The sequence below is a fragment of the Protomyctophum bolini genome, assembly GCF_963924005.1.
Source record: "Protomyctophum bolini genome assembly, chromosome: 16".
NCBI classification, from domain to species: domain Eukaryota; kingdom Metazoa; phylum Chordata; class Actinopteri; order Myctophiformes; family Myctophidae; genus Protomyctophum; species Protomyctophum bolini.
The window spans coordinates 17,322,360-17,394,448 of record NC_137877.1 but is presented as its reverse complement, the minus strand read 5'-3'; the positions used below and the strand labels follow the sequence as shown (position 1 = coordinate 17,394,448).

The window sequence follows — 72,089 nt, the reverse complement described above, 5'->3', positions numbered from 1 at the left end:
TATGATAGGGTGCTGAAAGAGGAACTGTGGTATTGTATGAGGATGGAAGTCTGGAGTGACAGAAGTACATGTTAGAGTGGTGCAGGACATGTATGGAAGTTGTAAGACAGTGGTGAGGTGTGCTATGGGTGTGACAGAGGAGTTCAAGGTGGAAGTGGGTTTGCATCAACGATCAGCACTGATCCCCTTCAGATGACAGGTGACAGATGAAGTTAGACAGGAATCCCAATGGACCATGATGTTTGCAGATTACATTGTGATCTGTAGTGAGATATGTGAGCAGGTAGAGGAAAATCTAGAGAGGTGGAGATATGCCTTGGAAAGGAGAGGAATGAAGGTTAGCGTGTGTGAATGAGAGGAACCCAAGTGGAACAGTGAGGTTACAGGGAGTAGATAGTGTCAGGTGTGATGTGTGAAAGGAAAGTATGAGCAAGAATGAAAGGGAAGGTGTACAAGACAGTGGTGAGACCAGCCATGTTGTATGGTTTAGACTAGAGACAGTCGCACTGATGACAAGACAGGATGCAAAGCTGGAGGTAGCTCTGGTCCATAGCCTTCTACTGCTTCGATTCTGCCCTGCAGTAAGGCTACGCGACAATCAGTTTTAAATCTCAAATCGAAATCAGTGTGCGTCCACTAAGTGCGTCCACTAAGGAAAGTAGTCTTTCTATTGACACAACACGTCTTTGTATTGGTGAGTAGGTTAAACATTCGTGAGATTTCCACAAAAGAGGAGAGGCTGGTCTGATTTCGATTTGAGATTTAAAACTGATAGTCGCATAGCCTTACTGCAGGGCAGAATCGAAGCAGTAGAAGGCTATGGACCAGAGCTAAGCTGGAGGTAGCAGAGACTACAATGTTGAGGTTCTCTCTGGGAGTAACCAGGATGGATAGGATCAGGAACGAGTACATCAGAGGGACAGCGCATGTCAGATGTTTTGGAGATAAAGCCAGAGAGGCCAGACTGACATGGTTTGGACACGTACAGAGGAGGGATAGTGAGTATATCGGTAGAAGGATGTTGAGGTTGGAACTGCCAGGCAGGAGGCCTAGAGAGAAGAATTATGCAATTAGGCAAAGAGAAGAATTATCGATGTAGTGAAAGAGGACATTTAGTTGGTGAGAGAGAAGAGGAGGCAGAGGACAGGGTGACTGAGATGGAGGCAGATGATTCGCTGTGGCGCGACCCCTGAAGGGAAAAGCCAAAAGGAAAAGAAGAATGTATTGATATAAAAAAGGAAAACGTACTATGTAATTTGTAATTTGTAGACCTACTTTGTTTTTGTAATAGCAACTACTCCAGTACAAATACAAATTTGTACAAATTTGACCATGACTAATATTCTAAGAAGAGTACCTATATTTTGTCTCAAGTACTGTGGAACTGGTATTCATCCTGTTGAAAAAAAATATATATATATCTGTAATAACTATTGTCAAGTGGTCTAAATTGCAATAATTGCGGTTGATTATTGGCAGACTCCTCTTCAAGCTGAATGACAGAGGTGCTGGCCGGTATGATTCACACTGGGAATCGTTCTAAAAATGCATAATACATAACACACAATGTTCAGGAGACAAAACGGAAGACTGGATTGTCTTTTAGTACAACCATGGATCCTTTCGAGTAGACCCTTTAGTCACAAAAGAAGAAAACCCCTAAAAGTTAAGCAGCTGTTGTCTCTATTTTGCATGATTTGTCCTACATCTGTTGGTGTGTGTGAGTGTCAAGAAACACCTAGACCAGAATGATAGTTCATTGCTATCATAGAGTGTTTAGTTTGTTCAGTGAACAGGAGGGCCTCCATATTCTGTTAGTAACTAATCATTGCTATCATAGAGTTTAGTTTGTTCAGTAGCAGTGGTCACCATCTCTCTCCACAAAGATCATAAATCAGATTGTGTACCGGTTAAATTCAATTCATTACAAAGTTGTCCACTTTACATGCAGAGCAGAGACCCAACAGAGATCCGAAACCGAGCAAGCAATTTTGCAATCACTATTAGAATATAGAGCTATAAGAAGAGTTATGAATAGATATTTAAAGACTTGTAAGGTCATGCAACTTTCAATACTTGTCGCGTTTACAACCAGCATACAAATATGCTTATCAAGGCCAGTGACAATGAACGATTGCACCTCTAAATCGTCAATGTCAACACATTCATTGTCTCATGTCTGAATATGATAAGGACCTGTGAATGGTTGTAATTCTGGATTTTGACAGTCCTCTGCAGCTTAAATGAGATTTTCCAGCAGTATAGATTTCTCACTCACCATCAAAAAAGGCCATTAACTCGAACTATTAAACACAATCAATACATCTGCTACCATATATTCACTGAAGGATGCATCAGAGGGAGGATCGTGGAATCAATATCGTAATCAATATCTCTGGTGTTCATCCTGCCTGTTAGATTATAGACATTGGGTGCAAAGTTGACATTTTGGCCTGAGGGTGGCGCTAGACGCAAGGCCATGGGGTCACTCAATTGGTTATAGGTTCATCATCCAGGGATGAGGAAGAGCAATATAGCCAGTAGTTTTAGAGTTGCATTATTTAGAAACAAACAGTGGTGTAAGGTTACTAAGTATATTTACTCTAAGCACTGTACTTAAATAAAATGTACTTAAGTTTTATTTTTTGTTTTTATCAGCATTTCCAATTTTCAATACTTCTACTTCATTACATCTCAGAGGCAACTATTGTATGTTTTACTCCACTACAATTTTTGACAACTTTAGTTACTAGTAATTAATTTGTAGACTTAAATTATTATCACAAAACATACATTACCAACTTCAGCATTTCAGCCATTTGAAAACATCTACAAGGTAAAATGTTGTTGAAATGTGACACATTGAGCTTGTAGATCTGCTATTTCCAAATTATTTGCATGCACTTTGAACTTGTGAAATGGGACATTCTGCACAATGATGTACATTTTCCATGAGTAAACAGAGTCCTCGACTAAATCTAAAGACATTCTTATTTAACCAGCCATTTCAGGTTGGTGAAGTTGATATTGTAAATGTAATGTTGGATTTTATAATGCATTGATATCTGTGACGTCATGTGGCATTCAGAATAATGGCAAAATAAACCTGTGGTGTGTGTATGTCTGGAATCCAAACTGCACACTTTCTATTCCCGAATAGTTGCAAAGCGATAACACATAAAATAAATAAATCTGCTTAAGGATGATGTCACTGGAAGACGGATTTCTGAACTGCACAGCCCTCCTATGAGTAATGAGACACAGATCGAGTAGAATTATTTTGTGCTATTTTATCATGAACATTGTAAGGACCAATTATATGATAATAAGTTGAAAAGTGGTCCATCAAGGGACGAGACCACATAGTTTTGGACAGACAGCACATCTGTACGAACCAATACATCCTCAGAGCCAATTAAAGAAATGCACTTATGTTCATTAAGTAATTACTTGTAAATGATGTACTCCTCGGCTCTGCCCTTCCAGTGTGTAGTGAGTGTATGATGTGAGCGTTAAGACAAAGCAGACAGGAATGAGAACCAGATGGTCTGGTCTGGCCGCTTGAAACATTAATGTCTAAGTTGATAACAAATTACTCCACTTATTCTCTGTGAATAATTGACAAGCAGACTAGCAGAGCGTGCTGCAGTGTGTTTGTTGCTCACAAGTTGACCTTAAATATGAAGTTTCTTATTTGTTTATTATTATTATTATTATTATTATTATTTTTGATCCTCAGGATCAAAAACCACATTGAGACTGAAGTCTCTTTTACAAGTGTGAACTGGCCAAGACAAGAGGCAAAATAAGTGACACAGCTCTGCCAGTAACAAAAAATACAAAAAAAACAGGACAGACATACAATGCTCATAAATACAGTACCCACTACCGAAGAAGCTCAAAGTGAGAACAGGAGCGCGACCAATAAGGACTAATAAATAAAAACTAAGAAACGGAAATTGCTAGTAGACTAAAAAGCAAGCAGATATTTGCTATACGTCAAAGCAGGAGCAATGTATGGGAAGTGTCCCCATTATAAATAAATCTAATTGGACCGATACGGGTCCATTTGGTTTTATTTTACGCTCTCAAGAGTTACATTATTGTTAAACATCTGCACTACTTCATGAATTCTATACACAGAGAATGTAAATCATTCTTATTTTGATCGTTTGCCAAAAGCATGGAATTGTAGACAAAATCTTATCCAACGAAAACAGAACATACTTTAGTTTTGGGTGTGAAAGAGGCTAAATGTCATCAGATGGTGGTCCGTGGCTCAAATGCCGACTATATAACGGGTTGAAAACCACTGGTGTAGACTAATTTAATACGCTAATTCATACTAATGCTGAGATACTGTATATTTCTCCATGTACACAGCATGCATGCATCCCCATGGGCTACGCGGGGTGCATTTCCGCTTGGACTTGCCGTGCCCTTTGCGTGAACTCACTGTTAGCTCTCATAAATAAAGAAATAACCATGGGTATTCCCTGCACTGAACAAAGGATTTTCTCACCCGTAGCATAATCCCACGAGTGAGACCCATTGGACACGGGCGGTATTGTTTGTACTTTTCGGCAGAGTGCAGCGGATGCTGGCAAGGGTTCGAAGGCACTCCACATTTCTGCCTCTCTCAAGCCCATAAGACACTGCAAGAGTCTGCATGTTGGCACGGCCGGCTAGCTTTGATGTGCCTGTGGGCTTATGTAAACCCGGCACTTTGGCCATGAACGCGGGGTAAACAGCCTTATCACCTTCCCCACTGGCAGGTTTGCAGCTAGGTGCACCGGTCTCTTTTCCACCCTCGCTCTCCAATCCCCACGAGTGCCACGAGAGCGATCACGCTAGCCTTTCAACCCCCCCCCCCCACCCCACCGCGGCTTAGAGCGAAAAATTATGCAATTGTGGCGCATGTTTTATTTATCAGCACACAGACTGCTTGTGACGGGAGAGGTAAAGCGAGAAGAAGCTGCTGAAGTAGGGGAATTCAGATGTACCGACTGTAGCGCCGTTTGTCACATGTGATTAAGTGTGATACGTTTGACTTGTAGTATGACACAATTATCGCACACACACGCGCGCACGCACACACACACATGCGCAGTTGCGCACACCCACACACACACAGACAGACTATGACATATTAGGAGAGTGTGTGGGTCTGCTCACGGGGTCCCAACGGGCCTGCATGAAATGCTGATAAAGTGCATTTAGAATTATCATTTGGGGGGGGGGGGGGGGGGGGGTGTCTGTGTGCAACTGTATTTTAAATCTGAGGGTTTTAAATCTAAATGTGTGCTTGCAAAGCTATTAGTAAAATGCAAAAAATAAAAATCTTAGTATTAGTATACAGTATTAGAAATGTATTGGTAATGTAATGTTGTTAGTATACTGTATATTGATGCATTGTTCCTGTTTTATCACATAAAGTTATGTGATGAGAAGAAGAAGAAGAAGAAGAAGAGAGATAGTGGAAGAAAGAGCATCAGCGTATGTACAACCAACGTACATGTAAACTTGGTATAATATTATATTCACCAAGAGCATTTTGAAAAAAGGTAATCGACCAACATTTGTCGTCATAGTATTAGTCGGCAAAATCAACACTGTTTCTCAAACATGTTTGGCTCAGGTCACCCCTGTACATAATGTTTTCATGCACCTGAATTACATTGATACTTTATATATCACCTTACATCTATGTCATATTGACATATGTATTATTATGTAAATCTTTCCTCCCAAGAGGAAAAGGAAAACTTGAGAGAATAATATGGGACAGATTGAAAATAACTACTTGAACGCCTGCATCCCTATTTTGCGGGGAACATTCAGCAACGATAGGCGATCTGTAGATCAGTGCAACTCAGGTTAATTTGACTGTAGTTGTAGCTGTAGTGATCTGATCCTAAACCACTACCAGCCTAAAACACAGCACAAGTTAAACAGCACTTCATTGCGTTTCAATTTCACCAGTGCAGCGCGTCGCGGTTGCTCCACACCAGAGCCATAGAGTAAGACAGAGTTACGCAAACTCTGTTCACTTCATGGGGCCAGTCCAGTGGCGGCTCTAGACATTAGACTAGAGCCGCCTACATAGACTTACAGAATGTACTGGAGTCTATGGGCTTGCGCGAGTACATGAACCACGTGACTGGGCTGTTTTCTGTCCCCTCAATATCGTAACTCTTCTATTAGATGGCTCTGCTCCACAGTCCACACACACTGTCACACTCACACAGAAGTGCGGGTCTTCGCGGATCCACTTAGGTCTTACACATAATGATAGACAGACAGCCCAGAGTTTGGCGGGGTATATGGCCGATTCCGAACCGGTCCCGAGTGATTCTGATGAAACACAGATCCGACCCGTGCAGGAATGGGGGGGGGGTCTAGACTGCAGCGTGACAGTGGAGCTAGCGCCAACTGCAAGCCTCAAGACCATCATAATAGACAGGAAAGGAGGAGGGCAGTTGGTGTTGGTTAGTCTGCACTTGTGCATCTCTTGTGAATATATGTCATACGTTTTGCTTTTGCTTTTTTTTCTACCAAACTCCAGCCAGCCTGAATGACTTTTTCCGAAGCTAATTAAAACCTTGTGTCATTTTCTTTCGCATCGATTTCAACCTCTTCCTTTAAAAAGAAAAAGAAAAAAAAGGAAGTCTATGAGTTGACAAATGACCCTTGTTATCCATCAGAGAACTTGCTTGGTTTAATCGAGCTGCTGCCCGATGAATTAGAACATTGTCAGCATTAGCTATGGCAGCGATTCATTGCATTGTACAGTGGAATGGCGTTACAAAGAACCAGACACGTGTGACTAACGAGAAAATTAGCAAACTTGAAGACTAAACATATGCCTCTCTGAACTGACATTTGGCCAATTAATAACCGTCTCTGTCATGCCCATTAGGATGTCAGCGGTACACATGAATAACATAAATAAATCCACATCTCTCTGGGGTCTGTCTGATGCTTACTCACAGAGGTGGAAAGGACATACATTTAGTCAAATACTGTACTTCACTGGTTTCTCAAACGTTATATGTCAAGGATCCCCAATTGAAAAGATATGCCAGGGCAGGGACCCCCATCAGAGAAGATTCTCAAACATCATTCTCAAAACTTACATTTTGAGGCCATGGATTTAGTTCATGCACCATCATTTATCTTTATCTCTGGAACCTCCCAATCTATACATGCAGTGTTAATTTAACTCTGAGAGGGTACAAATGGAACCAAATGGACCCTTATCTGGGGTCTCATTACCCACTTTGAGAACCACTGTACTCTACTGTAAGTAGTAGTACATTTTAGGTGCTTTTACTTTGCTTGGGTAAGTCCATTTCTCAATGTATGCAAATACTCTCAGAGGCAAATATACTTTCACTATAGGCTACTACAATTATTTGACAGCTTTATAGTTACTATAGTTGCTTTGACAATTTTGATTACAAAACATACATTTAACGTACAATCAAGCCCTATTTACTTTGCTATTTGAAATCTACAAGCTCACAACACGTCACAATGCAAAGATCTGCTATTGAGCTGAGCTTGTAGATATGCTGTCTTCGAAAAATGTTGACAGACTTTGAAATGGAACATTCTGCATAATTAGTACATGCTAAACCCCTTATCTCTAAACTACTTTGCCTTTTTTACTAGTTAAAATAGCCAATCTACAAACTCACAACGTGTCGATGTAGTCGGCTAAACATGTTTTTCAAAATAGTAAAAAAGGCAAAGAAGTTTAGGGATAAGGGGTTTAGCATGGACGAAGGTACTAAGTACGAGGCACTTATAGTACTGTATGAAACACCATTTCCTTTCTACTTTTTTGCAACACCAATGCGCCTTTGTACTTTTTAGTCAACTGAAGTTACATTTTGAATACTAGTATAGAATATTTCTACAATGTACGATTAGTTATTTATTTACTTCTTTCAGCCCTGTTTACTCTCTGTGTAATTAATGGGAATCGGGATGGACTATTTTCCATCAGACACGTCACCCGTGTTGTTTGACAGAGACACGCTGTGTCCCAATGAGAATAGATGATCACGGCTCGCCTTGAAACATACTTCCAGATCATTGATCCAAGCCTGGCGTGCACCCCAAAGGGGGAGAAATCTTTATGTTTTCAAAGCTGTCAGACTGCATTGAAATTTATTGCAGACAGGCACCATGTGCGATATTGAAATGTCGAATGGACAGACAGACCCTGGGAATGAATGTGCCATTGTCCCTCGTGTCCGTCGTTGGAAATCAATCAAGACGGATCATTAATGTAGCGCTGCATGGGCCAGCGGAAATGTGTGAGCCCTTGGAATTCCTTGGCCTCAATGCACTGAAAAATAAATAAATAAAGTAAAATAAAAATCACCTGATTATGATCAGTGGAGAAAGTATTCTACCCCAGTACTTGAGTCAAAGAAAATCCCTACGATTTGTTTCAATCAATAAAATGTAATTTTGTATATTAACAATACCAAAAAAAATACAAGATACCGTGGTTGTATTTGGTCTCTCATTGAGACATTCAGATAGAGTCAAAGGTCATGTCTCACCTACCTAGACAACAGGATCTGACACTAACTTGACCTGATGGTCAAGATTCAATTCATCCCCCGAGCAAGCAAGCAGACCTTACGTATTCAAAAGTACTTTACTCAGGTATAAATGCACTTTGTTGCTGTTTCCCACTAGATAGACCAGTGGTTGTGGACCACCAGCGGTCCTTGAGGGGATTCCAGGTGGTTCCCACTAAACGATGGAGAGTTGGTAACCAAATGGACTCTTATAAGAGTGTAAAATGAAACCAAATCATTTGGTTTAATTTTACACTCTCAGGAGTTAAATAATATTGTTAAACATTTGCAACATTTGCAAGAAGTTTACACAATTAGACAATGTAGAATAATTGTTATTTTGATCAACGTTTGCCTGCTATCTCTCCTAATGGTAATTGTGGACCAAATCTTAGCCACCAAAAATATTCTTTAGTTGAGAGAGGCTAAATCTTTAAATAAATACTTTCTGAAAAGTCTATGAGGAAAATGAATGGGGATTTCTTTCCTGGTCTCTCGAGGGGGCGGGACTGCGACGCTCTATAGTGGCTATATATCTTTATACCTAAATAAATAAAAACTTATCCCTAAACTTTTTTTTACTATTTTGAAAAAAAATATTTCAAATAGCCAATCTACAAACTCACAACGTGTCGAGGCAGATTCATTGGCTAGTTGAACTAATTTAAAAGGTTTTTCAAAATAGTTATAAAATGTCAAATACGTTTACGGAGAAGGGGTGGCACAAGTTGGGCCCGAGATGTACAGGCGAAGATGTACAGCGGTCCCTTGAATCCACTGATTATGAAGCTTTGTCTTTGTCACAGTGAGTTATGCCAGACAGTTCCATTGAGATTGCACTGAACATACTTAAATAACATATAATAAATAAATAGCATTCTCCTGCAGTGAGAAACCGGCGTGTGAGGTCACAATAGGTGTATGTACACATTCAGGAACAGTAGGAACAGGTATGTCAGAGATTACTTAAAGGGATATTTCACCTATAACATAAAATTCAACTGTTTTTTTTTTAATGTGTTTTTGGGCTCCCCTATGTATTTTCTATCCCCACAAATCTGGGTTTATCTAGCATCAGTATTATAATGACTCAAAGATTAAATAAGTCGCGTATCAGCGCCCCCACCACCTCAGGACATTGTGGTACTGCAGCTAAAACTGCTTCAGAACCAAAAAAGAAAGGCCTTGGACTGGTTATATCAGAGTGGTAATTGAGGCTCAAACCATTAGAAATACGTTTGAGGGACAGTCACATAGATAGACATTATGTCTACTTTTGGTCATGTTATAGTCTACTCAGGCTTTTGTGTACACCCTAGACAGTTTTTAAGTTGCTCATCGATTCAGTATTTATGTTTGATATTCATTTTAGCTGCCCCGCCACCTTCCTAAACAAACTCATTGTAACTTCAAACTCCATTTTATACTCCATGATAGATTAATTGAAAACACCCATAGCCTACTTGGTTCTGGTGACTGATATTGGCCCAAAGGAAATATGCATAGTGAGTGGGCGTGTGGTTCTTCTCAACACCCCCTTTCACTGTGAACATAGATATTCCGTGTAGAGATGTGCCACGCAATGGTAGGCCTGAGGACTGGCCTGGCCTGATCGGACAATAAAATAATGCTGAATTAACTATAGCTTGGTAACTTTGACTGCACAATAGCCTCTCATTTAACCTCCTTGTATAGGCCTATATTTATTAAACCACAATCAAATATTATTCCATTTAATTCACTTGCATCACTTCGCTTCTGAAATGTAATTGAATAATATTTGGACTGCTGGACAGCTGACAGTAGGCTCTCTTCTCTCTTGAAAAAAATTACATTATATATATATATATACCGGTATATATATATATATATATATATATATATATATATATATATTATGGCAATTTAATTTTGATGCTGAAGTAGGCCTAAACATTTCAAACAATTTAAATGAGATGAAGAAAGTCACCACTCACATCACACATTTCTCCGAGAATGGTTTTTACTACTGCCACATGTTTGCTTCTAAATGTATTCATTCAGGAGAGGAGGCCTTACGTGCGCAATGAGGACAGGTATGGCTGTGCTCTAGTCTAGGTTGTCTATTTCTATGTTGTTGTGTATGATAGTGTTTCCCAGTGCGGCCTAGAGGGGTGTGGCTCAGTGTGGGCTGTATTTTGCGTGTCTTAAGTACCAGGTCTTATTCCCTAACTTGAGTAAACTAAAGACCTGGAGGCGTGGTCAATGCCATTTGGCTATTCTGAATGGCCAAAGAGCATTGACCACGCCTCCAGGTCTTTAGTTTACTCAAGTTAGGGAATAAGACCTGGTACTTAAGACACGCAAAATACAGCCCTCTGAGCCTCCTAACTGCTCCCGATTTTGTGTGTGTGTGGAGAAAGTGAAATGTGGATAATTTATCTCTCTAATGAAAACAGGATGTGTATCTAGGAGGGATACTTAAAGTGAAGAGGAACGGGCACATCCAGATTAATTTGTGCAACCTGGCTGTGTAATTTTCTTTCCGCGTATCCCCTCTGTTCTGTGGGAGTAAACAAGACATTCAGTAGCTAATTAATATCAAAGAATGAGTTTGTTATCATGGGTGAAAACTGAAAAAGACTGCTAATGCAGTGCTAATGCACAACAGAAACCTCTCATTGCTCCAAATGTTTACAAGTAGTGGGTTTTCGGCTGGCCCAGCCTGTGTGATTCTATTGGTTCACCATTCTGAGCGCCCGCCCAGCCCCCCTCCTCCTCCTCTCTTCTCCCCGGTAGAAAAAGGCAGGGAACGCTGATGTCACCATATTTGGAGATTTGTTATTGGCTAGCGAAATACAAGTTGGCTCCCACTTCCTATATGCCAGATCTTCCATTGGGTTTCCCCAGGCTATTCTTTTTTTAACCGAATGCGAATGAAAATAAAAGCCTGGGCTAAGCGGAGGCTAAAGTGGGTTAGACTTGCAGTATGCACATACTGCCAGTAGAACGTTGACTTCTACTTTCAGGTTTGTATGTAGAAATATGTGAGTGATATTAAATGCTACGTACTGTAGGCCCATATGATGTAGAACTCTTCACGGGCCACCCGATTTTGAAAATACCCGACAGGACCCGAGACCCGTACAGGTTGCATCTGTGTAATCATCTATTTACATTCATCATAATCACTCTGGGCCGGGTCGGAATCGTCTGTATTGTTGTGGGACTCGGGTCTGTCTATTCTGATAGACTCTTGTCTATTATGTGTAATACGCGAGTGGATCCCAGAAGACCTGTAATACTGTGACGCGCTGCACTGGTGAAAGACAAACGCAATGAAGTGCTGTTTAACTTGCATAGAGTACCTGCATGCCAGGCTGATTTGAATTGAAAACACAGGCGTACATATTGGATTACTCATCGGGTCTTTAATATCTTGGAAATAATCGGATGGCTTTTGTAAAGTGTGAGATCTACATTTATTCAACACTCCTAATTCCCATAATACTGTATGCAGTAGAGCACAGTAACACAGTACTAACTTTACTTATGCTGCAACATGGAATCAGGCAACATGGAATCGCACGTTTGACTTCACTACATTTCTAGCAAGGGAAAAGGTACATTATGTTGTGCCCTTGAAAAATCTAATGGGATGCTATTGCAAATGCTCACTCTACCAACCACGCAGGAGAGAACATGAATAGAAGCAGCCTGTCAAACCTGTCAACATTCAAGTTTCAGTTGTCTGGTTTCAGCAGGGGAAGAGAATAATCATAATTCATAATTGCATATCTAATATAAGGCCGTGTGAGACGCGTTCATGCTGTGAACTGCTGGAGGCATCGTTGTCACCATTTTCAAGGTCAACAAGTATAGCGACACTAGCTGCTGTATGACTGGCATCATTACAGACAAAAACCTGGGTGTTAATTTAATGCAACAAGACCTGGAACGCATCTCGGTCACCTTAGCTTTTAACCACTTTAACGATTATTGTATACTTTAGCTGTTGAAAAGTAGCAGATCTACAAGCTCATATAGTGGTGCGGATTGCCGCGCTATGATCTTGTAGATCTGCTATTTATTTTATTGTGACAATATGTGCAAATCTTTGAATAAATGTATATTCTTTCACAGCGAACGTTTTTAACACAAATATTTGCTTCTAGGGGGTCCCTGGAACTAAATATTTTCAGATTGACCCATTTGTGGTCTGTAACTCTGAGAGAGTATACGTTCAATCTCAGAGGTGAATTAGCACACAGGATTGTGTCTGCAGCGGTTTTGCTATAAAGCCAACACGGGAGTCTTCAAATTGTATTCAACGAGGACATGGTATTTCAGACAGACAACCCTGTGCAACCTTTCACACTGCCACTTGCTGTGAGTAAATGAGTTTGTTAATATTTCATTAACAAATCCCTCCCTGCCTCAGTGTGTGTGTGTGTGTGTGTGTGTGTGTGTGTGTGTGTGTGTGTGTGTGTGCGCGCGCGCGCGTGTGCTTGTACGTGCGTGTGCGTGCATGCGCACACATGCATGCGTATGTGTGCATGCGTGTGTGCGGTGTAGAGTGTGAGCTCTTGTGTATAATAGAAGAGGGTATTTGGGTCCATTTGTCTACTTGTCCAAAAGTGATGATGGAATTTTAAAACAGTTGCCCCCTCTGCCAGCGAGTTTGAGAGCCATGTCAGTCAATAGGCAATATCTTCTCCTGACATGTGAAATGTAGGAAGGTCACACGGGCTGTTGATGGAAATCAATTCTCATTCCTGAAGTCTGGGAGCGCACAGAACTATATCTAGACAGGGGGACACAACGTTTAGCGTAAAGAGATTGAGCGAGGCGAGGGTTAAGACACAACTCAACGTTGTGGAGGAGGATGATTGCGGTGTATCGACGCAAAAGGCACGAGCTTCAGCGGCAAATAAGCCTTGGCTACTGACAGCCTTGTAAAGGGCACGGCAATTGGCTTCATGTTGAAAGGCCCTGCCATTTTAAGCTTTACCTTATCAATACAGTAATCCATTGTTAATTGGCAGCTTTGACCGATTTGGTGCGCAGAGAGATGTGGCCTTAGATTCTCAGAATGCCTACAGTAGATGTTCTCATTACGTTATACATTGCTATTAGGATGCTTTATTATCATCATTATCATCATCAATGTCTTTGCATACGTTGGGAATTTAAAACAATCACACTCGTGCGAAGTGAGGGCACCTTGTACTGTGTGTTAAAGTGCTCTAAACAAACATTAAATGTCCATAGACTGCCCCACTAGGAGTGCTGCGGGTAAACCCTCAAAATGCATAGAAACCTATGCTATCATCATATCAGTTTATCTATCCCTGTATCTTCTCCTTCTTTGACTAACAGTAACCCAGTTTCCATCAGCACCCTGTCGGTTAACAGATGGCAAACAGTGTTCACGTGGGTCTAAATGTCTCTAAAGAATGCGGCCTATGCACCAATATAAATTGGTACAGATATTTTTTGGTATTTTTTATATTGGCTAAAAACCACTACTTGAACCACGGCTTCAAGTAGCCAGAGAGCACTGTGTATTTCATATGGAGTACAATATCTTTCTCTCTCTCTCTCTCTCTCTCTCTCTCTTTCTTTCTTTCTCTCATTTCGCACCCGTTCGAGCGTGTTCAATATAGCTCTCAGCAGCGTTCATCTAATAACGTGGCGGCTTCGATTCTAATTATCTACCTGCATGAGGTTATTAGAGGAGGCCTGCGTGATTGACTGGATTCCTTCCAGGTCTGACCTGGCGCGTGTAGATTCCATATCTGCAAACATGTTGAATTAAAGGATCATATTGGATTGGGGATTTCACAGAGCGCTGCCCCTGTAATCAGAGAACAGATTGAAGATTTCCTATCAATCTCAGATGTTGAATTAATGTATGTAGAGACAGAGAGACGAGGGCAGTAATGACTTTTTCTTCCTGGGCAACGTGGGAGATTGCCTTTTCTTGGGGTCGCAAGATCCGACTGCTGGACATTTTTTCTTCCTCCCTCTCTTTTCATTATTATCCCCCCGCTTATTTAGAGGTGAATATCGGTTCGGAAACATGGAAATGCATTAACCCAGTGACCTTCCGTGGTGGAAAAGAAGAATTGTCTAATGGCCGACAGTGGCACTGATGAAAAAGCTGCCCACGGAAACCTTTTTTTGTCAAGGTCAAAGTGTATTCCCGAGGATTCCAATAAAAGTGGTTCAGAGGTAAATGAACAATGGAATCTACGGTTCAAGAGTTATAGGCCAAAACACAAAGCAGCCCAGACGGTACTGCATAGTAGATTCCAAAGAAAATACAAACAGGGTCGAGGTTCTGCCTCGTGGCGACCATTTTCGGTCACACACACACACACACACACACACACAATCCAGTCAGGAGACAGATTAATCAAGTGGAATTGTACTTGATTAATCCACACACACACACACACACACACACACACACACACACACACACACACACACACACACACACACACACGGACGTGTACAGAAAAGTGGAAACTGACAGTTAATCATATCATTGGGTCTTAACTTGGATGAACATTTACTTTATGAATATGATACATCGTAGGCTATTGGCAGGATCTGCAGGTAGGGCTCTAGGTGGTATAATAGCCTAAACTAAACAGCTGCCTACTCCAAACTGCCCTGTCATGGACTATATGGCAGGAATATGGGGCTCAAACATAAATATTAAAGGACAAATGGTGTTTGTGTGCCATTATCCAAAAGACAAAGATCTTTATGTGCCAACTTCGTTCTGGGATCTTGCTCTTGCACCTTGAGACTGGTAGCAGTGGTAGGTATAGAGGAGTTACAGAAGAAGAACGTATTTGCACCTATTGTGATATAAACGATATTGAGAATGAGTTCCATTTTATTTTCTAGCATCCGCTACGTCAAAAGTTATTTAACAGTTAACAGTTTATTTATGTTTTTGTTGGTGTCTTATAATCACACATCAGACAGAGAAAGGAACTTGATGAACTTCAAAGAAAGGCAGAGAGAGAGAGCGAGAGAAAGGTGGTTACATGTGTGGATAAATCTCTTTTGGTTAAGACCGATAAGCCCCCCATCTTTGAGCAGTTGAGGTTGCGTCAGGTCTGTAACTTAAGAGATACTAGACAGTGGATCCTGAGTTATTGATTACTGGGAGACGGGGTAAGGGACTAGATAAGGCTGCATGGAGGGTAATCCATGAAATGGTTCAAGTGTAGGTTTTTCTTCCCTTCTTATTGGAATGCCATTCATGGAGGTTTAAACTCTGGCAAAATAAAATAAATATATATATATATATACACATATATATGGACTACCTTAAGAAGAAAAAAATCACCGCAACTTTGCAAAACGCTCCATTCTACGCGTTAAAGATTAACACACTTTGTCTTTGCCCCTCACCCAGTAAAAAGTCTATCTGCGCACTCTCAGACTCAGAGTTACTTTCCTGGTAAATAAATGGTAAATGGTGCATTTATATAGCGCCTTTATCCAAGGTGCTTTACACAGATTGTGCATTACATTCACCCATTCACACACACATTCATACACCGATTGTGGCGGAAGCCATGCAAGGTACCAACCAGCACATCGGGAGCAATTTGGGGTTCAGTGTCTTGCCCAAGGACGACCTGCTCTACCTCTTGAGCCACAGTCGCCTGCAAACACACTTTCAACACTTTCCTCACACTAAAAATGGTGCGAAGAGGCACTGAAAGTGGTTCTTCGGAACAACCTCCTTTGGTGCGATAGAGCACCAAACTTAACCTCAATAATTAAAGAGATTTGGTGTAGAGTTACTAGTGGACCTATTACAGAGCCCCGGGGCATGCCGGACAACTAAGTGCATGGGGTGTATGGTGCCATGTAGCACTAATAGCACCATTTAAATGTACCGCAGTATGTGACACATTGTGAGCTTGTAGATATGCTATTTTCAATAATATTGCTATATTTTCCGATGGCCAAATACATACATAATGTAGGGGTCCTTGAGTGAACACACTCAACATGTCAGTAAGCTCAGGCTGTTATGCAAGCACAACAGCCTTTTTTCCCCTCTCTCTTCACACATTTCATCTGAAGCAGAGTCTCATACATAATCATGGCTTATCTGGAGACGAAGAGAGAGCCAGCAAACTAGCGTGTGAGCAAATAAATAAATACATAAATAAAACTGAGAGAAAGAAAAATTGGATTCGTTCAGTGCAATCTCGACGGGAAGCAATGCTGGATTGAAAGGAAATGGTGCGATAATAGCATGTGCTCAAGTACTACACATTTTTATTATCCAGTTTTCAATACTTTTACTTCTGCTTCACTCCTCTTCCCAAATCATGCTGATTGAGTTATTAAGTTCTCTGTAGGCAAACAGAGCCAGATTGGAGACTGCAGCAGATCCAATCAAGTAGGCAAGTGCGCCTCAAATCCCCCCCATCAAGAGGAGTAAATATTAAGCTACCGTCCTAAAGGAGAGTGGGCATTGTTTGTTTGTTCATTTGAGCACTATATTTCCCCATCATCGCCACAGCAGTGTGTGTTTTAGCAGAGAGGGAGCCAGGGAGGCTAAACAAGATGTGAAAATAATCCTCCAACTTAATCTCCATATTGTGGGGACTGATACCAAACCAACGACACAGCATATTGTGGGGACTGATACCAAACCAACGACACAGCATATTGTGGGGACTGATACCAAACCAACGACACAGCATATTGTGGGGACTGATACCAAACCAACGACACAGGAGTCAGACTTCAACTTTGTTGCCAAACCATTGAAATGTATTACCAGAAGTTGTCATACAGTTTTTCAGCAGTCTGAAAGGGGGCAGCCTTGTCTCGACAGGTAAGTGGTCGATTCTCATCCTAGGACCAACAAGGTACATTTTTCATCTTACTTATTACTCTGCTTTTTCACTGGTTTTCTTTGGGTGAGAGCTCCAATTTATAAGGCCCACATGAACCTCACACAAGCCATAGAGCCCAGCGTTCCATTCCCATGCCTTTAGCCATATAGAGCCTATAGGAATGAGACAACACACAATTACTATGGCGTCAATATAACCGAAATATTTGAGGGAGGATGTTAAGCTTCTCTTACCCGGAGCCACACACCGAACCTACCTATTTCAAATTGTCCATAATGTCATGGATACTGTGCTCACTTCCTTCCTGGACTACAATAATGCTTTGGTGCACTGCTCCTCCTTGTGGGTAGGGTGAGGGCTGTCTTACTGAGACATGTAGTCCAGGAAGTAAGTGAGCCCATTATTCATGACATCATGGACACTGAAATATCTAAAAACACATATTTATTGTCTCCCAAACATAATAAAATAAGATCTGGTTGCAAAAGGGGTGAAGTGTCCCTTTAAGTGGTCAGATAGGTGGGTTGCATGCCTTTTCAGAGCACATTCATTTTAAGGATCAATTAGTCGATCGTGTTCCAGCTTGGAGCCTTTGAACTGAACATGTGCAAGGACATGCAACTTTTGAATAAGCATTTCCACCTCCGAGTTGTGCCTTTGAGTCCACTTGCCCGCGACTCCACCAACCACTGAGACACGATTACCTTCCGGTAGACATTCATCAGCTTGGTAGGTCAAGCCGTGTTTTATATGAAGGGGCGATACCAATCACGAAACAAGACTCATCAGCTCATCGCAGAAGCACAGACATCGGGAAGCCCATAGCGGCTAATGCAGAGGAGACCCAAGGAGGAAATATAGGTCGGCATTAGAGGGCTTCATCTGAAGATGGTACTCCACCCGCTTGTCTCTTGTTGTGGGCTTATGGGCTTCCATTCCATTGGGAAGTGTGCATGTTCCTCTTTGAAGCCACCGGCGGCGTCACCTTCAAAGTGGGGCGTCTTCTTTGAAGATTCCCCTGCCGTCTCTCCCTCACAGGCGACACTGCCTTATTCAGATGAGGATAATAATTATGCTAATGCACATACATCGCACAGCATTACGATGGCTCGGCTTGACATTCCCCTTCTTCTCAGCCACAGAACGTCTAAAGACTTGACTTGTCTTTCTCAGCGTTTTCGTCGGATCCGTGAATCCTGATGGAGTAATCCCCCCTAAAGACATGTCGGCCGTTTAATGACACAAGCGGCATGTCTCTTCGCAAATTGATCACTGAACCTATCCAATATAATGGACCAAATGCCAAATGTCATTTCATTGGTCACAATTGCAATTACATGTAGGCATTAAACAGGACTCACGCCGTGCAAGGACGGAGGAAGTGCCATGAACACTTTGTCAAAGAAAATACGGGGTTAAGCTATGCTAAAGCTATAAATTGAGTGTTGCTGCGTTCTTGCTGCTTGCTGCGTATCCATGGTTAACAACACTATCTAACTATTTTACCATGTGATGTAGCCTACTTGCTTTTACTGTAAATCACTCTGGATTAAGTTGCATCTGCAGCATTTCACATTATGGTCAGCCACTAGCTAGGTTTTGACCAATAAATGTACTGAGTTTTCTTTTTTAAGGTTTATTCTTTTGACAGAAATGTATAGAAATACTTATGTTCATATTGTTTTGTCAATACAAACTTTAATCAATCAAGCTGGTAAAGTTGGGCTACCTTCAACAGCCAATATAATAGATTATATATATTATGGCAAAATGTTCTAAATTTCATTATGCTTTAAATAGCATGTGACGTGTCAAACTAGGGGGTTTTCATCATTCTGAATCCATGCTACTTGAAGCATAATGAAATTTAGAACATTTTGCCTTATAATGGTTATATGGTACCCAAACTTTCAGCAGCGGGTGGTTGAATATAAACCAATGTTGGATATGTTAGTAGACACGTTTACAAACACATTGCTGAAGAAAATTCTTGGTAAGAAATGTATTCCCAGATTTTATTAATATCCCCTGACCATGAGGACTTTTCCATTCACTATACTGTAGTAGATATAGTGTTGATAGTAAAACACACCTGAATGTATTTCGTCAGTGGTGGAAAAGGTAGTACTTAACAGTTCAAAAGTACTCATTATGCACGTTTTCAAATATATAAAAATATTTAAAAAAATGCGGAACTACAAGCTCACAGTGCGTCACATTTTGAGCTTGTAGATCGGCTATTTTCAAATGGCCGAAATGTACAGTATAGGGCTGAAGTGGTTACTGTATGTTTTGTCATAAAATCTAAATCTAGAAAGTGCAACTAAAGTTTGCCAATAAATGTAGTGGAGTAGTACAATATTTTCCACCTCGATGTAGTGGAGTATAGAAGTAAAAGTACTGGAAATGAGAAAGAATCAAGTCAATTAGTGTAAGGATCAACACAAGGATCAAGTGTCTAGAGTATCGAAGTATAATATCCCTGTCTTTTGCAGTTGTTTTTTTTGTTTTCCCACTGGAACCCCAGGTTTGCCAAAAGCAACTTTTCTGCTATTTATGGCTAAGCAATTGGTGAAAAACGAATGTACGAAATACAGTGGTGTAAAGTACTGTAACCAAGTACATTTACTTAAGTAAAAAATATGTTATTTCTGCTCTACTTTGAAGAGTGAATGAATGAGCATCAGCCAACAATGCAAAATGTAAATGTCTTGAAATGTCTGAAATATTATTTGATACGCTGTGCCGCTAGAACTGGAACTGGAATGATATAATTGACAGTAGTCTAGACAGTGCGCTGACCCTTTTATTAATCTACAATTGCATTTAAGAGTGACTCACTGTCTGAACACCTTGGAAAACAGTCTGAGATGTAAATGCATTTCAGAAACGCTTTTGATAACTCATAACTTTTAGTTCCAGTTCTGCTAGCAGCAGGTAAAATGTGATTTTGGGGAAAGGATGTGGCCTAGCCATAGAACCCTGGGTGAAGAATCAGGTCAAATATATAGGGTGTATGTGGTTAACTGTGTTTTGATATCGCAAATGCACTTTGAGACTTAAAAAAGTGTGTATTTTATAATCTCTGGAACCCCTTGAAAACGAGAGGATTCATCTCAAGGGTTGTTCCCAATAAATAATTTAAATCATTGAGTTTTCACCGTTGACTGTATAGACTATTAGACCAATAAAGGTATACTGTAGCCATATATTCCAATTATAGTCACGGCCACAGGAAACACCAAACACAAATGTGAACGGTCAGTTAATTAACATAGACAAATACTGCATCTTTGTTTCATTCAGGTTTAACCCATTGATAGCCTGGGGTCAACCTATGCTTTCTATGGGCAGCTCCCGGCAGGATCCGCTGGGAGAATCTAGACATTACATATTCACAATTATTATTTTTCTGCAGATCTACAAGTCTGTAGCATGGCACTCGGTGCCGTGCTATGAGCTTGTAGATTTATAGTAGGATGGGTTAACAGAGATACACATACTACTATATCTTTGTTTCATTCAGTTTTCGAGGCAAATGAGGGCACAGCAGGACATAGGGTTCAACAGGCAATTAAACTAATAACGATAAACAAGTGATGGAAAACAAGCTTCTCGATTATTGGAACAATCAAAGAAGTAATCAATACAAAAATCGTTAGGAAAATAAACAATAGCCGCAGCCTGACTTTGCACAAGGCGGTATATTGACTTCCCAGTCAAATTGTTTTGTGCCAGAAACCTCTTATTATATTCATGAATGAACGCCCTATACAGTACTTGATCATACTGCAGCATAACGCTGCTCACGCACAAGATTCAAAAGTGGCAGATCCACAAGATCGATTTGCTACTTTTGTTGTTTTTGAATTTGACATACATTTCCACCCGACAGAGACAATTTGCTGTGCCTCATAATTAATTCCAAAATAACTCCTTCCTGATGTCTGTCTTTGCGATAAAATAGGGTGGGAAGAAAATATAGGAACACAAATGACAAAGGAATGAGTTTTCAGTGTGTTCAAAGTGACTTAAAAATGTAACAGCAAAGAAACCTCTTATCTCCATATTTTACCATAAATTAGCGCCCTACTTAATCATACTACCGGGTCATGCAAAAGCATCAAAAGTAGCAGATCCACAAGCTTGAGCTCGTCGATCTGCTGCTTTTTCCGGTTTTTTTATCTGAATCCTGAAAAGTAACAGTTTTGGACATATGAGGTTTCCACCCGACACGGACAGTAAGAGGCAGCATGGCGCTATACTGTACAGTAACGTCTTAACTGTATCGCTCCATAGTACAATACCCTTCACCTCGCCGACCCGCGCAGACAATGGAAGTACATTCAATAAGACTGTAATTACATGGATTGACAAATAGCCGCTTGTCCCCGAAATCTAGTCACCCGGTCGTGGCTCCATTATCCCAGGAGTGGTGGAGGCTTAATTGTTATTACGGCGGCGTTTTTGCATTCCCCCAATTATGTCACGGAGGTTTTCTTCAACCAACCGCTTATCTCTTAATTGTGCTTTTGATGTTAATCAGATTGGAGATTTTCATTCACCGCGTGGCACTGCCGAGGATGGGACCCGCCATTGATTGGTATGCTGTCATTTGTTTCCTCCTCCCCCCCCCCTCCCCCCTCCCCCAATCCCTCTCAGCTCCCCGCCAGGAAGACTTCAAAATGGCATCTTTAATGCGATCTCGCTTCCGAGTGGTACAGTATGGTTATGCATGTAAATGTGTCACAGTCACGTGTCTGCTGAAAATGAATGTGTCAGTGTGTGTAGACAGACAGACAGACAGACAGACAGACACTCCCGTCCTTCCTCTTTGATGTCTCCCTTTTGACTGATACCTGCCCATTCAAACTCTAAACTCTAAAGTTATTAGCGCAGCCGGCGAGAACTAGAGTTTGCAACAGGCCCGAAAATGAAGGCCCGACCCTAACTGGGCTGGCCCGAGGCCCCGCCCAGCACACATTTTACGCCCTACCCGGCCCGAATGTTCATATATGGGCATTCCCAGACATGTTGTTTCTTCTCCCCCTCAGGGCGTCTTACTGGTGTTAAAGCCTGGTTACCTCTGCTATGTTCGCTCGCGCCACGCCACTGGCCAGTGGTGGAAAGTTACTAAGTACATTTACTTAAAGGTGATATAGACAAGTTTCCTGTGTTAAAACGTGTCTATATCACCTTTAAGTGCATTTTTTTAATATTTGTACTTTACTTGAGTATATCCAATTTCCAATAGTTTTAATTCCACTCCACATGACCCTGCAGATCATGTCTGTCTGTCTGTCTGTCTGTCTGTGTGTCTGTCCCGCTGTTACTGTATATGTGGACCTGGCCCCTTTTGTGCCCATATATGGAGCTGAGTGATTGCTGATGCAACACACTCCATATTTGGATAGCGGGACAGACACACGGACACACGGACAGACAGACATGATCTGCTAGGTATCATAGTAAGTGCTCAGTGCATTCGCAATAATTTGCGAACGCAGCGAGCACTTACTATGAGACCTAGCAGATCATGTCTGTCTGTGTGTCTGTCTGTCTTGTACTTTTACTCAAGTGCTTTTTGAATTGCGGACTGTTACTTGCAGTGTTGATACTTTTACTAAGTAGAAAATGTGAGTACTTTCCCCACCACTGCATAACTCTACGGTGTATGCAACTGTGGGTTTATTCTGTGGCAGGCTGAACACAGCGGTGCTGGGTAATCTAAAGAACCTGTTCTCACAGGAAATCACAGCCCGATATGATGGTATTACATCTTGCTTTAAAATAACATGACTATGGCTTTTGATCTGATTACTTTCTTAATGGCATATACTCCCCCCTTTTTCAGTCATGCACCAGTCCCTTTCCCCTGCTCAGGACTATTATGAGTTATTGTCAACGGGCATGCCAGGAGAGGGTGGGAGGAAGAAGTACATACTTACTGTACTTAAATGTGGTTACTTACTGAATTATGTAAAAAAGTTGTAATACCACAATGTAGAAATTATGTCAAAGAGAAAGTCTTAAAAAAATGTATTTTGCTGTAGTGGTTTCACGCCAGCTGTCGGCACAAGCACCACCATATTGCACCTTGCGGTCCATGACGTCACTTGTTTACAAACTGACAAATAACCGAAAGTATATAACTAAAAAAAAACCAACAAAAACTATTAGCATTTTTTAAAACTATCAAATCCGCTCTTGACATTAATTAAAAACAACTGAGCTAAACTAAAACTATTATGAATTATAATCAGGGTTGTCCTGATCCAATTACGGCTAATGTGTTAATAGTACTATTCCACACATCTGGAACAAACTCACAGAAATCTACAGGTGTGACTGGCTGCCACCACTCGTATTTCCTTTAAAACACAAATAAAGACCTTTCTGTTTGCCACTGCCATTGATTCAAATCAAATCAAATCAAACTTTATTTGTATAGCGCATTTACATCGACCAAGGTCGAACCAAAGCGCTTCACATTTGCAAAGCAAATGACAAAAAAATGACAAACACAAGCAAACAGAAAAAGGGGATAAAATAAAGCAATAATTTCAAAGAGAGCAAAATGTAAAATGCAATTGGCAGTCCATGGGAACATAGCACGTGGGCAGACTTAAATTAAATTGAATTAAAAGCGATAGAGTAAAAAATTGTCTTTAATAAGGATTTAAAAACCGTCAACGACCATTTTAAAATAGTTCAAATAGCCGATCTACGAGCTCACAACGTGTCGATGTAGATTGGCTAGTCGACCTATTTTTTTATTTTTTCAAGATCGTAAAATATGACAAATACTTTTAGGGACAAAGATACTCTGCACTGTTTATATTTCTGCCTAATAATATTATTCAATCAATCAATCATCAGGCTACTGTCAGACTTGTCTACATGAGATGTATTCAGTGGTCATTAACTTGACGGCATATATAATAAGGTACTATAGGCTTATTGTAGTTTTGGGATATCGTCGGACTCTGCACTTTAGGCAATGATCCTGGTTTGCCTATGCTAAAATGCTCCACTGGGCTTTTATTTTTAATTATGCATCACCCAGAGCTAATATGTAACATTTTAATAAGGACTTTTTAGTTATGTATCACCCAAACCTAATATGATGCAACATTTTAATTTTAAGGACATTAATAACTTAATTCATAAATTCGTAAAAAATGTACTTTTCCCACCACTGTCTAACTCGGATGCCCATCAGGGGCGAAGATCTGAAAGTCAATGAATACAAAAATAAAAAATTAAAGAAATGTGCACGGCATCTTCACTTGCTCAATAAAGGAGAAAAAAAAACTTTTAATCAGATGCAACCTTTTCGGTCAAGGACCTTCAGGCATCTCTTGAAACATTGCACCCGATTAATTCTTTCAGTGGTGGAAGGAAGAAGTACTCACTCAATGCAATGAGTGTGCTCTCGCTGGAGCTCTCATTCAATGTCATTTCATTAACATCTCAATGTCACTCAAATCAAAACGGCAGACGCAGACCTCTCAGAATAAACTAATACAACTAGAAGAAAAAGAAAGGGGGCAACATGGGCAAATGGCGGTGTTACTGATAATACAAATTTAGGCTCTTTTCAATTTAGTGTACAGTGGTCCTCAAACTTTTCATTTGGAACCCGCTCAAGGACACTTTGAGACCCACTGGTGTAGCAGAGTAGTGAGTGTTTTCATGTGAGTGATAACAAACTATCCTTACACCTGGGAAAAACTGAATCCATTCTCTTCAGATCAAATAGTAATCTCAGCAAGGCAGATGGTTTCTTGGTTAGAGTGGGTGACAACATTATCACACGAAAAGATGAAATTACCTACCTAGGTTCCATCCTGGAGGCCAATCTTTCCGGTGATAAAATGGCCACCAACGACGTAATCAAAAAAGTCAATCAAAGAACAAGATTCCTTTACAGGATCTCCTCACTGGTCAACAAAAACACATTGAAGATCTTAACAGGAGCCCTCGTACAAGGTTTCTTTGACTATGCATCCACCTCTTGGTACCACAGCACCTCAAAGGCCCTTAAAACAAGGCTCCAGACCTCCCAAAACAAACTGGTCAGGCTCCTACTTGGCCTCACCCCCCGAACCCACCTCACCCCTGCCCACTTTGACAGGCTGGGATGGCTTAGGGTCGATGACAGAGTACAGCATCTTGCAATGGGTCTGGTCCACAAGATTCGATACACCACCAAGATACCCATGTACCTGTCTAAATACTTCCTTAATGTAAACGAAGTCCACACCCACAACACCAGAGGTAGTGCAACAAACCATGTACAACCCAGATTCGGCACAAACAAGGGACTAAATTCTTTTCGCTCCTATGCCACCAAAATGTGGAACGCCCTACCAACAGTCATTAAGACATGTGAATCCCTTGACTCCTTCAAAACCGCTCTCAAAGGGCACCTACGGATGGCTGCAATTCGAAACTGGCCTCTGTAAAATCTGAATCCTCCCCCACCCCACCCCCCCCCCCTTTTCCCCTCACTGTATATGTATCTTTTCCCTTTTTGCTTATATATGATGAATTCCTGTTCTGTTCTTTAACTACGTAGTAGTGTCTATTTGTATGTCTCTAAATGTTTTGATGAATTGAACAATGTGGACCCTGTTGTAAACAAGTGTAATGCTTAATTGGGTCGTCCACTCACAGTTAACAGTCTCTGTATTGAGTTTGTGCTTGAAATGTACTGTAATTCTACAAACTGTTAATACATATTTCAATCAATCAATCAAAGCCAACACTCACAATAGCAGCACCCTGACCAGAATGGAACAGTTTCTAATGTCAATGCTCTGTCACCAAAATGTGGAATGCCCTGACACATCCATTAAAGCAGTGGTTCTCAACCTGTGGGTCACAACATGTTACTATAAACACTGGTCAAACATTGGCCAAATAATAGAGAAGATGGCAAACATTTTTGAAAATAGCCAATCTTGTGAACCATTATTCAATTCAAGCTCACACACCTTGTGTTGTAGATCGGCTAATTTCATAATATGTATCTGTGTAACTGAGTCAAACTAAAAATGTCATGACTCTCAACTCCTACAATTTCAATTGTTTATCAGGGGGGCGGGGGGGGGGGGGGGGGTCACAGCCTGAAAAGGTTTCTTTGAAAATTGGCCTGAAAAAAACAGCTATCATGAGACCACAAGGGGAGGTGCAAATTTCCATTGAAAGGAGGCGTCATTCACTAACACCACTTTTTGTATTTTCTCCATTGTACATAGTGTCTGTATTTGTTGATGTATTTTGTGTTAATGTTTTATGTTACTGTATATTGATGGAATTAATAAATAGGGACAACATGTAAAAAAGTCCCCAGGACATATTTTGTGTTATCCTTTTAGCCTTACTGTACCAGGTGCTGTACATGTCTGACTAAAGTCCTGTGGGGGATATCGGTGGTGGTGGTGGTGGTGGTGGTGGGGGGGGAGAGGGTGTTTGATGCGTGGCAGTATGTCTTGGGAGGTGAGAGGGGTGGGGGTGGGGGTGGTAGCAAATGGGGTGGTGGTGTTGTGGGGTTGGGTTGGGGGCTTTCACATAAACTGCTTCGTATATGGAATATTGGGAGTGTGTGTGTGTGTGTGTGTGTGTGTGTGTGTGTGTGTGTGTGTGTGTGTGCACTTTTTTCAAGTGCCCTATGAATGCACCATTTACCAACTAATCTTAATTTGAATAGACTGCTCTGAGTGGTAGGCAGTGTACACTGCAATATAAATTTAATTTGTAATCATCCATAAAGGTTACCGATAAGGTACTATTTCAATGTGCAAACTTTAAGATATTGTTATAAAATGAATTTGTTAAAATAATAATAATAAAAGTTCAATATTGTGATAGTACACATTGCTATGATAGAGTGTTAACCTGCATTTAACCTGCATACCTGCATTTGCAGGTCGGGATACAGGATAGAGAATCCAGTCAGGATACGGATTAATCCATTCAAGTGGAATTGTAAGTGATAACTGATAACACAAAGACATGAGCAGACAAAACTGGAACAGGAACACTATAAAAATGTAAGCTGATAAATGGCTACTGTCTCATTAAAAAAAGTAAAAGTACTTGTACAGAATGTCCCATTTAACAAGTTTTCAAATGTATAAAATCAATGTGTCACGATGTGACACATTGATTGAATGTAGATCTGCTATTTTCAAATGGCCAAAATGTATAGAGATGTAATAATGCAATACAATAATAATCAAAACATACAAAGTAAATAGTAACTACAGTTTTCAAATACTTGTAGTGGCGTAAAAGCGCAATATTTGCCTCTGAGATGAAGTGGAGTAGAAGTAAAAGTATTGGATATTGGAAATACCGAAGTAAAGTAAAACATACCTCAAAATTGTAATTAAGTATAGTACTTTTGTACATTAGTTTTTCTGAAAACTCTTAGCATTTAGAACAGTGTTTTAGAGCAGTGTTTCCCAAAAGTAGATCTAAAAGCTTTTTTTTGGTTTAGTTTTGTTTCTTATACATAATCTTCTCTCCTGGAGGTCCCTGGCACAAAACCTTTTCAGATGGGGGTCCAAGGCCAAATACACATGTTGTCGGGGGTCCTTGACAAAAGTTTGAGAATCACTGATTCATCACTGATCTTGTGTACAGGTACATCATGATGAGAGTACATTTTATTTTGGCTGGTTGGATTGTCAATTGCATTAGACAATGCAATTGATTGAGAAGGTATTTGTAGAATCGGTCTAAATGGGGTTTTAAAAATAAAGGTTCCAAAAGGGTGATACTGAGGCTCAGCTGCTGTGATTGTTGTGCCGTGGAACACACATTGGGGGAGACACCATGGGGCCCAAGCGCTTAAAAAACAGAATGAAACAGGTGTGTGCATGATTAAGCTGAACTGAAGAAGATCCATTGTGGATGTGGAGCAAAACCTTGGCAAACTTACTAAAATAAAGGTTATTTTCAATACAGTTGGATTGCGTGCTTTATTTATTTTTATAGAGAGGTACTCTCTATAAAAATAAATAAAACGTATGGTGGTTTAAGAAAAAACAAGTCATGAATTTGACAAGAGCTTCCATAGGAATTTTGACAGCTGCTTTCAAAACAGCTGTCTCACAGGGTGTGTGTGTGTGTGTGTGTGTGTGTGTGTGTTAGCATCTTCAGATCGAATGCAGTTGACTTTAGTGGCCTAGCTCCTGTTGTTCTATAAAACAATCTGTATTATAATAACTTGTTTTTAATGAGCTGATGAACAAATGCCTTGACGCTGCTGTGCAGTGAGCACACACACACACACACACACACACACACACACACACACACACACACACACATTTTGTCGGCAGGTTTTAGCACAACAAACTGGAAAAAAGACCTGAAGTTGATACTACATAGCCTACTGTATGCACAAATGCCTTCTAAATCAGTGGTTCTAAAATATACCTTGTGCCATGAAGTAGGCCTACCCCGCGAATTGATATGTATCCCATTTGGCCACAGACCCCCCCATCTGAAAATGTATTGTGCTAGGCCCAGGGACCCCCAGAAAAGTAGATTTGTGTTGAAAAAAATACAAAATATGTTTTCAAAAAATAAACAAAAAGCTCACACTTTGCGCTGTGAGCTTGAATATCTGCTAGTTTTTCATGAACTTACTGTCCTAATGTGTTTTATGAAAGAACACTTTAGTTTAGTTCAAATAAAAACTGTGTTGCAGTTCACCTCTTTCATCTCGCCCATGTAATGTAAGCTCAGCTGCTTCCTTTCTCATAACAGAAGAATAGGTGGACCTGATTATTTTGGGACCTTACACCATCACCCCCCCCCCCCCCACACACACACACACACACACACACACACACACACACACACACAGTGAGACAAGAGGGCATTTTGGTCACAGGTGTTGGGGGGCATAACACCAGAATAGTGAAAGGAGCCTTACAAGGTATGGCCTCCTTATAGGGGTTGGCGACACCCACTCAGTATAAAAGGTCCCTAAGGTGACATGGCTGAGTACAGTTCCCTTCCATTCCATTCCACGTGGTGGTGAGCGACACTTCATCGTGAGTATACAACACTGTCAATGCGTTGAGAGAAGGATGATGTTAACTGCCTTGGTACTTTGCTTAGTTGTCTTTGACAAACTTTAATTCAGAATTTGTAATTGAATGTGTAAAAAAAAAAACTTGGTTGTAACAGGATGAAGCAAGTTGTTAAAGTTAAGAATAACTCTTGGGGGAGACTAAATGACAAATCTATAATAGTAATTACATCTTATAATAACTGAGGTGAAGAGCCATTGAGACATTTCTTTCTTCTCTCTCTCTTGGTGTGTTGCAAGAAATATAGCAAAGGAGTTTTATCATCTAATTTAATTAATGTACCCGAATAAATGTATTGGAATCTATCAACTCATGTAAGCATAGTCAGCTCAATGTTTTTTTTTCCGCCCACAGTTGAACATCTGAAAGGTTCCACAGTTACTGCATAGCAGGGAAAACAAGTGAGTGTTCTTTATTTTTCTATTAAACCTTTACTATATCAGAATCATACAGATCTCTAGTCAGATCTTAAAGCAGTACAGCACTATGTAACCTAACTTTCTACCCTGGGAATTTAACTCTGTTTGCTGCATAAGTCCTGGCTTTTTTTTTTTACCAATGAGTGAATAAAGCCTGCCTGCCTGCTTTAATCTTGACCATCAGGTCATTTGTGTCAGACCCTGTGTCTCAATAACAGGGAGACAAAATACAATGCAAAGTTATATCACTTATATTGCATTGACACATACTCTACCATACAGATTGGACATTATATTATTAGTTAAAAAGGTTACATAGCGAAGCTTTAACTCATTGTTACTTGGTGCAACCTATATGTTGTTATAACTTTGATTCCGGATGCTACCTCTGTGTCTCATTAGTTATACATGTAGCCTAACAATATAATACAAAAAAAAAGAAGGAGAATTTGAAGGTTTTCAGAAAACTTAGGTTAGGTTTTAGAAGGTGTTTTTATCAATGGGTTAAACGAGCAAAAGGCATCACCAGCATCTATCTACCGTGTGTCCACAGAACACCGCCACCATGAGCACAGACGCAGAGATGGAGATCTACGGCAAGGCCGCCATGTACCTCCGTAAGTCGGAGAAGGAGAGGATCGAGGCGCAGAGCGCTCCCTTCGATGCCAAGAGCTCAGCCTACGTGTCTGACGTCAAGGAGCTGTACCTCAAGTGCAAAATGCTGAAGAAGGATGGAGACAAAGTCACCGTCGAGCTGCTTAACACCAAAGAGGTACAGTACAGCCAGCCATTTGTTAGTCAAGTAAAAGTATAAATATTTCAATATAGAACTACATCAAAATGTACTTGAAGTACTAATTGTGCCGCATGTCCCATTTCAAGTTTTCAAATGTATAAAAAAAAATCTTTTGAAAAGTTAAAAGTATAATATTTGCCTCTGAGATGTAGTGGAGTAGAAGTCAAAATATAGAAAATTGGAAATACTCAAGATAAGTAAAAAAAAGAAAAGCCTCAAAATTGTACTTAAGTACAGTACTTGAGTAAATGTACCTAGTTATTTCACACCACTGCCGATGTGTGACTGAAAGTCACGAATAGTGACCGGTGTTGATTCTGACAGAGGAATTCGATTTAGTTTTAGTCAGTCTTTGGAATTAAAATGTAATTAGTTTTAGTAATTAGTCACCTGAAATGTTTTAGTTTTAGTCGACTAAATAACATAAGATTTTAGTCCACTAAAGCTGCAGGTGATTTTGACGGCCGAAAGATATTTGGGCGAGCCTTGATGGCGTCTTAATGCCTCATTTTATACTTGGTTGCATGCTGAAAATAGACAATCTACAAGTTCACAATGTGTCGCAGTGTGACATGCCGTGAGCTTGTAGATCTACTATTTTCACCCGAGTGCAACCAAGCATGAAATAACGTGTGTTTTAGTTCTGCTGGATCTCTTCTCCACTAGTCCCTCCCTAACATTTTCTACAATATATTTAGCGTTAGTTTTAGTCACCATAGCTTAGCTTTTATTTAGTTTCTATTGATCATACTTCTATTTATTCTAAAGTGTTGTGTGTTTTTGGTTTTTTAGGAAAGAACGGTGAAGGAATCCGACATTTACCCCATGAACCCTCCCAAGTATGACAAGATTGAGGACATGGCCATGATGACCCACCTCAACGAAGCCACTGTCCTGTATAACCTCAAAGAGCGTTATGCAGCATGGATGATCTATGTAAGCTTTTATTTCTGCCTGCTGAGAACACTACAGTATTCTGCTCTGATTGATCTGTTACAATTATTAATTCACTTTAAAATGTGACAAATATTTCAAGATGTTTTGCCTCATAGGGGCGAGGGCTCCCAAACTTTTCAGGCCGCGATCCCACATAAATAATTATATTTGAACTCGGGACAACACTGTGAGGCGTTGTGAGCTTGAAGATTGGCTATTTTCTGTCTCTTCCTTATGTAATATTTGACAAATTTGACAAAAGCTCACTCTGCTGAAGTTAAGATTCTCATTGGTTGATGCCACTTGTAAACATGTGTTGTTATACATATGTTTTGTAGGTTGATATAATGTTCCGTCTCCTCTGTACCCCATTCCATTCAGACATACTCTGGCCTGTTCTGTGCCACTGTGAACCCTTACAAGTGGCTCCCAGTGTACGACCAGGACGTTGTGAATGCCTACAGAGGCAAGAAGCGTATTGAGGCTCCACCCCACATCTTCTCCGTGTCCGACAATGCCTATCAGTTCATGTTGATGGGTACGTACTAGTCAGGATAATGTTATTATGATAAAAAAGGTTTTAATTATAGTGGTGTTGTGCTGTACATAACATAATAATAACAAGTACTTTTGCTCTACCTTTTTGCAGATCGGGAGAACCAGTCTGTCTTGATCACGTAAGTTTCTCATCGACTAGGCCAGCGCTCTTCATTGTCTTTCAAGGCCATGGTCCACTTAGCTGATAAGAGAGATGAAGCAGAGACCCCCACATATTGTTCAAAATTATGTTACACTCAACTTTTTCATACTGTAGGTTTCATCCATATAGCTTGTAGCATGTTGATAGCTTCATAGAAGTGCTTCATCCAGCAGTGTAGGATTCACGTTAATGTGGATTTTCAGACACCTTTGGCTCTTTTCCCCGACTCTACATCAAACTCTTATATATACAGTATATATAGCCAAATAGCAAATCTACAAGCTCACAGTGCATTGTGAACTTGTAGATCTGCTATTTTTGGCAAGTGGTTGGGACCCCGGAATGCAGATGCTAGGGTCAACGTGGGTTGACCCCTGCACCACCCGTAGTAACTCTGAGGACCCCCTGTTGAAGAGACCAAAGTACAAGGCATCTAAAGAGCAAGATCAAACATTGTAAATGACATTCACTGACTGATTTCTCTTGTGCATTTTACAACCCAGTGGTGAGTCCGGTGCTGGAAAGACTGTGAACACCAAGCGTGTCATCCAGTACTTTGCAACAGCAGCGAGCGTAGGAAAGAAAGCTGGTGAATGTGGCGGAAGCTCTGGCAAAATCCAGGTACAGTACAGGTTATAAATATGTCTAGTTTTGTACATGAGCAAATGAACAAATTTAAAAAAAATGCAAAATAGCAATTTACTGAGCAATATTAAACGGTGGTGATGTCTCAAACATTCTAGGGGTCACTGGAGGATCAGATCATTGCAGCCAACCCGCTGCTGGAGGCCTATGGTAATGCCAAGACTGTGAGGAACGACAACTCCTCTCGCTTTGTAAGTAAAAAGTAAAACAAGTTAACGCTACGAGGAAACTTGCAATCACTTGGAAATGCATAGACAAAGAGGGATGCTAAACATTGTGCTATTATCACACAGGGTAAATTCATCAGAATCCACTTTGCCTCATCGGGTAAACTGGCCAGTGCTGATATTGAAACATGTAAGTATGACGTTCACAGATGACGAATCTGCCTTCTTTAGAGGATTACATGTTTTGTTACGTACATTCATAACAATAATAATATTAAATAATATATTGTATTTGTAACTCACTTTATAAATAAACTAACTTAAAATCACAACCCTTGTAGATCTGCTGGAGAAGTCCAGAGTGACCTATCAGCTCCCCGCTGAGAGAGGCTACCACATCTTCTACCAGATGATGACGGGCCACAAGCCTGAGATCGTTGGTAAGGCGGATCACTAAATCATGCAATCAATCTACATCGATGTACAATCTACACACAATGAAAATAAACAGCGTCCGTGAATAGAAAATATACAAATAAAATAAAAACTAATTTTCAATCCTTTTTAATCACCCTTTAAGAAATGTCGCTGATCACCACCAACCCGTACGACTTCCCGCTGTGCAGCATGGGTCAGATCGTCGTGGCCAGCATCGACGACAAAGTGGAACTGGACGCCACTGACGTGAGGAAACATTCTTTTAACCATTCAAAGATATTCGGTGTGTGTCGATTGTCCGAAATGATGTTTGCTGATCTGAAGATTAATAGTCTATTTTCCCCCTTATTCTTTTTAAATACAGGATGCCATTGATATTCTGGGCTTCAGCTCAGACGAGAAGATGTGCATCTGGAAGTTCACGGGTGCAGTGATGCACCACGGTGTCATGAGGTTCAAGCAGAAGCAGAGGGAGGAGCAGGCCGAGCCAGAGGGCACAGAGGGTGAGCAACATCTGCACTTAGACATGTTCCCTAATCAAATGTATACAAATATTTTGAAAACAGCAGATCTACAATATGTAGATTGTCTATTTTCAAATGGCCGAAATAGGGCTGAAGTGGTTAATGCGTGTTTTGTAATATCAATCAAAATCTACAAAGTAAGTAGTAACTAAAGTTTTCAAATAAATGTATAGTGGAGTAAAAGTACAATATTTAGATCTGAGATGTAGTGGAGTAGAAGTAAAGGTAATTGGAAATACTCAAGTAAAGTACAAATACCACAGAATTGTACTTAAGTACAGTACATAAGTACTTAGTTACTTTCCACTACTGGGTTGGCATGAAAATAATGAGCAGTTCATCACACGAGTAAACCAAATATATGAACATACTGTATATGTTTTCATGACTATCTCAGAGGCCGACAAGATCGCCTACCTGCTGGGTCTGAACTCAGCCGAGATGCTGAAGGCTTTCTGCTACCCGAGAGTGAAGGTCGGAAACGAGTACGTCACCAAGGGCCAGACCGTGCCACAGGTGAGCTACAATACATTGTTTTTCATGTTCTGATTTCATGCACTTGCATTTAGAAAAAGGAGAGGTTTAATAACGTAATGTTCCTATTTCCTTAGGTCATGAACTCAGTGGGTGCCTTGGCCAAGTCCATCTATGAGAAGATGTTCTTGTGGATGGTCATCAGAATCAACCAGCAGCTGGACACCAAACAAGCGAGAAACTACTACATCGGCGTGCTGGACATCGCCGGTTTTGAGATCTTTGACGTAAGCATGGATACGTGGTAGACCGATTCCCTTTGGCTCGATGCCCTCAAGAGATTTCGACTAATCTCCATATTTCCGCTTGCAGTTTAACACCCTGGAGCAGCTGTGCATCAACTTCACCAACGAGAAACTGCAGCAGTTCTTCAACCACACTATGTTTGTTCTGGAGCAAGAGGAGTACAAAAAGGAGGGTATCCCATGGGACCTCATCGACTTCGGCATGGACTTGGCCGCCTGCATTGAGCTCATTGAGAGGGTACACTATACATATATTATTTTGTGTTTTGTACCCAATACGACCGGGAAAGCCTACATACGTTGTTATACCTTAAAAACCGGGAAGTGTCAATTTTAGATGTTTCTATGTATTATATTATATTATTAACAGGATTTCCGTCTTCTCTGAAAAATCACAACACCCGCAACTCCTTGCGACATGCAACTAGCCGCACCCATTATCTCCAAGTTGCAAGGAGTTACATTGGTGTGACATGCCTTAATTAAAACTGTTTTGAGTTGAGACTGTTGCGGTTTGGGCTTTAGGTTAGGAATTTAGAAGATTTTCTTTAAATTCTGGCATCAGGTCTAAATGAGTCAATGGGAAATATACAAAACAAATATATATTTTTTGTTAGTATATTAACTTTTATTTTGTCTCCTTTTCATAAAGCCTTTGGGCATCTTCTCCATCCTGGAAGAGGAGTGCATGTTCCCCAAGGCCTCGGACACCACCTTCAAGAACAAGCTTTACGACCAGCACCTGGGTAAGAACAAAGCGTTCGAGAAGCCCAAGCCCGGCAAGAACAAGAAGGAGTCCCACTTCTCCCTGGTCCACTACGCCGGGACTGTGGACTACAGCGTCACAGGCTGGCTGGAGAAGAACAAGGACCCGTTAAACGACTCCGTCATCCAGCTGTACCAGAAGTCCTCCGTGAAGCTGCTCGCCGTCCTGTACCCCGCCGCCGAGCCCGAAGGTAAGACGTTTAAGCCAGTTGTGGAAAATGTACTACAATGTTTTACTTAAGTAAAAGTATCAATACTGCAATGTAGAACTACTCTGTTACAAGTAAAAGTCCGGAATTCAAAATGTACTTGAAATTTAACATACACAAGTAAAGTATAAATACCTCAAAATTGTACTTTAGTACTGTACTTGAGTTACTTTCCATCATATCTTATCTGTAAGAAAAGAGGAAACACATTTTAACTATCAAAGTTCTAACCAATAAACAGATACGACAAAGAAAGGAGGCAAGAAGAAGGGTGGCTCCATGCAGACTGTGTCTGCCGCATTCAGGGTAAGAAATTATAATCAAGCATTGTTATCGACAATAATTGTCGGGTACGACAAACAGGCACGATGTCTCATCATGTTAAATAGTAGTAGTTAAATACCTTTGTACTAATGCTAGGCCTGCTTGACTTTATTGTATGTACATTACATTACATTTTATGTCTCTACAGGATAACTTGGGGAAGCTGATGACCAACCTGAGGAGCACTCATCCTCACTTTGTGCGTTGCCTCATCCCCAACGAGACCAAAACCCCAGGTATGCTCAGAGGCCGCATGACGTAAACATAACGGTTGTGAGAGGCAAGCATTTAAAAGCCCTTAAACCCCATGCCGCATCCATATCCTTTGCGAAAGCTTTCTCAGGAAAAAGGATTGACAAGCTCACAACGCATTGGGCTATTTTCCTGCGAAAGCTTTGTCCACAATAACTGATAACGGACAACACCCTGGTATAGAGGGTTTAAGTGGTTAAAGCAACTATTAGACTGTATTTATAACAACAAAGCGACATCTTCACAGGCCTTATGGAGAACTTCCTGGTCATCCACCAGCTGAGGTGTAACGGTGTGCTGGAGGGCATCAGGATCTGCAGAAAGGGCTTCCCCAGCAGAATCCCATACGCTGACTTCAAGCAGAGGTACCAATGACTTTTTACTGAATTTACTGCTTACTGACAACAACTTCTAGTTCCATACAACCCTTCAAGTGCACAAAATGACTGTGAACCTTTGCAAAAAAATAACAGGTACAAAGTACTGAATGCCAGCGCGTGCCCAGAGGGCCAGTTCATGGACAACAAGAAGGCCAGTGAGAAGCTGCTCGGGTCCATTGATGTGCCTCATGACGAGTACAAGTTTGGACACACCAAGGTAAACACACTGACAATCTTATTTATCACCTTGAGTGAGATGATTAATGTTAGATTTAGAGTTTGTTTATATTGTTGAAAAAATGTGTGCTGCTGCTACCTTGGACAGGGCTCCCTCGTCAAAAGTGATTTTAACTATAAATAAAAGAGGAGAATACAAAAAATAACATGGTTTGTAAATGTTCCATTCAGGTGTTCTTCAAAGCCGGCCTGCTCGGTGTCCTTGAGGAAATGCGAGATGAGAAGCTGGCTAGTCTGGTCACCATGACTCAGGGTCTCGCCCGAGGTTTCCTCATGAGGAAGGCCTATGTCAAGATGGTGCGCACTAGGTATGTATAACTTTGGATCCCCGGGATCACATTTATCTTTTGGGTGTCAAGCTAAAATATTTGGGAACCGCTGTCCTAGGGGTACCGGACCACCCTGTCGAAGATGCATGCATCACCAACTGTCTTTTTATCCCCCCCCCCCCCCTCACAGAGACGCCGTTTACACCATCCAGTTCAACCTTCGCTCGTTCGTCAGTGTGAAACACTGGCCCTGGATGAAGGTCTACTACAAGATCAAGCCTCTCCTGCAGAGCGCCGAGACTGAGAAGGAGCTGGCGGAGATGAAGGAGAACTATGAGAAGATGAAGACCGACCTGGCCGCCGCCCTGGCCAAGAAGAAGGAGCTGGAGGTGAAGTTGGTGTCTCTGGTGCAGGAGAAGAACGACCTGTCGCTGGCAGCATCATCGGTAAGTTTACTTCTCCATCAGTCTGAGTCCCCAACCATCCCCATCTTCAAACCAGGCCAGTGATTAGCCCAGAGCTGAGAGTGTCATGGGTTCATGATTTTGTACAAATATTTCACATTTGTAAATACCAATAATGTATTTATTTCACTGATAGTTATTCTACGTATTAAATACAAACTTCTAATTTAATTAATTATTTCAGTGGATTTATATCATTGTTTTATTTGATGGCCTTCATGTTGCCCTGGCATTTGGCCTTTTTGTGCCCCCCCCCAAATGTACAACACCCAAGGGCCAAGTGGCCTAAAAAAAAGAAGAAAAAGTAAGATGCAATTCCAGGTCTGCTTCTTATCGCTTATCTTCTTTTCAATAACCAGGGAGAAGAGACTCTGATGGACGCCGAGGAGAGATGCGAGGGTCTCATCAAGAGCAAGATCCAGCTGGAGGCCAAGCTCAAAGAGACCACTGAGAGGTTGGAGGATGAGGAGGAGGTCAACGCAGAGCTCACCGCCAAGAAGAGGAAGCTGGAGGACGAGTGTTCCGAGCTGAAGAAGGACATCGACGACCTGGAGCTCACCCTGGCCAAAGTGGAGAAGGAAAAGCACGCCACAGAGAACAAGGTCCGTCGATCCATCGTACACTAGTCAGGGGTTAGGGTTTCTCAAAGCGGATGTGCTGTGACGGAACCATTAGTCCAGGGGTGCCGCGGAATACTTTGATAAATAACCTTGAGACATACTATGTATTAGGGGGTAAAGATTCACACATTAAGTACCAAACTATGATATAAATGTAAGGTTCTATGGAATAACAATGTCTCGGATAAAAGAGAAAGTCAATTACAGTGGTGACCAGAGTCAAAATAAACTTCTCTAGGGGCTGTCATCAAGTTAGTAGCACAATAATGATCCATTCCATGCTAATAAACTTCTGTCCTGCTCATTTTAGGTGAAGAACCTGACCGAGGAGATGTCCTCTCAGGACGAGACCATCGCCAAGCTGACCAAGGAGAAGAAGGCCCTCCAGGAGGCCCACCAGCAGACCCTGGATGACCTTCAGTCTGAGGAGGACAAGGTCAACACGCTGACCAAGGCCAAGACCAAGCTGGAGCAACAAGTCGACGACGTGAGTTCATGCCAAGTCAACTGGGACGGGGTTTATTGCACGTGTTAATTTTGAGCAAATTTTTTGTTTTAGTCATAGTCTTTTGATTAAAATGCCATTTTGTTCTTTAGTCATAATTTAGTGTAGGTCGGCTATTGAGTGCCGCGCTACGAGCTTGTAGATCTTCTATTTTTTTTAAACCTGTGAAAATGTGTGCAAGTCTTTGTATATATATTCTTTCACAGCGAACATTGTTAACTCATGTCTTTGCACGTTATTGCGCAGTTGGAAGGATCTCTGGAGCAAGAGAAAAAGCTCCGCATGGACCTGGAGAGAACCAAGAGGAAGCTGGAGGGCGACCTGAAACTGGCCCAGGAGAGCGTCATGGACCTGGAGAATGACAAGCAGCAATCGGACGAGAAGATCAAGAAGTAATGTGGACAACCATATGGAATGCCATGTGCAAGAACTTCCTTTAATTATTATTAATATTATTAATATATGCCAATGATCCCTTCTGCGATATTGCACGGAATGAATGTACACTAACATTTGATACGTTTCACAGGAAGGACTTTGAAGTGAGCCAGCTTCTGAGCAAGATTGAGGATGAGCAATCCATGAGCATTCAGCTACAGAAGAAGATCAAAGAGCTACAGGTAATTTGAGAGAATGATTTAGCATTTAACCGTGAAGGATAGCATTGCTGTCAGGCAGAAACCTGACTGCAACACTATAAATATAAATTAGACGTTAATTTTTTTGCGTAAATTAACGCAGTACTAGATCATCCTACAGCAACACATACACAAGCAACAAAAGTAGCAGATCTGAAGTAATAGATTGGCTTGCTACTTTCGAATTTGAATCGTGAAAAGTAAAAGTTTTGGACGATATTCACATAAACATGTTAACCTCATCTATCTGTATTATCGTTAAACAGGCTCGCATCGAAGAACTGGAGGAGGAGATCGAGGCGGAGCGCGCCGCCCGGGCCAAGGTGGAGAAGCAGAGAGCCGACCTCTCCAGGGAGCTGGAGGAGATCAGCGAGAGGCTGGAGGAGTCCGGAGGAGCCACCGCCGCTCAGATCGAGATGAACAAGAAGCGCGAGGCCGAGTTCCAGAAGCTGCGTCGCGACCTGGAGGAGTCCACGCTGCAGCACGAGGCCACCGCCTCGGCGCTCCGCAAGAAGCAGGCTGACAGCGTGGCCGAGCTGGGCGAGCAGATCGACAACCTGCAGCGCGTCAAGCAGAAGCTAGAGAAGGAGAAGAGCGAGTGCAAGATGGAGATCGACGACCTGTCTAGCAACATGGAGGCCGTCGCCAAGTCAAAGGTATATAACACAGTGGTTTTCAGCCCACCTGTCTAGCAACATGGAGGCCGGCCCTTTTTTCATATCCAGGCCCATTATTTGTTCGGCGTTTGCGCCACAGACCACAATTTTATTTGTTATCGTTGGATAAGATTTTGCCGCAACTTCAGCAGGGACGGACGGCTCTGGGGGCTTTCGGCCCCTCTGGTGGAGGCTTAGCCCCCCCTAAGCCAAAATGACTGACTTCTACGTAAACCAAAATTCATTAGCCCCCGCTCTAAAAAGCCAGCCCTCCCAAAGTCCCCCCCAGTCACAAGTATAGTTTGCAGAATATTGAAGTACCGTAAACAATGACAGAGGGGATGAATGATTGAATAATGTCCATGTCTAATTAACAGGGAAATCTTGAAAGGATGTGCCGTACCCTTGAGGACCAACTCAGTGAAACCAAGGCCAAGAGCGACGAGAGCATTCGCCAGTTAAACGATATCGGGGCTCAGAGAGCAAGACTGTTGACAGAAAATGGTAAGAAAACCAAATGTCATGACTTGTGGTGATGATGCTTTCATTAACAGTTACCCCAGAGCATTTTAAGGAACACATTACATAAATGAACGCATGAAAAAATGTAAAGACACTAATAAACGTATGCCTTTATCCGACCTCTAGGCGAGTTTTCTCGTCAACTGGAGGAGAAAGAGTCTCTGGTCTCTCAGCTCACCAGAGGCAAGCAGGCCACCACCCAGCAGATCGAGGAGTTGAAGAGAATCATGGAGGAGGAGGTTAAGGTGAGGAGGCAGTTCCCACAAAAATACAACACATAAGCCTAGCTAGTTATACTGTATATCAGTGGTTTTCAACCCTTTTCATGTCACGTCCCATTATTTATTCGGCATTTGAGCCACGGACCACCATTTGATGATATTTAGCCTCTCAGACCCAAAACTAAAGAATATTTTGTTGCCATTGATCCAAATAACAATTTCTCCTACAGTCTCTAATAGACTTCTTGTAAATTAAGTAATGCAGATGTTTAACAATAATTTACGGGTCCATTTGGTTTAATTTCATGCCCTCAAGAGTTAAAGATCTATTAGGGTCAATTGGTTACCAACTTTCCATCATTTACCATGAGGAACAACTGGATCCAGTTCAAGGACCACTGGTTTGAAAACCTGGTTGGAAGAAGTACTCACATGTTATGCTTAAGCCAAAGTGCCAATACCACAATGTAGAAATAACAAAAGTCAGGTATTTGTACATGTACTTGAGTACAAATAATTCACATTAAAATATAATTAAAGTACTGAAAGTAAAAGTACCCATTTTGCATTTCACAACTTTCAAAACGTATACAAATGCTTTGAAAATAGCATATCTGCACGCTTAGATCAGATATTTTCAAATAAGTATATGCTATATAGGGCTGGATTGTTTTAGTTACCTGGCTTACACCACTGTACTGTAGTGCTGTTGCAATCACTTCTCACACCTCATTTTGACAATTGTTTCCCCCCCCCCCATTTCGACAGGCCAAGAACGCCCTTGCCCACGCCGTGCAGTCCTCTCGCCACGACTGCGACCTCCTGAGAGAACAGTTTGAGGAGGAGCAGGAGGCCAAGGCCGAGCTGCAGCGTGGAATGTCCAAGGCCAACTGCGAGGTGGCTCAGTGGAGGAGCAAGTACGAGACCGATGCTGTCCAACGCACAGAGGAGCTGGAGGAGGCCAAGTAAGTCAGCAGTGATTTGCACCAGTTAATTCTCAAAGTATTTTTTTTTTGTCAAGGACCCCCAACTTAATATAATATTGATATAGCCAATGTCATATACACTATCAGGGACCACACTCTATATCTCTGTTGTCGGGAAGAAACCCCTTATATCTGTGCTATTATTTTTTATTTTGTTGTAAGTAAAGCGTCATAAGAAAGCATCAAAAGTAGCAGATCCGCAAGCTTAAAACGCAAAGCTACTCATGCCATTTAAATTTGAACCTGAAAGTAGCAGTTTTTGGACATATGAGGTTACCGTACGACAAGAGACGATTGTGAAATATTGCCCACACTAATTTTTGCTTCCATTCGTAACTTGACTAACAGGAAGAAGCTCGCCCAGCGCCTTCAGGAGGCTGAGGAGCAAATCGAGGCTGTGAATTCCAAGAGTGCCTCTCTGGAGAAGACCAAGCAGAGACTCCAGGGCGAAGTGGAGGACCTCATGATCGATGTGGAGAGGGCCAATGGTACGGCTGCCAACCTCGACAAGAAGCAGAGGAACTTTGATAAGGTGTGCTTTGGCATATTTTAAAGGGCAATTCTTTTTTTGCCAAATATTCATGTATATAAATATTGTTTTTATATTATTTCCCTGTATCAATTATCATTGTGCTGGAGTGTTTCCCTGCAGAAAGACACACCGCTCTGGCCGTATTTAGTTTTCCTTCCACTGTTTAGGATAATGAGCTAAGTTGATACATTTTGCCGAACTCTTTCTGTCAATTAATCCATCACAGACAGCCACCCGTTTTGGTGTCTCTCAGATAGGGAGTGGGGGGAACAACACACCTCCCCTTTTTGTACACACGCATAAATATTGCATAGTCAAGCGTATACAAGTGTATACATAACAATTGTATAATCATTAATCAGCCTTCATCAAGTTGGGTCAATGACATTTGTTTACAAATGCTGTGCAGGTCCTGGCAGAATGGAAGGTGAAGTTTGAAGAGAGCCAGGCAGAGCTGGAGGGAACGATGAAAGAGGCCCGTTGTCTTGGCACCGAGTTGTTCAAGATGAAGAACTCCTACGAGGAGTCTCTTGACCAGCTGGAGACAATGAAACGCGAGAACAAGAACCTGCAACGTGAGTTTTCTCCACATAATGCTTGGAACAACAGTCCATTTGATTACATTATTTTTGTGTATCTACTCTTATAGTAGATGAAAACCTGGGCATCGTTTTAATAAGGGTTATTGTCTCAGAGTTACCCAACTTTGAGATAGACTTGCTGATTGAACCTTTCCTCATGATTCCTGTTCAATCGACTTGCAGAGGAGATCTCAGAGCTGACTGAACAGATGGGTGAGACTGGAAAGAACATCCATGAGCTGGAGAAGAACAAGAAGATGGTGGAGACCGAGAAGGCAGAGATGCTGACAGCCCTGGAAGAAGCTGAGGTAAGAGCTCTTTATAGCGCTGTTGTAAGGCAAACACTGAAAAAAGGTAGTCAACGATCATTTTCCGTCCATATACTGTAGTTTTAAGCCGACAAAACTAACACTTGTCCATATTAACTTTTGATTTCAGGGCACTCTGGAACACGAGGAGTCCAAGATCCTCCGTGTCCAGTTGGAGCTCAACCAGATCAAGGGCGAGGTGGACAGGAAGATGGCGGAGAAGGACGAGGAGATGGAGACCATCAAGAGGAACAGCCAGAGGGTGACTGACTCCATGCAGAGCACCCTGGACTCTGAGGTCAGGAGCAGGAACGATGCCCTGAGGATCAAGAAGAAGATGGAGGGAGACCTGAATGAGATGGAGATACAGCTGAGCCACGCCAACCGCCAGGCTTCCGAGGCCCAGAAGCAGCTGAGGAACGTCCAGGGACAGCTTAAGGTAAAAAAAAGGAGAAAAAAACACTGTAGTTAGACTAGGTTAGGTTCCCACGTCAAGGACCCCCAAATTGACATATAATTAGCCCGCAGACCCCCATTTGAAAACATATGCCCAGGACCATCCATAAGAGATGTTTTCTATTTTTATTTTTACTGCGATTCAAAAAAAAATTCATTTCAAGGACCTCCACATTGATATGCATTATCAGGCTACGGACCTCATTTGATACCATTTCTTATATCTGGAAGCCCCAATCTACACTTAATGTAGTATCACCAGTGCTAATTTAGTACTAACAGAGTTCCATTTGTAACACACTCAGTTACAGAACCGTAAGGGTCCATTTGGCCAAGTGTGAAATGGTGGTAGGTGCAAATAGGCCTCCTTTCACACTAGACAAATCATGCATGACAAAGGGAGGGGTAAAGGCTTTTTCAGGAAAAGTGAAAAGAAGTGTAATAAGGTCACATGTCATGTCTGTAACAATCAATCATTTGGCTGAGGACTCCCTAGCCTAGCTGGAACCCCTTCAAGGACCCCTTTGAAAACCACTGGGTTAGACATAATATTCAAACTGTGGAACTGCTCTGAAGAATGAGTTTCTCTGATCAAGGCCCATCTCAAAATGTTGATTTATTTATTTTAGGATGCCACACTGCACCTTGACGACGCTGTCAGAGCCCAGGAAGATCTGAGGGAGCAGGCTTGCATGGTGGACCGCAGGAACGGTCTCATGATGTCCGAGATCGAGGAGCTGAGAGCGGCTCTGGAACAGATTGAGAGATGCCGCAAGCTGGCCGAGCAGGAGCTGATTGATGTCTGCGAGCGCGCTGGACTGTTGCACTCTCAGGTAAGTCAATAAAACGATAAAATAAAAATAATCTCTCACCACTCAATAATCATATATTTTACATACAAGCCTGCCACTGATATATTGTTAAACTTAATATTTCTTTCTTTATTTCTTTTTAGAATACAAGCCTTCTGAACACCAAGAAGAAGATTGAGACGGACCTGGTCCAGGTCCAGGGTGAAGTGGACGACACTATCCAAGAGGCCAGGAATGCAGAGGAGAAGGCCAAGAAGGCCATCACTGACGTGAGTGAATGAGAAAATCCCCTCCTCAAATCTAATATATTTGATAGAATCATGTCTCTTGAAATGAATACACGTCTGGACCTCGAATATATTAGATAGCCTTATGTCTTAATATGAATATACAATCAGAGTTTATTTTGACAGAAAGGTATTTTTTGAATAAAATTAAATTCAGGCTTGTCACATTTAGTTGAAATCTGCAATGTTTTAGTTTTAGCCAACTAAATGTTGTTTTCGTCAACCATTTATTTTTTGGCAGTCCTTTTTGGCGTCGTTTCGGCATAGTTTTGGTCAACGAAATTAACACAAAAATTACTTTCCAGGCCGCCATGATGGCCGAGGAGCTGAAAAAGGAGCAGGACACCAGTGCTCACCTGGAGAGGATGAAGAAAAACCTGGAGGTCACGGTCAAGGACCTGCAGCACCGCCTCGACGAGGCCGAGAACTTGGCCATGAAGGGAGGCAAGAAGCAGCTCCAGAAACTGGAACAGAGGGTAAGATGGAGTTTGTTACAGCAAGGGTCCTTAAGGTTTCAGGCCTTCTGCTGAGACAAAGAGATACATATTGTATACATGTGTGTTGCTGAACATTTAGCTGAACATTGCAGATCTACAAGCTCACTTGTCGATCTGCCTTTTTCAGCTGCTGTAGGGTTGAAGTGGTTCATGTAAAACAAATAAGACAAATATGTGGCCCCCTGTAGTAACTCTGAGGACTGCGCTTTTTAAAATATCCCCTGGTTTATTACATGGGTTATAAATAATCATATATTATAATCAAATCAGAAAACAATATTTCATAGTGCATATTTCCATTCCACTCTGAAAGGTGCGCGAACTGGAGGCCGAGGTGGACGGTGAACAGCGCCGCGGAGTGGATGCTGTTAAGGGCGTCCGCAAGTACGAAAGGAGGGTGAAGGAACTCTCATACCAGGTACTGTATAGGATTGATTGATTGATATTTTTATTTCACAGTATGCAGATTGGGTACATTCGAAATGTACTTAGTTACTTTCCACACCACTGCTGTATACTCTAGATGTATATATCATGTTCACTTCATGCCACTTCACTGTATTACAGGAACACACATCTAATATTGATCATTTCACTCTCACTTTCAGACTGAAGAGGACAAGAAAAACCTCGGTAGGCTTCAGGATCTGGTGGACAAACTGCAGCTGAAGGTCAAGGCCTACAAGAGGCAGTCTGAGGAAGCGGTAAGAAAATAATTTGTGTGGTTGCAACTACACTGAGTGATGAACAAATTATAGTGTGGCTACCATTGCCATATAGGCAACCGCGCTAAGAAATCATAGGAATTGTTTTTGTAAATTATGCTGGTATGATGACAATAATTACACTGTACAATGTAGGCATTTTGCAGACACTCTTAATGCAGAGAAATTCATAATAAGCAAAGTAAAAATTAGGTAATAAATAAAATGCATTGAAATAACATCTAGAATCATAGGTAAACCATGAACCTATCGTCAGTACTCTAAACTGTATACATCCAAAAAATACATAATTATACAAATCCTAAATGACAGAATCTCTAGATTGCTGCGGTACAATGATTAGGCGCAAACCACGCTTTACAGCTGTGTAGTTTGGACTGCAGTTTGGAGATGCTTCGTTCAAATACTAATTTTTGCACCATCTTCTCACATTCCAGGAGGAGCAGGCCAACAGTCATCTGACCAAGTTCAGAAAGGTTCAGCACGAGCTGGAGGAGTCTGAGGAGCGTGCCGACATCGCCGAGACCCAGGTCAACAAGATGAGGGCCAAGACCCGCGACGTGAAGGGGAAAGACGGTGCCGAATGAGTCATCAGATGACTTCAATTCAAGTCATCATCGTTGAAACTTCGATTAACTTATTCAATTCATTGTAGAAAGTTGTGAAATTTACAATAAAGGTTTCAACTAAAATATTTTGTTATTTGTTGTATTCATTACTTTTGTCTTATCAATCACTTTTTAATTGTCAGATTTGTCTATTGAGTATTCTAGGTCCAACCCACACTTTACAGTATACCATTGCCATTTCAACGATACTTAATTAAACTTAGAGGTTTCCAATGCCAATCACAAGGTCCTTTTCAAGTGCCAAGACCTGGTTTTCGGAATATAGGTACAGATTGTAACAGTTTATGTCATGATGAGGAATGCATTATAAATGGGACGCATTTTAAAATCAATTCTGGCACAATATCATGGGGGGGGGGGGGGCATTACGGCCATGGTCCTAAAGCAGTGATCAAGCAAAAACATAATGGGGAGAAAAAAAGGGAAACTTTAAAGGAAATATGATATCCGCCTTGGAGACCTTGGCAGGGAAGGGACACGGACTGAAACAATTCTGGTGTTGTTCAATAGACCAGTTTTTGTAACAAAAAGGAAAGGTGGAAAAAAACCCCACATATTTCACATTTGGACTGGAGAGAGGGCAGGGTTTTTTACAGACGGGTAAAAGGGCAGGGGCTCAAGGCCCCGTTGATGTCTACAAGTGTGCACACGTGCCTGGTGGTTTGTGGTCATGGTGGGATAAAGGAGCACATGCCAACCTTCAGTGACACAGCAAGTACTGAAACAACAAACCGCGTGAATGAGGTGAAAGTAAATAGACCGGCAACTTGGTCAGCTGCTTCCAACATCACAGGTGCGCTCCACCTATACGTCACACGTATACCTCACATGAATGTCACACGTGAATGTGTGTAAATATCTCGAGTGTCTGCCTTAACTAGATCACAAGAGCTATATGCATCTTTTAATAGCGTTGGCAGGAGATAATATTTTTTTAGTCTTTGCTTAGTTTCAGCTTGTAGGTGCAGACAGTAGGCCTACCAGAAATGTTAATTAGTGTATTGTTCCCGGTCCGATGGGGGACATTGCGCCCAGTGCATAGTATATTAGATCCTCCAGGTCAGGCGGAGGTTCCTCAGTCAAATTTGTCCTCACAAGTTAAAGAATGTGATGCAATTAATAGTGTCATAGAGTTATCTTGAGTAATAGCTAGTAAACTAGTTTGTCTTATGCTGTATGTGAAGTATATTCTTGGACTAGTCCTGCATTTGGCCTGTGACCAGCAAAAGCTCACAATGCATCACCGATGTGATCACATCGGCGATGCACTATTATGCATAGTTTCATTATATAGATATTCCACTGTTTGTATAGTATATGATGTATTACCATGTTTTTGTTCTTGCTTACTGTAAATCGCTCTGGATTAAGAGCGTAAATGGATAAATTGTAACATGACTCGTCTTAGTTCTACTGGATCTCTTCATTATTGTCAATAATGTTTAGTCATAGCCTACAGTTTACATCATATAGAAATTCATTTTGAGCTTATATAGATCTGCTACTTTTTACATTAAAAAAAATTTAAATCGTGAAAAGTAACAGATTTGGGTAGGCCTATACAGTATGAGGTTTCCACCCGACAGTTGAGACGATATGTTTGACGTCCACCCACTATAGGCAGTTTGTATGTAGGATATACGTTTATGCTCCACCAACGCAGAGACATCAGTGCAAAAGGGCTTTAGATTGCGGATGGTATAGATACAGATGTGTTGTGCCCATTTGAGAACATTATGTCCTGCCTTTGGCATGGGACTTTTAAATCCAGCTCCATTGAGCCTCCATTATAACAGGATTTTCAAAGCGCTGTATCTCTAAAGCTTCGAGCGCTGTCCATGGTGAGCCTTTGCGCTTCCCTGCGATCATAAATCATTTGTGAGTTTGTATCGCATCGCTGAGCACATGTAACTGTTCGTAATGATAGCTAAGGGGTATATGAGCTACTGCTAACGATTACTGTACTGTACTCACAACAACAGCCCCCAACTCTGTCTCATTCACTCACGTCAGTGATGGCCTTCTTGGCCTTCTCCTCTGCATTCCTGGCCTCTTGGATAGTGTCGTCCACTTCACCCTGGACCTGGACCAGGTCCGTCTCAATCTTCTTCTTGGTGTTCAGAAGGCTTGTATTCTAAAAAGAAATAAAGAAAGAAGAGTACTCCTGTATTCAACCCGGCCGGTTCATAGTCATACCATCTGAAAAATGAAATCCATGTGCCTCCCTGCTTGGTTGGCACTCAGCATCACAGGTTGGATTGGGGGTAAGTCCCTGTGACATACTAGCGTCATGTCCAGGGGGTGTACTTGTACATCATGCCCAGGGAGTGTACTTGTACATCAAGCTGCCTCACACTACAGAAACAGGAGATAGGCTTCTGCCCTATATGGGCCTCATGGCTCTGCAAAGCTTAGTTATTCAAAATGTTAGTGCACAGCATTGGCAACATGAAAACACGTTGCTTTGCATCATGTTTCGAACTTGCAGATCTGCTACTTTTGATGCTTTTGTGTGACGCTGTAGTATGATCAAGTAAGGCGTTGATTAACAGAAAAACACAAAACGTTAGAATGGAGATAAAGAGGTTTCTGCCCAACAGCGATAATAAATGATAAATGAATGCATTATAGGTTAATATACCCAGCAGCACATAAAGTCATTAAAATCACCCCCACCTTCATAAGTAAAAGTGATGAACACGTTGATTAATTACTAATTACAATCCAATAATGTGATTGTGAATATGGCCATTATGAATAATGACTAATTTCCTTTTTTGCACTGTATTTTGGTTCCAATACGCTTAAGAAAAATAAATAAAAATAATAATAATACAGGACTTTCCACCACTGAAATAGTAAATAGATGCTGTGCATGTACTAGTGCAGATTTGGTAGGCCAACCGGTTATATTTCAGGAAGAGAATATTTCCTGTGGTCTTTCCTGTGAAAAATTGAAAATGCCTTGCCAGCCAGTCCATTAAGGCATAGAAGTGCATAATAAAGGCATGACATGAACCCATTAGTGAGAGCTGAGGATACATAAATAAATACAATGTTTGGATATTCTTGTTCACATTATTGTGTCAGCATGCTGATGCTGGGAATATCAAAATGTACATTCACAATTTACTCATTAAACACCTTACAATAATGCCATATAATGTTCCTACTTCCTGAAGCTATGTGAGGCGAAAAAACCCACTATAAAAGACCAATTTGAATTCAGAGACTTTAGATTCATTACTTTTAAACTCATAAATATAATTAGTATTAATGGTTAGACTATATTAGTCTACTCCAACTTCTTACTGCGGTCAACTGAAATAAGGTAAAAGGCAAGGGTACCAAATAAGGACAAGGGCACTCTTTATCACACACACACACACACACACACACACACACACACACACACTTGTTAAGAAACCACTTGAACCCCAGCAACCGTATTCTGATATGGATACCATATCTTGTGCGTAAAGGGAAATGTTCAATGTTTCCAAAAGTATTATACATTATATACTGTATGTCAAAACTGCTCCTGTATATGTGGGGAGGAAGGGGAAAATGTTTACGCCTTTCACAAAGATGCAAAATGATACTATATTATACTATACTGTATATCTTATTGACTTTTATTCCACATAAATGGTATAAAAGATTGGGTTCTGCAGATCGGGTAAATTGCCGATCACCGATGGAGTCATTTGGAGTGAAAATCGGCCGATCACCGATCGGTGGTCCAACTGACCTCCAAACGGTATCCGACAGTTTAACCACCTGAATGTCCCTATTCAGGGGATGTCATAATAGGCAGACTTTTGGCAAGAACAGAGAAACGTTCGGCACAAAATAATGATGCGATTTACAAGCTCACAGCACATCACAACATGTCGTAAAAACACTCTGGCAAGAGATCGCCTGTTTTCATTCTGCTTTGTACAAGAAACATAAAACTCAAAGTACTCCTTGAGATGAGGAGACAAAACAATAAGGAGAGAGCGCATGAGAGAGGAGTGCACACATCACGTGCACACACACGTGCACACCAGGCAGGTGGTTGCACAGTTCATGTAATATGTGGAACTGTGAGGGGATCATTCCCGGTTTCATGTGATTTATTGCCATGTGAGTCCAACAGATGGAACCACTGTGTGGAGTCAAGCTATAAATAGGCAATAAACACACGCACAGTCGTGCACGCACACACACACACACACACACACACACACACACACACACACACACACACACACACACACACACACACACACACACACACACACACACACCTTGTATGGACATAAAAAACAATTATGCCATTTGTAATGCTAAACACTAAAAAATTACTAAAAAAGCCGATCTACAAGCTCAGTAGCTCACAACATGTCCTGTTGTATAAATCGAACCCGAACCTCAATCCCTAAATGCCTAATCTCAACATTAATATTGTTTCCCTTAATTTGAAAGCCGAACTAATTCTACTAAGCTTTGTATACACGCACGCACACACACATAATACCCTCCATTAGAGTTCCAAAACTCTCCATTGACAGCCCATTGATCCAAATCGAATTTCCGATCAGCTTGTATAAAACGACATTAAACATTGCAGCTGTAGGGCAAGCTTGAATTAACCTCTTTCAATCTGCAAAGCGTTTGTTTCAAAAAAATCCACTGTAGACATCTTATGAGCTACGTACTTTCTGTCAATAATTGGTGTTGGAGTTTGGAAGCACTCGTTTTTATTAACGGGTCGTGCTGCTGCTTCGTGCAGTATGTGCAAATTCGAAACAGGTCAAAGAAGGGCCGTTCAGTTACTTCGATGAGCGCTTCCAAACTCTAACACTTTGCAGAAGTTTTTTACAGAAAGTAGCTCATAACATGCCTATATGGTGGAGTTTCATGAAACAAACGCTATGCAGATTGAAAGATAATTCACACTTGCCCTAAAGCTGCAATGTTGGTGAGTTTAACGTATACAAGCAGATCGGAAATTCGATTTTGATCAATGGGCTGTCAATGGAGGGTATTGCAACTCTAGATTCATCCCATTATAAAACAAGAGATGATCAGTGATATTATGTCAGGTGAAAGAAGAGACCGAACCGGAGTGTTAGCCCCGCCCCCCCGCTATTAATTTCAATAGAAGTTGCTCAGTGGTTTTGAAGGCGGAACTGCAATTATAACTCAATGGCTTTAGCGAGCGGAAAGTCTAGCCTAGCCTGGACCTCAAATTTGACCTACATGTGCGCATCGTGGCATGCACACAGAGCAGCTGTATAGCCTAAACCTATATTGTTAAACAGTGTATGAGAGATTTAGACACACAAACACAAAACTAGACTTAAAATAATCAGACAAACTAAGATACTGCACAGTAGCGAAACTAAAAAGAATGTATTGGGCGAATTAATCTGTTTTTTTATGGCGGAGGACTAGAGGCATATCTTGTTGTGTGCAGGACAACACAGCAGGCAGTAGCCTAGTGGAGATATACTGCTGTGCTGTGTCGCTTACCTTGTATGTGAGAATGTGCGCTCAGGTAACAGTTAAAGCTATTGTTATGCAAAGTAGTGCTATTTGAATTTGGCATGGTACTTGACAATAGGGAGGGGGGGGGGGGAGACTTGGTGCGCCTTGGAAAGTCTAATGTGACGATAGGTGCGTCTTCTCTTGAATCTAGGGAGATACATTATAGCGTGCACTGTCTGTTCATATTAGTGTGAGTGTCATTTTAGTAACGTGTATGTTTGTGTGTCGCACAACCTTGTGCATCGCGGTCGTATGCGCGTTGCTCTGCACTGCAGGCTGCTTTGCTGCCAGGGATATTTGCTTTCCCATTGGCTAGAGGCGCCATTGCCGTTGCTCCATTTGTTGTTGTCCCATTGGCTAGAAGCAGCCAATCACGACTAGGTGGCGACGGTGGTGAACTTGTCGTCTACATTTCATGGGTAGATGTAGAATCTAGTGTTGCAAATTGCGGCTAAACACATCCCATGCTCAGCCAATCAAATTATTTCAAATGTTGTAAACACAAACACACAAAGATGGGCATAGGATGGGCTGGTGCCCCTCAATAATAGTAAGGAGTCTTTGAAGGGGTCCCTGGGGGGTCCCCAGCAACATGATTGATAGTTCGGAACCAAATGGACCCTTACAGGTCTATAGCCCTGAGATTTAAATGAACACTAAGTGTTAAATTAACACTGAACATTTTACAATGCAAGCTAAGACAAAACAAAGTCATTAAATGGGGGTCTGTGTATTGGCGGTCCATTAAATAAAAACTGGTTGAGAATCACTGTTATGGCTGTGTGTGTGTTTTATCAAAACGAGTGATCATCATAACCTCTTAGTTCAAAGCGAGACGTCCCAGTCATATCCGTGGGCTCTTGCAGAAAGCAAGGTGAGCTCGGCTCTCGCTAAGGGCGGAATAGTCATTTGCATTTGTTTACTCCCTCGCATCAAGACAAGTTTTGGGAAAATGATCTCCATTTGTGTTTCGGAACAACAAAATAACTTGTTTTCTGCAAACCCAGTCTGGTAAACCAATTGGAAAGTATTGAATCTCAGAATGCAAAGCTACGGTTTACTTAAAATTACGTGGCAAAGACTATCATTATTATCATCAAGTAAGTTGCTTGCAACTAAAGTTTTCAATGTGAAAAGCACACTGTTTACCTCTGAGATGTGGTGGAGTTGACTACAAAGTATGAAGAACTATCAATTGTAATCATACTTTTGTTTTTACTTTCCAGCACTGCTTAAAGGGATATTTCACTTTAAAAAAAAGTTTGTCCTTCTAGTATGTGAGGGGGCTGGTTTTTTTTTCATTTACTGTTGAAATTTGTAATATATATTTTTTTATTCTTCAGTCTCCTCCGGCTGGATATTCTTTTCCAAAAACAATTATTAAATATTTTATGTAGGCCTACACACACACACACACACACACACACACACACACACACACACACACACACACACACACACACACACACAGGGGAGCTTGATGACACAAAAACATTTGAGAACCACTGCTTTAGAAGGCATTTTGTAGAATTGGCCGTTAATGGGTTAAAATGACACGGCAAAACAGTGTTATTACAGTCAAACAAACACATCAGGTGAGTCACTGGTAGTGTGATTGCATTTGGCTGCAGAGTCATCCAGTATTTTCTCACCCTGCGAGACACAAGGCCTCCTCAGCGAATCCAACCAAAGGAGCCATTCCGATTGTTCATCCTCACTCTAAACCAATTTCGAGATTTTCCGGGATGAGCCGGTTGAGCCCAGTGTTTCATCATATTCCATCTGGGTTGCGTTCAACGGTGGAAATGAGCTGTCAAGTCCACATGCTTTGTTGAGAAGAAAGACCCACCCCCCCCCATCCCCCTATATCCCATTTGGGAGCCTCCACAAAGGGCTCAGGTTGCAGTAAAGAGCTTCTCCATCTTGCTCCCCCATTCCTTCTCCCCAGTGGGTGAAAAGTACATTTATATATCTGCACTTAAGTACAATCTTTTGAGGTATTTTTACGCGTATACGTGAGAAGCGTACTTTCCCCCCCCCCACACTGCCTTCTACCCCCGAAGTGCTGCTGCAAATGACGGAAACAAGAAGTGTCAGGGCCGGTCTTCTCCCCTCCCTCCCTCCCTCCCCCTGGCTGAATTAGCATTAGCATAATGGGCTTCTTAACATGGCGCCTTACCTGCCACGCAGCCCCTGGCGGAAGCTAGCTGTCCGAGGCCATTAGCGGCAGCCGCTCATGCTCTTTTCTCACCTTTCCGTTTGAGAGACAGACCACGGTGGGACAAGCACCCCAAATTGTTTTACTAAGTCAGTGGTTTTCAACCAGTGGTCCGGGAACCACCAGTGGTCCTCGAGGGGGTTCCAGGTGGTCCCCAGCTAAATGATGGAGAGTTGGTAACCAAATGGACTCGTATAGATATTTAACTCTTGAGAGCGTAAAATAACTCAAAAGTTACATTATTGTTTAATATCTGCATTTCTTAATTTACGAGAAGTCTACACAATAATTAGTAATTTTGATCAATGTTTCCCAACAGCATGGAATTGTGTGTCAAAAATGTTACTGTTCTGTTCTGTTTTTGTTTATTGCTTCTGGGCCTCAACCCCCGAACCCACCTCACCCCTGCCCTGAGTACAGTATCTTGCAATGCGTCTGGTCCACAAGATTCGATACACCACCAAACACCCATGTATACCTGTCTAAATACTTCCTTAATGTCAATGAAGTCCCCACCCACAACAAGTTCAACAAACCATGTGCAACCCAGATTCGGCACAAACAAGGGACTAAATTAATTTTGTTCCTATGCCACAACAATGGGGAACACCCTACCAACTGTCATTAAGACATGTGAATCCCTTGACTCCTTCCAAACCGATCTCAAAGGGCACCTACAGACGAAACTGCACCTCGTACAATCTGAATCCCCCACCCACCCCTTTTTCTGTTCACTGTATATGTTTTTTCCCCCTTTTTTACCTCTTTATGATGATTTCCTGTTTTTGGCTTGCATGGCAGCCAATCAAACACTATGTTCTTTTTTGGGAAACACTGTCAAACACAACAACATAGAAATACACAAACTAGACTAGAGCACAGCCATACCTGTCCTCATTGCGCACGTGCATGAATACACAAACCTGTTTCCCTAAAGCCTCTTTAGCCTACACACATCTGTCAACATGTGGCAGTATTAAAACCATTCGCAGAGAAATGTGTGGTGCGAGTGGTGACTTTCTTCATCTCATTTAAATATTAAAACTTTGAAATGAAGGCCTACTTCAGCATCAAATAAATTAAATTATATATTTTTTAAGAGTGAAGAGAGCCTACTGTCAGCTGTCCAGCAGTCCAAATATTATTAAATTAAATTTCAGAATGGTAGACCTATGGCCTACTGTACCATACCAGGCCTGAGGCCTAACATTGTGTGGAACATCTATGCACGGAATGTCTATGTCCACAGGCTTCATGTGCTGCCTAGAGGGCAACTGAGCATGTGCAACACCATACCTCTTACACCATGGTGTAAGAGGTGTCCTTTGGGAAACCGGGCCAATGTCTTTCGAGAATAAATAAAGGTTTGAATGAATGAACGATAACAAAATATTATAGTTTTGGGTCTGAGAAATGGTAGTCAAATGCCAAATAAATAATGGGCCTTGATATGAAAAAGGCTGAAAACCATTACCAAGTTAAAGTAGCAATCAAAATTTACATATTCCATAATTCCAAGAATGCACACATTTTCACGACTTTTCAAAAATAGCAGATCTACAAGCGCAGCACTTGGTGCTAGCTTGCCATTTATCAACAGTTAAAGTTTAAAATAATGGTTAAATTGGTTAAAGGCTAAGGTGACACAGATGTGTTCCAGTCCTTAATAGGTTAAGTATGGTACTTAAGTAACTACTACTTAGTACTTAGTTACTTTACACAACACCACTGGAGGCAGGTTTGAGGCAGAGGTGTGCCAGTGAAAAGGAGGAAGGGGATCATCCATTTTTCATGCCATCAGAGAGAGAGAGAGAGAGTTTACCAATCTGAGAAAGTAGGATAATGAAAGAAGCTGAGCGTGAGAGCTGCCGGAAGAAGGAAATCACACTTTAATCCTGAACATAATGCGCATACATTTTTCATCATCCTTTAGGCTGTGAAATGCTTGGTGGATCAGTGGCATTTTAATTATGGAGCTTCTCAGAGCCCTCTCTGACCGAGGCGAAGCGTGCACAGCCCTTATCCAGATGGTTGACGGGGAAAGACAGGAGTGGGAGAAAGAAAAAAAACATTTTCACGTTAGGTTTCTCTCTCCGAAAGTCAGCAGAGAAGATATAACGAGGGCCCCACCAACGTGCAGTGACAACCAGATAAATAGAAAGTCTTGTGTTGAACTTTGGCCGTTCTTTTCTGGGGTAGTACGGTACAGCTACCTGTGGGCATGTTGTACTGTCAGAACAAATATGGTCCATCATCTTTATCTGTTGTTTCTGCGCTCCATGAATGAGGGGGAAAAGAACATGGGGGGATTTAAAGGGCCACTTCACCCACTTTTGCAACCAGATCTTATTTTAATGATGTTTGGCAGACAAGACACACTTTCCTTGGGGTTTATGTGGGTAATACATGTGTTTAGATATTTCAGTATTTCAAAGTGCCAGTGATGTCATGGACACTGGTCTCACTTCCTTCCTGGACTACATGCTGTCTCAGTAAGACAGCCCTCTCCCTCTCCACAAGGTGGGGTGAGTGCAGCAAAGCATCATGATCATTGTAGTAATCCAGCAGTGAGACCAGTGTCCATGACATCACAGACACTTTGAAATACTAGAATATATATAAACACAAACTACCCACATAAAACCCCAGGAAAGTATTTCTCGTCTCCCAAACATCATTAAAATAAGATCTGGTTGCAAAATGGGTGAAGTGGCCCCTTAAAAGTACAGATCCCATCATCCCATCTACTCTCACTCGGCACAAATTATTAAATAGCGCGTGACTGTAGTTTGTTAACGTGCTCTTTCCAATCTACGGCGAGCAGGGGAAAGTCGAGCAGTTACAGTGAGTTCACGTGGCTCCAGAGGCACAGAAGACTTCAAACACCACATGCTGTGTAACACTCCACATGATGAGCAAACACAGGCTGAGAGCATCACCACGTCATCATCTTAAAATGAGAAAATGAATTCAACGAGAGCTCATCTCTGTAGCCCCCCTCTTAGTCAACTAAATAATTAAAAGACCCATACAAACACCGACCCTGATTGGAGAACCGCATTTCCCGTTTACGAGACTGGAGGATTGTATTAGTCACATGCTGCTCACGTATGCATCACCAGACTATAGGGCTGCACAGTGCACACCATGGCCAAATGTTTCAGCATCAACATTGCTAATGCTAATGCTGTACACGTACATACATACTGTATAGTGACATGGCATGTGGATAGCTCAAATTGAACCAGTTCAGTCACACATTCTATTGAAATATTTGTACTTCTAAGACGACTGCCAAGGTTCACATCAGCCAACTCTATACTTTGTGCTTCTACATTTGTGCCATTTGAAAATTGACGATCTGCAAGCTCACAATATGCCGCGATGCAACGCATTGTGAGCTTGTAGATTATTATTTTCAAATACATATATATACACATTTGAAAACTTGAAATGCGACTTTCTGCACAATGAGTAGGCCTACTTGTACTTTTGGTACTTTAAGTACATTTTAATGCCAATACGTTTGCACTTTTACTCAAGTACATTTTGAATCTGTACATTTTAGGCTCTCAAGAGTTGAATTGTTGTTAACCATTTGCATTACTTCATTTACAAGAAGTCTACACAATTAGATAATGTAGAAGAATTGTTATCTTGTTCAACGACAACAAAATATTCTTTAGTTTTGGGTCTGAGAGGATACATATCATCACATGGTGCATGGTCCGTGGCTCAAATGCCGAATAAATACAGTAATGGGCCATCATAATATAATATGGACCAATATATGTATGATGATGTACGAGGATAAGAGCGCCCCTCACTTCACACAGGTGCAACACAAACATTAATTGCCATTGACAATGAAAGGAGAAATTTGGTCAAATGTCCGCAACACAAACATTAAATGCCATTGAAAATGAAGGGAAAATGTACGTCACCTTGTCCCCACACCTCTCATATTTGCCATCAACAATGAAAGGAGAAATTAGGTCAAATGTCCGCCAAATATGACGTAAATGTTGGCAACAGCCTAGGCAACAGGCATTCTGATTGGCCAGTATGAGATGATGCACGATGATGTACAGTATGATGATAAGAGTGCACCCTCACTTCACACGGGTGTGATTTCTTTTAAATAAATACACTATTTCCCTCATCCTTTACCGCATGGACAGCGAGGAAGGTGGGGTTTGTGTGTGTGTGTTTTATTTTTAGCCCCTCTTCTCTTAGATGTGCCGTGTCCCTGGTAGATAATGAGAGCCCGGTGCTCATTACCGTCGGTGGGAAGATAGTGAACTGTCACGTTGGGGTGAGACAAATGTGGAAGCGGCCCCCTCACCGGCTCCCAAATGAAAATAATTACACTCCCGGGCCCCCTCACCTCGCTCTCATTACTCAGTGGGGGGAGACGCAGCGCCCGGGCACCAGGCATATATACCAGACAGAAATAACAGCACAAAAGATAGCACCTGTCCCCCGCCACACCACCCCACCCCACCCTCAGGCAAACTCTATATCGACCCAGAGAGGAGAGGATAGCGGTATACCGCTGTTTTTTCTTTCTTTTTTGCCATTTCTGGTTCCTGTGTTCTTTGAGTTAAGAGGGGTGGGTGGGGCCATGTTGCGGAATGAGGCAGAGTGGGGGAAAAAGGCCATATGAGGGATTGTGCTCGTGTCATTGTGAGAAACAAACAATGAAAAAGACACAGATGTGCTTTCACACTAAAGAGCCTCATAAAGAGACGTGCTGTGTCTGTCCATACCGAGAGCCACAAATGCTTTATTCATAATTGCTAAAGAATAGATTATGTACGGAATTAGATTTTCCATTGTCAACTTTAGTGAAACGGTAAAAAGTCTGATTTATACGTAGTCATGCGATGGAGTCGCTTGAAATAGACACATTTTATTAGGACGGAATACGAGATGAATACGAACGAGCCTTAACCCCCGGAACCCCAGAATCCATACTCTAAGGTCAACATTACACCAAAATAACAGATCTGCAAGCTCACAGTGCATTGTGTTGCAATGCACTGTGAACTTATAGATTGGCTATTTTAGGTGAAATGATTTGGTGCAGACCGAAAAAGTGGTCAAAGTTTTAACTCAAGTCAACACCAGGTATCTTCAACAGGGGGCCCCTCAGAGTTATCTCACGGGGCCCCCCAATCTTTGTGTGAAATGAACGACATGAATCCTAGCGTCCCGATTCTGAGTGCAACATTAGACAAAAATTAGCCACACAAGTCTATGAAAGTCTAGTCCATCTATGAAATCTGTGAAAGGGTTTAATCTGCAACACAACATATTGTAGTGGATGAGGGTCACTGCTTCATCTCTCTCTCAGCCAAGGGGTCCTTGAAAAACGTTGAGTTCCCCTGCAATAAACAACTAAGCAGCCAACCAGCCTTCATTCATTCTCAGACGTCGGCCTTGCTTATGAATGATTGTATTGCTGTATTGTTGTATCGTTCTTTCTGCTTTGGCAATGTAAACGTATGTTTTCTCATGCCAATAAAGCCCTTTGAATTGAATTGAATTGAATACATGGAAGAAGAAAAACACCTGCACAAGGACTTCACCCCGATGAACCATTTGGAATGAAAACAAGCAGTCAGGGAAGGGTCCTGTACAGAACTAAAGGTTATTTTTTTCAGGCCTCAGATATACATATCCATAAATCATCCAGGGTAAAATAGATCAAATTTATAAAAATGCCACTTTTTATTCATCTTTTTTTTTTGCTGTTGACTAAATCATGAGGGTCATGATACATTAACAATCATGACTGCCCTCCTTTCATTATCGATTTGGATCGCCATAGAGTCAAACATCATTTATGAGCTAAAGGACCCGCTACCACCCTGGAATGTAAAAAAAGGGGTCGTGACCCCCACGGGAACCAACCTCTGCCGGGTTCCTTTCCGACTGATTGCCAAAGAACGCTGGATCTGCTGTGATGAATTCCAAAAGAAAGACAGGTCTACCCCCGTGGCAGCAGAGCTTCAAGGACTTGTGAATTATTGAGCAAAGGAAGCCATTGATTATTGATTACGGAACGTCCCACACTAATGTGTCTTTAATGGTTGTGGAGGAACTTAAGTTAAGGTCAAAGATGGCCTCCTGCAGGTAGAGGGATTCCCACCGCAGGCGTGCCGTGCATGTGACCGTCTTCAGGCCAGCGCAGACCCCAGCGGTCATGAAAGGCTCATGACTTTGACTTGGATAAGAAAAAGAAAATCTAAACGTATATGTAGAGCGTCTGTCGGGTGGAAACCTCATGTCCAAAATGGTTATTGTCAGGATTCAAATTAAAAAATAGCAGCAGCAAGGCAACAACAACCACCCTCCCACCCCCATACTCGTAGACAGACCACGGACATATTGCACCATAGGAAACAATAGAGAGAACAAATAATAATAATTAGCTCCAGATGGCGATGGGCCTTTCAAGTGTCTCCTATACAATAGCTATAGCTACCTCCCGCTTACATCATTGATGGCACAAATGGATAGGTAGGTATAAATGTGAATGTGTTTCTACTCGGGGAGACTGTGGCTCAGGAGGTAGAGCAGGTCGTCCAATGATCCATTGGTCGGCGGTTCAAATCCCTGCTCCTCCTGTCTACATGTCGAAGTGGTACCTTGCATGGCTTCCGCCGCAATCGGTGTATGAATTTGTGTGTGAATGCATGAATGTAATGCACTATGTAAAGCACCTTGGATAAATGCACCATTTACCATTTACTTGCAGGGCCCTAACCGTTGGCAAGAAGGCAATAGGCTGTATTCAGGACCCTTTCTTAAGCACCTGCTCATCATAAATATGAGTCAAGACAGCCAAATTGTACCCCCCCAATCTTAACCCCGTTAACCCCCGTTAAGTTATAATCTGACAAAGAGTACAACTGGTATTGCATAACCCAGAAATGGTTGCCTGACAACATAGGGAGCGATTTGTGCTGACGGCTGTCCCTATATTTTTCTCTATTGTGCACATAGAGATAAATAGACATTGGATATCGTTGCTTAATAACTTTTGCACTTTTTTCGTAAATTAACGCCCTGCTTGATCATACTACAACTGGAAACACGGTGCAAAGTGACACATTTGGCTACTTTTGATATTTTTTGATTTTAATCCTAAAAAGTAACCATTTTGGACAGGTTTATACCCGACAGCAACAATATAAATATAATTATATACTGTAATTACATTCAATACAACTAAATTGTTACATTTCATACATGTCTGCTGAATATACATATACACTGCTTACACATGCAAGCTGGCTGTCCTGCATCTCCCCATTAAGCAGTAATTTAATGCAATAAGCGGAGCAAGTCAACAGCCTGTGTCAAAGACACGTTGCAAACCGATGAGGTTGGTGTTAATTCATCAAGTTTTACACATTTGTACAATCTCTGAGAGTGTCTCGCCTTGTTCTTCCATGTCTTTTAGAAATTTGTCTAGCCATTGATTGATGGACATATTTATTTGACATTATTACATGGCTTGGTTGAATGCTTGATTCTGATTGGTCAAACGCTGAATTAAGTGGTCAGCTGTTATTTCTTGACAATGACGGCTACGCTAACAGACCTAATGAAATGAAACTATCGGAGCACCTGCTGCGCCCGCTTGATTTACTGCTGTTTCCAACATGACAGCCATGTAAACAGTGAAAACACACACACACACACACACACACACACACAACCCAAAAATGAGGGTTTGATTTGATCAACTCACTCACGTTGTTTTCTGACAGTGCTGCAGCTAGGCTGACGCCGGCCAGTGCGACACTTATGGAATACTTTCATTACCGCAAGCAAGGAAATATCTCGTTTTGTTGTGTTTTGGGTCAATTTATTAATTTATGTATATTAAGTAGCCATGTAATAAGCTTTGCGCCCTTACATAATGCGCACAAGTCCCTTTTCCACCGGGGTTGAACCGGTTCTTTTTACCAAATTAATTAGTTCAGATCCCTAAAAGTTGGTTTGGATTGCAAACCAAAAAATACTTCTTCTTGCCCTGAAATGGGAATCAAAATAGCATGTCACTATTCAGGTTGGAAGATTTGATATAAACCATCATAAAAATAAACACATAAATAACATAACTAGTTCTTGAACCAAAGTTATTTTGGTGGAAAAGGGGCCATTCACAGATATGTCTACACAACGGTCAAAAGGATCAAACTGGAGAGTTTCATTCCATTGTACTACTGCATTACCCCCCTTTTCATCAATTTGCTTTCAATTACCCCGCTTTTTCACCCTCCGTGTTAATGGTGTGGCCAATTCTGTTTGTATTTACTCATCACAAAGCTTGGAATGGCCTGAAATAAATGTGTTATAATCCGCATACTTCTAATTACAGCACACAGCCGGGTGCCTTTCTGAAGAATGGGGCTATTTCTAAAGGCTGTCCTCAGCTCCCCCCTCTGCTCTGGCTTGTGTGACTCTCAGTGGTGCAAAGTAACCACATCGAGTACATTTACTCAGGTACTTACTGGTACTGTATTACCAGTTTGACCAGAGTCCATCAGGACTCTGCCAGAGAATTTTCTGTTTTTGGCATAGGAAGCCCATTTCCATGTATTCCGCTAACCAATAACGTGTCACAAAATTTGGTGACGTCAGTGTTCTTCGCTGTTTGGTACCGGGGAGGGGAGGACGGGGGCGGGTGCTCAGAACAATCAACCAGTAGGGACCAAGAACCACAGAGGCTGGGCCAGGCTATTGTGGAGGAGGCTTTCGTTTAAAATACTAGATTGACAAGATCACAATGCGAGCAAAAGTAAGAACTCAGCTATGATAACTATAACTGACAAAAAATATTGACAACCAATAAAAACTACTAACATGTTAGGGAGAAGAGATCCGGTAAGACAAGTCATATTATGCATGGTTGTGTGCGAGTGTCAACGCACTGAACATAGCAGATCTACAAGGACACTTTGTGAGCTTGTAGATCGGCACAGAGCCAAGTATAAATAAGGCATTTTTGTCAACTGAATAAACTGATTTAGCAATCTCATTATATTTAGTCAACTAAATCAAGACTAGAAGTAAAACATTTCAGCCGGCTAAAATATGACTCAAACTAAATGGAATTTTATTCAGATTGTGCTGTCAAAATAAATGAACCCTGCCTGTTTCGGGGCGCAGATAGCCCGAGGGAAAACGAGTGAATGGTGGTGGTGAGCGAATGGAACAAGAATGCCTTGTGTTTGTGTGGGCGTGTCTGCATGGCTGTGCCTACATGTGTAGTGTAGGCTGTGTATGTGAAACCCTGTTGACTTTCACTGAATTACATCAGCCTGGAATAAGGCTCTCCAGACTCCAGATCCACTCCAGGGAGATACAGAATCAATTGATCTGCTGGTCACAAGGTTCACACAGCATGACGCTGTAAGATTAAACGTAACTTCAATCTAACTTGAAATCACCCTACTTTTTTTATCCCCCCCACTATACTTGCAGAGACTATAATTGCAATCCAATACAATCATGCACACTATACAACCGGAGAGAAATGATGACTGCAAAGAAAAGGAGGCATTAGGTTTCATGTAATGGTTTTAGGATTAACGTCTGCACAGACCACAGGCCAGTCAAGATCACAAGCCTTAACCAATCCCTACTTAATACTTTGTTTTACAATTGCAGATCGGTTGTAAAAATAGCAGATCTACAAGTTCACAACATGTTGCATGGTGTTGAGCTCATAAATTATGAGGCTACAGTACTTTGAATAATGCAAATCAAAAGAAAAAGTCAATAATTTTTTTTTTTTAAACTCAAGTACTCAAGGACGCTTTACATGTGTGTGGAGGGGACAACAATAGAGAAGTTCGAATCGCAAGACAGTATATATAAGAAATATCTCTTCTCCACTTGTCGCTCCCTAACATTCTAGTCTAGTTTGTATTTGTTGACGAGAGCCCCTCTTCCAGTGGGATCACAACGAGATGCAGGACTAATAACACGCTTCGAGACTGTCCCGTCTTATTCCCTCACCTCTCTGAGCACGCCTGGCCTTCAGGCTGCATCAGCACTACACTAGCATAGGAGCATGGCAGGCACGCACGCGCACACACAGAGTTGATAGGACTATTGAAATAAATCATTGTGTTCCGGTGACCATGACTGTGATTCAGAAAGGTTTCTTGGCTGGCACTGCCATGAGGCCAAGCAAGTCGTTTTTTTTGGTATAGTCTGTTTCATAGTGCTGCTTTATATGTTACTTTTTGTATTTTTTGTCTAAGTCAAATCGGGCTCACTCAGTCACTCTTTCTTTCTCTCATTTTGAGCGGTGCCAACCACGCCAACGTGTGGCTGTGTGTTTGCCCCCTGTGATGTCATGTGGCGTCCGTTTAAACCGGTCATGTCAAGTAAAAAAATAATAATATTACATCATGGTAGTGGGTGCAGCAGATCAATCAACTCATCAAAGGCAACGCTCACTTCACACAATTTATTTATCTTTATTAGACAGTTGAACTGCAATCCTGAATTTATTTCAATAACTAGAAGCTACTACTCAGGAACGATGCAAGTCAGGAACTAGAACACGTGATGTTCCCCTTTAGTTTATGCAATTATTGCTTATAAGAGTACCTCTACGAGCAGAACATGCCGGTTAACAGAGTAAGTGAGTACCTGTTATAACCGTTTGTCTGCGTCTCTTGTACGCCCATATATGGAGTACCGTAACAGCCATGACCAAATATGGAGTCCAGGTCAGTCTATGGCTACAGTACTATGACAACATATAGATGTCATGGTAATCCATAAATTGGGATTTGCTGAATTATCAATATTTGTGAGGGGCGCTATCCCCTCCAATGCATAGGTTTGAAGATGACGTATGCATGTGGCAGCAAAGTCTAGGACTTCTTAAGGTTTGTTTAGAGCACTTATGACGTAAATCGTTTGCCAGCCAAGTCTATGGAGTTTAATGTTTGTTTAGGGCACTAAATAACGACGTAAGACGAGTGTGATTTATTTGGACAACCACTTTGACCCGACCAACTTCCCACTCTCACCTTCACATTAATTTATGATGAAATAAGTTGAAATACAAGTTTTCTGCCCGACAGGCATCAACACTGTCTGCAGCGATTGGAGGTACCCTGAATGAGTTGACTTTGCCAGTGAAGCGCATAAGCACAATGTATCCCATGTATAATCTTGTTGCTGTCGGGCAGAAACCTTGTATCCCCATTATTAGTTTAACTATTTTAAAAATGAATGTTGTACTAGATCATTCTACAGCGTCGCACAAAAGCATCAAAGAAGCAGATCGGCAAGCTCGAAACGTGGCGTGAAGAGACACATTTTGGGCATGCCGATCCGCTGCTTTTGAATTTGAATCTTGAAACATAACAGTTTTGGACATAAGGAGGTTTTCACCCGACAGTGATACAGTAGAGCAGTCTCTGTGTTACACAAACGGATGCTGGCAGACTCATACGTCAGATCCTTTAGTTGTGGCCGGGCCTTGCATCAGCAGCAAGTTGGTATGTTTCTGATCAATAAGTGGTGTGGAATTAATTGCCCACTAAAGCACTGGTTCTCATATCGATATGAACCCTTAGGGTGCGTTCAGACTTGGATGGTTAGAGCGGCGCGATTACATGCAAAGTCAATGCAAAGACGAGAAGTTGCGCGAGCACCGCCAACGGGCATGGCTCGACCTGGCGCAGCACAAACGGGACGAACCGAGGCGAATATTTAAATTGAAGTCTGAAAGCACCATTAGAGGAAAGAAAAGTCTGAAAGCGTACCCATGGAACAACCATTTCTACGCTCTCAGGTGCACAGTACCCAACTGGGGGTCCTTACAATTAAGGCTGCACAATATATCGTTATCGTATCGTTATCGAGGTATGAACATGCACACGCAACGGTATCACAATAGCGATATATTGTCAATATATCCTCCACTTCTAAAGCCAACAACACCCTCTGTTTTAGCCTGTGCCCTCAGAAAATAAACCACCACTCCATTTCTCCTTCTTTCATGCTCATTATTGGACTTATTATTGGATTGGATTATGCAGGTATTTTTATAATGTTTAGTTTTCAATGTTGCAACACTTAAAATATAGACTGACATTTTAACAGTAATATCGTATATCGTATCTATATCACAATGTATGGCATATATACCGAGATATGCAATTTTGTCCAGCAAAATGCAGCCCTACTTACAATGAAACATCTTGAGGACCATTGGACTGGAGGACCCTTTCATAGAAAAGCAGATAGGCTTGGCTACCCTCGACTTTGCTCTCTGGCATGGGCTGAACACTGCCATCGCTGACATGGAACCATGACTCTCTAGGTGGCACTGTGTCTCCTTGCATTGACGCTCCATTGGACGAGGGTGTGGGGCGTTGAGACGGGGCCTTGACCCGCGCCGTATAATGACCTGATCTCATTGTCCCACTGTGCTCTACAATGCCGTAGAGGCTGTACAGCACTCTGCGGTCTCCGTCCGACACAGTCTTGCATTTGGCAGCACAGAAAGGTGCAAGGTCCAGTCTGTGAGGGAACTGGACATGTCTGTTCACTTTGCATAGACGGTGACCAATTTGTTGGAATCTCTTTAAGTGTAGCGTGAGCACGGGAGGAGGGGAGGAGATGAGCATTTGCTTGACGGCATCCGTGTATACGTTGCTTTCGTCGTTGGCGCGGTGCCTCGCTGTGCACGTGGCACACAGCAGGCGGTTCACCTGAGTGAGGTTCTCCACTTTGGTGAACTGAAACAGACAGGACTGCACGGAGCACTCCCTTTTCTCCGGTGTGGTTCTCGTAGCCAGTGTGTGGAAGGCAAGCTCTGCGTCCTGATTTACCACAGTGTACTCTTTGGGTTCGGCCGGAAAGTCTCTCTCCTCGTCAACATCCATCACTTCGGGGCATTCTGCTTCATCCAGGGACCTCTTGTCCATTTCATCTGCCGCCTCACCCATCACTTCTTGATCGGTCTTGGATATGGTTTTGTCTTTTGAGACAGTGAAACGATTGCAGTTCATTGAGCTAACACATGAGTCTTCCTCCATCCTTTCCGCATTGGCTTGGGCCGGATCACGGTCCTCTTTGTCCTGTTGTGAAACACCGATTTCGGCCAACTGCCTCACTGGAGTCTCTTCTCGAGTCCCATTGTCAGTGTGTTCTATAACCTTTGGGTGGGGAGAATCTGTCTGCGGAAGTCTCTTTGCGAGGTGCTTCGGTTTCTTGGCATGTTTCTTCTTGGGGTGGGGTATGTAATCATTTCCAGGGCTGTTCGCCTCATCTGAAACAGGAAGGGAAAGGTCGAGAAATGTCTCTGTGACTGACGACACCGTGTTGCATTCCCGACACATTACAGTGCTGGTGATTTCCCCACCAAACACTTCATCAACAAAGTTCCTGGGAGTTCCACTTTTCTCGTACTCTTTAACTGATTCCGTTTTCCCACATTTAGTCAATGCCTCCGATATCCCAGCGTGTAATCTCTTAGTCTCCTCGGCTCTCATCCCATCTAGCAGGTAGCGCAGGAGCTCTTGACTGTCCTGTTGCTTGTAGCCTTGGAACCGGGCAGCCTTTTTACAAACTTGCGTGAACAAGCCCCGGGGACAGACGACACGATCCTTGGTTCTCTGGATCTGACCGAGTAGCTGACACATTGACAGAGTCAGGGATCCAGGCTGGTCCAACTCAACCACAATAGGCTCTAGACCCGAGGAGGTACCTGGTGTAACATTAACATTGATCTTTTCCGCCGTCACTTTACTGAGAAGCTGCCTTAGCATCCATGTTTGACAGAGGTTCTGAATGACGGAATTGAAAAAACATGTGTTCCCAAGATTGTTGAGACCCTTCACTGAAAACGTGCTTCCATCTTTAGCTGTGACATGCTTCTGCGGATACACGGCCCCTTTCTTCCCATTCGTATTAAGATTTCCCTCGTTCTCTTCTTTGTTTTTATCAACCGTCCAAGGTGGTTCTTTCACCGTCGAATTTCTCGGTTCTGGAAGAGTTTCATGGCTCTTATTTGACACGGCTTCCGACTGATCTTCCAACTCTCTGGTCAATTTGTTTTTGATGTTGGTCACTAACTGAAGTATGTTTGCTGTCGATTTGTTGTCGATGTACTGGACTTCTTGATCACATAAATAACACCACACACTCCAGTCGTCCATGCTGACTACCAAGCAATGACAACCTGAACGGGGCTGCTCAAAATGTTTGACCGCATGTTGTTCCTCAGAGTTTCGGCCACATCCTCTGTGTCCACATTGTAAACACATCCATATATCCTCTATACCAGATGCCTGTAGTGTACAGTCCTGGCAAGTGTTGCAGTGTGTCACGGCAGATTTGACGAACTTGCGATCCACCCCCTTCTTGACATGTTTACAAGTGGTGATGTCCTCACCCTCCTTTTGACTTTTGTCCTTCCCGTTTTCCCTTTTCACATTCTGGCTTCCATCCTTCCCGCTTTTCTGTGACACTTTCTCATTCTGTCTCGTCTTCCTCCCTTTTTTCTTCAGCGCCATTTAACACTAACCGTACACATAGCAGATAAGCCTGATATATCCTACAAAATGTGAAAGAGTGTTGCCCAAATATGGTGATGGCTGACATCACCATGTGACTACATCACAGTAGTAGTACTACTAGCTCTGTACTAGCCTAAGTCATTGGGAACAGTGCCAGTTAGTATAATGCAATGCCTATGCCTGTAGTACTATACCAGTCAGGCTCGCATAGCCAGATAACTAGTCCACAATCTCCCAATGCTATATACAGGGTCTGGAACTACACCTGCCGGTATCTGACCATGGAAGCTGGCATTTGTCTCGTCATTTCCGTTCATGAAAATGTATTTTAAATGTATCCTTATATATTTGATTGGCTGAGCACGGAATGTGATGATGTAGGATAATTAATTTCCATTTCTGCTAAGCAGCAAGCTATACAGTATATGCTTAGATAATTTAGGTTTATATTAGGATACATTTGCGTGATTGTATAAAGACGAAACGGAAGTGGGGAGGAGGCTTCACTTCCGCTTTATCACTTCCTCATGATCAGAGTTTCCGTAGCTCCAGACTGACGGAAGCACTTGTGTGGCCAGACTAGTCTGCATGTGTCCCTTTTATGCCCACACGGAGACTATAGGTCACATGTGCCTTCCCTGTGCCCCGCACAAGGTCATTATGACAACAGAGATCAGGGATCTTCATATATGGGCATAGTATGGACAAGGACTAACTCTACAGAGATATCCATATATGGACATAAAGGGAGACCTCGTTCATGGCAGCGCCGTTTACGAGAGAGTTGTGACAACTCTGTTTACTTCACGGGGCCAGTCCAATGGCGGCTCTTCTACATAGACTTCTATTGGCTTAAGTAAAGTTTTGTGGGCCTACCGTCTGGCGTAACCGTCTGGGCACCCGACTGGTAATCCAGTCGCAGTGTGCCGCGGGTTCGACTCCCGAGCCCGACACGGCCTTTACTGCATGTCTTCCCCCATCTCTCTCCCGTTTCCTGTCAGCCTTCAAAAAACCAATAAAAGGCATAAGCCGCAAAAAAATGTCTTTAAAAAAAAAGGAACGTTTTGTGGTACATTTACTTTACTGGAGTACTGTTCTATACTTTTACTTCTACTCCACTACATCTAAGAGCCACAAGGCAAATACTGCACCCTTGAAAATCATCTTGAAATCGGTTCTTCTTCACCTGGTACAGTTTCATCTCAGCATGATGGCAGTGCTATTTAATAATTAATGTATCATGTTCAGGACAGTGCTTTTGACAGTTTTCTGAAGCTTGTTTACATTTTATTTAACACAAAAATACAGTAAAAACCAAATCACACCCGTTTGAAGTGAGGGCTGCTATTATCATCACTTCTTCATATGATGAATTGTCATTGGGAATTTAATCTTTGCAAAAGCCAATTTGTTCGTCCACATACAGTATGACGTAAATTATCCATTAATTGTCAATGGCATTTAATGTTTGTGTTAGAATCTACACTATATAGGAGGGGCTTGCGCCCCTCAAAACACTACATGATTGTTCAAAGTCATTTTTTTCAAAGACTTCCGAGCAAGAATAGTTGGAACTGCCAAGTCATACATTTTTTGAGGGGCGCTAGCTAGCCCTTACTATATTCAGCTATTAACTCAATCAGCGCCGGGATTTCTTCCAAAAAAGCAGCTTGGGGTGCTGCGCAGATATGGCAGATTTTACACTTTTACAACTTCCATCGTTACCGACTCGGTGCTCTACAGCCAGGCACCGGTCAAGTCTATCTATAAATGCACCACATCACTGTGTGTACGTCTGTAATCCACGTAACTCGAGAACCCTCCCTAAATCCTAACCACCCCTACATCGCATATATGGAGCTGGCCTGTTCTGACATCACACCTGATCACCCCCAACGGGCACTGATCACCCCTAGAACTCCATATATGGAGCTGGCCTGTTCTGACACCACAATGCTGTTCTGACATCACTGTTCTAGTACCAAATAAAACATGAAAATGGCCATTTCTTCTTCCACAGTGTTCCCATGCATCCTAGAAGCGTTCCACCTCTGCTCCAAAGGAGGCCTAGCTGCGAAAAGTAATAGCATGTATCCCTGTCACATGAAATGTTGTCCAAATAAAGCTTTGTATTATTCATGGCGTGAGCCTATGAGTCCATGTTATCTGGAGCAGCTCTCCCATCTCCACACACACTGTATTCATTCCAGCAGTGGGGAATGTTATTCGAGGGATCATCGGATGAATGCGCACGCACACAAGATTTGTCAGAGGGGAGTACTGCAAAGTCATCCAGAGAAGTGCTTCGAGTTCAGAATGTTGTGTTTGTGTTTCGGTTCACTATTCTCCTTTCTTCGTGCCTGGAGAAACACACAGGATTGGTGATAGAAAATGTAGAGCCAGAGTCATGCGAAACACTTTGTAATATAACAGAGTGAAACGCTCCCCCCAGACATAGGACGGTATGAGGCAGTGCTTTTCAAACCCAAAATGATATTTGGCCGCAGATCCAATCTGAAAAGGTTTTGTTGCCAGGGACACCCAGAAGATGATTATGATGATGACGATGATTATTATTACCCTTATTATTATTACATTATACTATATATTATATTATTATATGTTACATATTTTTCAGACTAGCAGATTTACAGTGCAAGCTTTCATCGTGACACGCTGTGAGCTTATAGATCTGCTATTTTTGAATAGCCAACGTAACTACAGTATACAGGGAAAAAGTGGTTAAAATGATTGTGATGCTATGGACGCCCTGGAACCCAACCAAGAACCCCTGGAGGTTCCCTGTACCCCACTTTGAGAACCAATGCCCTAAAACATGTGGAGAGCTTTAAATGCTGTGATTGTCAAAGTGGGGGCCAGCAACCCCCAGGGGTCCTT

General features: G+C 41.8%; 2 protein-coding genes across 2 annotated transcripts; one reads left to right on the top strand and one right to left on the bottom strand.

Moving 5' to 3' along the window:
- Positions 1-30,576: 30,576 nt before the first annotated feature.
- LOC308330271 (myosin heavy chain, fast skeletal muscle-like) lies at positions 30,577-46,829 on the top strand (the record flags this gene model as incomplete). Its single annotated transcript, XM_080785088.1, has 38 exons — positions 30,577-30,783; positions 31,600-31,743; positions 32,125-32,281; positions 32,393-32,420; positions 32,947-33,064; positions 33,187-33,279; positions 33,382-33,445; positions 33,597-33,695; positions 33,836-33,939; positions 34,058-34,196; positions 34,615-34,733; positions 34,829-34,978; positions 35,064-35,234; positions 35,649-35,952; positions 36,212-36,276; positions 36,443-36,530; positions 36,794-36,911; positions 37,020-37,143; positions 37,335-37,471; positions 37,623-37,878; positions 38,256-38,498; positions 38,827-39,003; positions 39,268-39,413; positions 39,551-39,641; positions 39,926-40,315; positions 40,693-40,819; positions 40,964-41,082; positions 41,827-42,023; positions 42,393-42,576; positions 42,986-43,151; positions 43,341-43,465; positions 43,596-43,904; positions 44,551-44,754; positions 44,877-45,002; positions 45,326-45,496; positions 45,831-45,935; positions 46,126-46,221; positions 46,680-46,829. The coding sequence occupies 38 exons, from the start codon at positions 30,577-30,579 to the stop codon at positions 46,827-46,829; spliced, it is 5,811 nt and encodes a 1,936-aa protein (XP_080641214.1).
- A 20,025-nt stretch (positions 46,830-66,854) lies between these two features.
- Positions 66,855-68,831, bottom strand: LOC308330856 (ubiquitin carboxyl-terminal hydrolase 16-like; the record flags this gene model as incomplete). Its single annotated transcript, XM_080785931.1, has 1 exon — positions 66,855-68,831. One exon carries the CDS (start codon positions 68,829-68,831, stop codon positions 66,855-66,857), a length of 1,977 nt encoding a protein of 658 aa, XP_080642057.1.
- Between the last annotated feature and the right edge of the window lie 3,258 nt (positions 68,832-72,089).